Source organism: Giraffa tippelskirchi, chromosome 11, assembly GCF_054371585.1.
Source record: "Giraffa tippelskirchi isolate mGirTip1 chromosome 11, T2T-mGirTip1v1.2.pri, whole genome shotgun sequence".
In the NCBI taxonomy this organism is placed as follows: domain Eukaryota; kingdom Metazoa; phylum Chordata; class Mammalia; order Artiodactyla; family Giraffidae; genus Giraffa; species Giraffa tippelskirchi.
The window spans coordinates 122,469,077-122,530,657 of NC_137285.1; the positions used below are offsets into that span (position 1 = coordinate 122,469,077).

The following is a 61,581-nucleotide window of genomic DNA, read 5'->3' on the forward strand; positions in this document are numbered from 1 at the left end:
TTTTCATCTGCCCAGCCAGTCTGTCTTTTGGTTGGTGCATTTAATCCATTTACAATTAAGGTAATTATAGATATGCATAATCCCACTACCATTTTCTTAATTGTTTCGGGTTTATTTTGTGTAAGTCTTTTCCTTCTCTTGTGTTTCCTACCTAGAGAAGTTCCTTTAGTACTTGTTTTAAACTTGGCTTGGTGGTGCTGAATTCTCTTAACTTTTGCTTGTCTGGAAAGATTTTAATTTCTCCACCTAATCTGAATGAGAGTCTTGCCGGACAGAGTATTCTTGGTTGTAGTTCTTCCCTCTCTTCACTTTAAATATGTGCCATTTTCCTCTGGCTTGTAGAGTTTCTGTTGGAAATCATATTTACTTTTCATGCTATAATAAATGAAATGGTTTATAATTTTGCTTTAAAATATTTGCTACTAGTATTTAAAAATATAGTTTGTTTTTTAAACCTTTTTAAATCTGTTTCAGTGTTGTATGGATTGTTAGCATTTTCTATATACTCAATCATTTCATCTGTTAATAATCTATTAATAAATAGTGGTTTATTAATAGTGAGCACCAAAGAAGTGTTGCTTTTGAACTGTGGTGTTGGAGAAGGCTCTTAAGAGTCCCTTGGACTGCAGGGAGATCCCACCAGTCCATCCTAAAGGAAATCAGTCTTGAATATTCATTGGAAGGACTGATGCTGAAGCTGAAACTCCAATACTTTGGCCACCTGATACAAATATCTGACTCCTTGGAAAAGATCCTGATGCTGGGAAAGATTGAAGGCAGGACGAGACGGGGACAACAATGGATGAGATGTTTGGATGGCATCACTGACTCAATGGACATGAGTTTGAGCAAGCTCTGGGAATTAGTGATGGATAGGGAGGCCTGGTGTGCTGCAGTCCATGGGGTCACAGAGTCGGATATGACTGAGCGAATGAACTGAACTAACATTTATAAAATGTCCTTGATGTCAAAGGAACACACTTGTTATATAACACTGAGTAAAAAAGTAAGGCATACAGTATTCACACAAATCATATGTGAAAATACACTTCAATGACAAAATATTTTGTAGTTATTAACTATTTTGTTTAGTGGGTATAATTAGTGATCATTAAAGTGGTTCTTTGTTATTTTGTCTTTTAAAATCAGCAAACATTTTTAAATACTGAACATAATTATGCAAATGCTAAATTAAGTAGAAACCAAACATTAAAATAATGTTAGTTTCGTCTGATTTTTAAACACTTCTGAGACACACTAGGGAAACAGTGGGAAAAGAAAAATCAAAGGAAAAGAGTCATATCTCAACCACTTAAGGAAGCAAGTGCAAACTAAAAATAATGGATAGGAAAAATGAGGAAATGTTTTAATAAACGTTACTTTCTCAGACAACTGAATAATTTGAAATATACTGCATGTTAACAATAGTCAAATGGCTAGGTGAATTATGGTTCTTCCATGAACTGGTTTATTTTATAACCAGCTAAAATTATGTTAAAACTATATTATAAATTATAAATATATGTATGTAAAATGTATGTGAAATATAAATAAATTTCACATAGATTATGTTTGTAGTCTATATGAAATATAGTTTCGGATATGTAAGTTCAGTTCAGTCACTCAGTCGTGTCTGACTCTTTGTGATCCCATGGACTGCAGCATGCCAGGCTTCCCTGTCTATTATATCTTTTTGCTTTTTCATACTGTTCATGGGATTCTCAAGGCAATAATACTGAAGTGGTTTGCCATTCCCTTCTCCAGTGTTTTGTCAGAACTCTCCACCATGACCTGTCCATCTTGGGTGGCCATACACGGCATGGCTCATAGTTTCGAGTTAGACATATAAAAATATATGTAAAAATCAAAGAAAAAAAGGTGAACCACAGTGGCAAATGCAATATGTGAAACTTCTTTATGCATTTCACTATCTACGATCATTTTAAAGTGATCATTTTATAATTTTGTAATTTACTATGAAATATATTTTAAACATCTTGATCTAGCCCCTACTCTTTCAGATGATATAATGGACACTTAGGAAGCAATATTTAGAGAATGCTGAGCCTGCTCTTGATTGGGAAATGAACAGTAAATAAAAAATTACATATGAGAAATGCTTTTTGAAAAGAGTATGGTTTTTTAAAATGCTTTTTGACAAGACTACTGGCTAAATTATAGTACATCTTTGTGTAAAAACAATGGAAAGTTGATAAAAAATGCCTGTAGAAGTGTACAGTTTGTTTTTTTTTTTACAGTTGGTTTTTAAAGAATTTTTTTGAGAGTTATATTTATTTGGCAGGAATTTTTAGGACTTCAAGCCTGAGGAGGCAGTATGTCAAATAACCCTGAGAGAACTGCTCTGAGGAGGCAAGGTGTGAGGAAGCCAGGTTATATAGAAGTTTTGCAACCAAGGGCAGGTGGTCTGAATGACAAAAGATTATTGTTAACTAAAAAACACCAGGTATACCAAGTTAAGGAATTTAGCGCTTGTCTATGTATGGGAAGATGCAAGAGTCTGGGCTCACTGAAATCATTCCTTTGATATTCAGCTCAGTTATCTGCAGCCACTATCCTGTGTTTTCACATCCTGAGTTTTCTCAGGGCTCATCAGCTCACCATCCCTGGTGGCTGCAATTGCTAATGACTAGAGGTGTACAATTTTAGCATGGGCATATGTCTACATTACTTTGCTAAGTGAGAAAGGTACATTCTGGACAAGTAGGTGGAATATAGTCCAAATAAAAAAAATTTATTTACCTGCACATGAATATACCATAGAAAACATATAGCAATCTTTTGTAAAATATTAGCAGTTAATATCTCCATTCTATAAGAAATAAGTAATTTCATACAGTTTTTATTTCTAATATATTGTCTGATGTGGGATGAGGGAGAATTTTCAAGAATGAGAGCTGTGTGGCTGTGTGAAATATTTCTCATGTGTCATGTAGAATGAATATTGACCATTAAATTCGGCAGGGTAGAGGTCACTGTAACATGCGTGTAACATGAAGGGCAAATGATTGGTATGAGATTAAAAAAATAGAAAAGTATCAAAACCTGAATATATAGAGAGCTCTTTCAGGTGTTTTTCTGTGATGGAAACAGAGAAAGAAGAAGGAGAAGGAAAAGAGGAGGAGGAAAGGAGACAAGAAAGAGGAGGAGGAGCAAGAGGAGGAAAAGAAGGGATACAGAGGAAAAGCAGTGGGGAAATATACTGATGCCAGAGGTTTTTGCATGCTTCCTTCCCTCATTCCCTCCCTCTGAAACTTTCCTTTCCTTCCTCTCTTCCTCCTCTGTCCTTTCTCCCTCCCTCTTCTGAACCTCACTTCCTTCCTCCCTTCCTTCTGATAGAACAAGTAACAGAATGAATGTGGGTAGAGGTGAGCCTGTGAAAATTAAAACTTTGTGATAGAGCAGACAGAGGGAAGAATATATACAGCCATGCCCCAAAGTAGATAAGAGGAATAAGAACTGCATCATTATGTCAAGGCATGCAACAAACCAGGAAAGTATAATCTAGCGATTATCTATAATTTGTCTTTTTCCAAATACCTATCTAGAGTAAGAATGAATTAAGAAGGTGAGCTGGTTTATTTCTCAGACTCTGAGTGAGAAATGTTGAGAAAACAATAGTTTTGCTTCTATTTCCAAAGTCATATCTTTTTTTGACACAAAACCTGAGATACCTGGTCCCGAATCTGTTTAGTTTTGATCCCATAAATGATGGGATTCAGCATAGTAGGAGCCAGAATGCAGACATTGGCCAGTAAGATATGGACATGGGGTAAGATATGATGTGCAAATCGAGGAGTGAAAGCTGAGAAGATCCCAGGTCCATAAAAGAGTATGATGACACAGACATGAGAGCCACATGTATTGAGAGTTTTGTGGCGAGCATCTCGAGAAGGGATGCGAAAGACAGCATGGAGAATAAGCATATATGATACAAATATTAGCACAACATCTAAGGTCACTGTTGACAATAGGACAAAAAATCCATACCAGAAGTTTACTCGTATGTCATCACAGGAAAATTTGGCCACGGCAATGTGCTCACAAACAGTGGTTGGAAAAATGTTACTTTTACAAAAAGTTAGCCTTTTCAGAAGAAATATTATTGGGAAAATTGTACCATAACTTCTCAAAAAGATAGTCACACCGATTTTCCCTATCAGTGTATGTGTAAGAATAGTGGTGTATCTCAGTGGGTAGCATATGGCAATGTAGCGGTCAAATGCCATCACCAGCAAGATCCCTGACTCTGAGATGAAGGTGGAATGGATGAAGAAGAGTTGAGTGATGCAGCGATCCAGGGAGATCTCCCTCGCATTGAACCAGAAAATGGCCAAAGCCTGAGGGACTGTGCATGTGGAGAGGACAAGGTCTGCTCCGGACAGCATGCAGAGGAAGAGGTACATGGGTTCATGGAGGCTGCGTTTTGTGAGGATAATGAAGATGAGCAAGCTGTTCCCAAGCAGGGCGATGACATAGGAAATGAAGAAGGGGATGGAGATCCACACATGCTGGTCCTCGAGGCCAGGGATGCCCACAAAGTAGAAGACTGTGTGGCTAACACCAGTGTGGTTAAAGGCAGTCATACCTCGAGCAGATGACTGGGACCTTACCCCCTGTTAACAGACACAATCAAAATTTAAGACTGTACTCAGAGCTCATGGCATCTATCTGATTCTTTTCCACAGTGAGTGAGTCAGGAACAATATAGGATGGGAAGATGAACAAGATATTATCTGTAAAATGAGATAATAATCTCACAGAGAAAATGAATATTTATATAGTTAAAGAAAATTATATGGTAAAGAAAGATAATAGTGGTACCAAGAAAAAATACTATGGGAACCAGATGGAATGAATAATTCAGTCTATTTGGCTATGGGATGTCATTGAATGGAGGTCAATTAGGTGGAGAATGACATGAAGTCTTTTGGGAGTTTAAGGATAAGTTTCTGTCATAGAAATACTTAATGCATTTAAATATTTTTAAAAGCATTAAATATTTTAAACAGTTTGCCACCCTGTATGGTTGTGTAATCACGTCTATATGCAGTGGTAAGAAGATAGAAACAAAAGTATTTTGGCTGTGATTACAGTTAAGGAGCTTGGATGCTATCCTGGGAGGAGTTAATTATTATGAGTTTTTAAATTGGAGAACATTAGATATCACTCTGCTTACTTAACACCAGACAAAGGTCTTAATATTTTCAAGTGTCTGCTTTGGTTCCCCTAGACAGTTTAGTCTTGATGCTGTAATTTTCTTCTCTCCCCCAAAGTTTATACCATATCAGTAAATAACTTACTTATGTGCTTCAAATGCAGTCTTCATAGAATACAATGTGATGAATCAAGGAGGATTCTGAGAGTTGGCCATCAGGGAGCAGAGATTTTTATGCATTTGCCTGAAGACTCTGGGGGAGGCTCTTGCCCCAAGGAGCCCAGATTTAGAGCTGTATTTCTAACACCTTTTCCATTGTATCCACATGAGTAAAGTTATTATGGTTCTCTGTATCTGTCAAAACCAACCCCTCCTCCACAACTTTTCATCCTTGAATTGGGTGTGTACATATATTATTTTCAATAAATAAGATATTTATGTCATTATGAAATGGAGCAGAACCATATGGTCCTTGCCCCCCTCCCATGTCCTCTGCCTGCCTTTTGCCTGTGGAAAACCTTAATCAAAGAATAAATTTAATCAGAGAAGTGAGAAATGCTAAAACAAAGGAAAACTGTCTAAGGAGACTAATAATAATGTAGTCATCAAGCATAGTCAAGGACCTTCAGTTCTTTCTCAAGGGCTGTAGATAATCCGAGCCATATCCTGTGAGCTGTCTTATAGATACTAAAACCTGGAGGTGGAGAAATTACCTACATAATGACCAGACTGTACCCAGGACATGAGTTTCCACAATTCTGAGAATTGACCACAAAGAAATGGGAACAAATGGACCCTGGAACTGAAGATTAACTGTACCTAAAACATTTAAGATGATGCTGGTCAGACCACTGTGACTATGTTTCTGCATGTAGTCCCATGCCCCCATCCCCCACCCCTGCCTGTCTATAAATTCTCTCACCCCCTGCTTGTCAGTGGGGGGAGCTGGCCTTTGGGCAGATGTCTGCCACCCCTCTCCCCCAGTTGCAGGCATCTGAAATAAAGCAACTTTCCTTTCCATCAACCCAGCCTGTTTACTGGCTTTTGAGCAGCAAGCAGCCAGACTCCACACACCATACACTCCTTTTGGTAACAATTACTTTAACTATTCCTGTTTCTATTTTAATGAGAATTAGTAAATATTAATCCTATCTTAATCATCACAAAAAGACTATCAAATATTCAGATTATTTTAAGATCGCTTATTCCTAAGAGTTTTTCTTTGTAATTGTGACAAAATTAAAATGAAATCTGTACCTTATTTTCATATCATTTTCTATTCTAGAAACTGAAATAATGAATTTTAATTGCTAATATGAGATAATTTAATGGCCTTATGAAAATTTTCATGTCTTTTATGTACTTAATAGTTAGGCTATAATGAAGAAATAATCTTCACCCTCCTCTTTTTTGGCTGCCTTCAAATCTATAATGAAGGCTCAGTTACCACATTTTCCTATATCTTTTTTTCTGGTAATATATCTCAACCCTTCAGAATATTCCCTGTTTTATCTTTATTAAATTATCCCAAGCAAGTAGTTATGTTTATATTTGTAAAGAAGAGACTACTGTGTATGTGCATGTATAGGATTATAAATTCATAGATTTCAATGTAACACGGGGGATTGAGCTTATACAGGAAGACTCCATGCCTACTTAACTTAGGGAAATATTTGATAAAATATGAGTATTTTATTAAATGTTTTTTTAGGTATTATTAATACACATTAAAGCTAAATTAATAAATTATTTTTGTTGTTCAGTTGCTCAATGTTTTGTTGTTGTGTGATTCTATGATCCCATGGACTGCAGCATGCCAGGCTTCCCTGTCCTTCACTGTCTCCCGGAATTTGCTCAAACTCATGTCCATTGAGTTGATGATGCCATCCAACCATCTTGTCCTCTGTTGCCCCCTTCTCCTGCCCTCGATCTTTCCCAGCATCAGGGTCTTTTCCAGTGTGTTGGCTCTTCGCATCAGGTGGCCAAAGTATTGGAGCTTCAGCTTCAGCACCAGTCCTTCCAATGAATATTCAGAGTTGATTTCCTTCAGGATTGACTGGTTTTATCTCCTTGCTGTCCAAGGGACTCTCTAGAGTCTTCTTCAGCACCACAGTTTGAAAGCATCAGTCCTTCGGTGATCAGCCTTATTTATGGTCAAGATTATTAAAACACATAAAAGCTACATTAATAAATTACAAATTCCAGTAAAACTTTCATTTAGATTCAGCCACTATTAGTATTTGGCCACATTTCCCTACCTCCTTGCCTCCTCCCCGTACCCCTCCACCCACCCCCTCCCCCTTGGCCCCGTCTCTCTCTCTTTCTTAGTCTGATTTTTTTGTTGTACCATTTAGCAAAATATGCAGTGTCATGACCCTCAGTCTCCAAATATTTAGCTGTAACTTCTTAAGGATAATCTCTTACATATATAGCAGTGCAATGACCAAATCACAATATTTCACTTTGATACAACACTATAATCCAAAATTAGAACATAGTCAAAATTCACCATTGCCCACAAATTCTTCTTCAGAGTGATTATTATTTTCCTTATCAGATTTACATATTATATCAAATTGTCACATACTTACTTTCCTTCCCGTGGAAGGAAAGTCCAGTCAAGTGACATCCCAGGGACTGTCAATGTCCAGTCAAGTTTCAGAAACCTCTGCTTTGAGTAAGTCTTTGGTGGACATCACACCATCTGAAGGGCTTTGTATGTCACAGATCTCTGGGCTCCACTCCCAGATTTTCTCATTTTGTGGTGTGGAGTCCAAAGTTGCCTTTTCCACATATTCCAGGTTGATGTTAATGCTCTGGGTCTGGGATTCACACTTTGAAAAGGCCGAGTGTGTTTACTGAGATTGCAATGTAACAATCGCTATGTTGATGGAGACACAGAGATATAAAATCTTTGGCTTTCTAAAGGATGTTATTCCTGCACCATTTTGAAGGGATGGGACTGTCTCTCCTTACTGTTTGGTGTCCCATTTATAATTTTAATGTCTATATCCTTTGCTAGGTCAACAGTGCAAAGTAACAAAAGAAATGGAACAAAAAATTGCTATATTTCAGCATAGAGTGGTCAGACAGAGCTCTCCTTGAAGATATGGGAAAGCCAGTGGAGGCTACTCCAGTTCTTGGAGAATCATCATGAATTCAAGAAAATCAAATGCAGGATGTGCAGTGTTGTAACTCCTGCAAACACTATCAGGAGGGATGTTTTCTAGGAATCACTTTTTACACTGGTGAATCATTTTATTATTTACGGGTAAAACAATCTGTATCCTCTCATGATCGACAGTTGCAATTGTAGTGTATCAATTATAGGAAAGAAATAGAAAACAACACTTGTAATTTTATGTATAATTGAATTAAGTGTAAGCTTGGAAATTGCAAACATGTTTTTCACATGCATGTTCTCAGGTCACTGGAGGGGGCTGGTGACAAGCTTGGAAGTAGTCTAGGTATTTTGCCTAATATCAATAGCAGCCCCACCCACAACTGAACCCAAGGGCTAAGTGGAGATTTCAAAACACACCCATGGGGTAGCCACACCCTTTTGGAAAACTAGATTTTTAGGTGATAATCACCAGATTGTTCTGATGCCTGGACTGATCCTCTGGTTAGAGCCCACTATTCAAATCCAATTACTCAAGAGTTAACCCAATTATCAATCAAAAGTTCTCCTCCCACCTGGGGTAGGTGACAATCTGTTCTTTGACACTAGATTAGTCTGAAGAACTTGACCTAGGCTGACTTCTCCCTGGCTTATGAGTCCTTTAAGAGACTCTAAGCCCACCCATCAGCCTGGAGTTCCAAGTGACCAACATAATGTCATCCTCCACACTCAGGGTGGCTGTGGTCTGTATGAGCAACATGAACAGGAGCATGGAAGCCCACAGCATCCTCAAGAAGAAGGGATTCAACGTCAAGTCTTTTGGAGTGGGATCCTGTGTGACACTCCCAGGACTGGCACCCAACCTCCCTGTGGTATATGATTTCTCTGCCACATATGAGCAAATGCGCAAGGACCTTCTCTGCAAAAACAGAATGCACTACAGGAGCAATGGGGTGTTACAGATCTTGGGAAGAAATGAGAGTTCCAAACCTGGCCCTGAAAGATTTCAAGAGTGCAGAGATCCCTTCGATGTCATCTTCACCTGTGCTGAGAGAGTGTATAAAATCGTGGTGAAAGATCTGTGTGCTAGAGAACAGAAGACCTGGCAGCCTGTGCATGTGATCAACGTGGAAATAGAGGACACCCCGGAGGCAGCCATACTTGGAGCTCTGATCATCTGTGAGCTCTGCCAGGGTCTCCAGCAGGAGGACGATATGCAAAGCAAGTCTGCCTAAGCTGCTCCAGGCAGCAAAGAAGAAAACAGGCAAGAGCTTTCTGCACACTATCTGCTTCTACTGAAGATCTTGGCTGGATTCAGTTCCTTTGATGGTAAGAACTTGTGCCTGGCCTTTGGGCTAGCTGGTATTTTCTGTGAGAAGAGTCTTCAAAGCCCTTTTAACTAAAAACCATCTGCATGATTTTTTTCAGGTATATCCCACCCAGGGAAGGAAGTGGAAGAGAACATCATTGCATGGCACAGGAAACATGGACTACCAGCAGACAACTGAATGGTTTCAATTTGATAGATGATGGTGTGGGTACTTAATCTGGAAGCTCACATGGCTGTGCAAGGAATTTAACCTTGAGGACTCCCTTTTCCTGATGGACAAACCAAGGCTGATCACGGAGTGCCAGACAAGTGATGTGTTGGATATTCCAGCAATACGAAACAAACAAAAAGCATTTTCTACTCCATTTATTTGTAGTGATAAAAATTTCTTTTTGCTCTTTTGGAATGGTATGCAAATGTGAATTCTTTTTTTTTTTTCTTTAGTGAGATAGGATTATATTGAATGTTTGAACTTAGACATATGTTATTTTTAGGTTGTATGTTCTTTCACTATGCTGACTTTCAGAGAAACTCAGGATAGATAATTGGTGGCTTTTATTACTATAATCCTGGCATGATCTGTTCAATTAAATAGCTCATTAAGTGATATAAAATGAAATAGAACCTCTAATTTTAAAAAAATGTTTCTTCTCATTTGTGATAGGGGATGGATCTTACCAATTGAGCCCTTTGGTTTCTTATTGTTCAAGCTATATAAATTCCACAGTATATATTCCACCACATATAATATGTATATTTCACCAGATATAATGGTCATATGAGTTAAATTCACCGATTCCAGTCCATTTTAGTTCTCTGATTCCTAAAATGTCGACGTTCACTCTTGCCATCTCCTGTTTGACCACTTCTAATTTTCCTTGATTTGTGGACCTAACATTCTAGGTTCCTATGCAACACTGTTCTTTATAGCATCAGACTTTACTTCCATCACCAGTCACATCCACAACCAGGCGCTGTTTTTGCTTTGGCTCTGTCTCTTCATTCTTTTGGAGAAAGAAATGGCAACCCATTCCAGTATTCTGGCCTAGAGAATCCCGTGGACAGAGGAGCCTGGTGGGCTGCTGTCCATAGAGTCTGAGGCATTAAAGAGGGTTATTCATGGCTACCCTGAACTGATCCTTCAGCACACCTACCTGATATTTGTCATTTGTTTGTTTTGTTAAACATTTTGAGAAGTTACACTTTGGCTTGATATGCTGAGGTCTAGAATTGCATAAAGGAAAAAGACAATTCCCAGACCACAGAAAGTTTAAAATCAATAGGAAAAACATGGTCAGGTAATCAAATTTTCTCCTATTCTTGAGATACGTGTTTTGATGATTAGATCCCTTGTGAAATCAGAGGAAATAAATGACATATGGGGAGAAGACTTTCACAAGCACATTGCTGACATAGTGGGCAGATGGTGAACAGTATCCTGAATAGGGTTAGCTCTCTCAGGAACACAGCAGGGAGAAGCAAGTAAGTTCTCCATGATACTGAAGCTCTCTGGATCCAGCCTGGGGGAACCGGCATGAGGCATTTGAGAAGTTGCTTTAGATTTGATTCAGTAGGAGCGGGGCTAAGATGGCAGAGGAATAAGACGGGGAGACCACTCTCTTCCCCACAAATTTATCGAAAGAACATCTGAACGCTGAGCAAACTTCACAAAACAACTTCTGAACGCTGGCAGAGGACATCAGGCGTCCAGAAAAGCAGTGCATTATCTTTGAAAGGAGGTAGGAGAAAATATAAAAGATAAAAAGAGAGACAAAAGAGTTAGGGACGGAGACCTGTCCCGGGGAGGGAGTCGTGAAAGAGGAGAAGTTTCCAAACACCAGGAAACCCTCTCACCGGCGGGTTTGGGGGAAGATTTCGAATCTCGGAGGGCAACATAACCAGGAGAAAAAATAAATAAAACCCACAGATTACGTGCCTAAAGGCAACTCCCAGCAAAGAACCCCAGACACTTGCATCCGCCACCAGCAAGTAGGGGCTGAAGGGAGAGGAGCGGGCAGCACTGCTTAGGGTAAGGACCGGGCCGAATGCCCTGAGGGAAATCTGAGGGAGCTAACACGAGATAGCAACCTAAACTGTGGGACAGCCAGAGAGAGAGAACTATCCCGCGAAAAGCCCAAATCTAAGGCACTGCCAGCCCGCTCACAGAACAAAGGACTGAGCAATACCAGAGGAGAGCTAGCCGGCTGCGGACCGTCCCATCCCCCGCCGGACACAGCGGGCAGGCGGGACCAGCCAAAGCCGGAAAGGGGCAAACTTGGCCCCAGAGAGGGCACCCCCTACCAAACTGCAAACAGGCTTCCAGTTTCTAAGCAAAGACTGCCTGATATCCTGGAGGGTCGACAGCCACCGGGAGGGTCGCAGCCAGAGACCAGCTCCCCAGAACCGACACAAAGCACACCGGAGCCGGGCGCGCCCGTAAACCGAGGCGGGGACCAGGGAGGTGATAAGCCGCACCGCCCCAACAGGGGAGAATGCGCTCGCCAAACTCCTAGCTGCCTGAGCTGCTCCGACCGGGAACGGCACAAACCGCGGGCGCAACCGAGTCTGCGCCTTTGTGGAGTACCCGGGAACCTGAACCTGAGCGGCTTAGACCTGGGAAGTGCACGCATCTCAGGGCCCACGCCCCGGCTGAGTAACCTGAAGCTTGAGCAGGGTAGACTGGGAAAGCACACACGCCGTGAGCGGGGCGAACCCAGTGCGGCCAAGACACTGCGAGCTCACCACACACACGCCAGTGATATTCGTTTGCAGTGTTCCTCCCTCCCCACAGCAGGACTGAACAAGCGAACCTAAAGAGACCACCTCCGCCCCTTTGTGGCAGGGCGGAAATTAAATACTGAAGAGACCTGCAAACAGAAGCCAAATAAACAGAGGGAAGCACTTTGGAAGTGACAGGCCAACAGATTAAAATCCCTGTAGTTATCACCGACTGCATTGAAAGGGGCCTATAGATCTTGAAAAGTATAAGCAGGAACAAGGATCTATCTGAAACTGAACAGACCCCACACTGCTCACAACAGCTCCAGAGAAAGTCCTGGATATATTTTTACTATTATCATTTTTTTTTCTTTCTTTTTAATTTAAAAAAAAAATTTTTTTTTTTACTTTTTTCTTTAAGTCCTGTATTACACCTTTAATTTTCATTTTGATAACCCACTATTCAGTTCAGTTCAGTCGCTCAGTCGTGTCCAACTCTTTGTGACCCCATGAATTGCAGCACGCCAGGCCTCCCTGTCCATCACCAGCTCCCGGAGTCCACCCAAACCCATGTCCATCGAGTCAGTGATGCCATCCAACCATCTCATCCTCTGTCGTCCCCTTCTCCTCCCGCCCCCAATCCTACCCAGCATTAGGGTCTTTTCCAATGAGTCAACCCTTCGCATGAGGTGGCCAAAGTATTGGAGTTTCAGCCTCAACATCAGACCTTCCAATGAACACCCAGGACTGATCTCCTTTAGGATGGATTGACTGGATCTCCTTGCAGTCCAAGGGACTCTCAAGAGTCTTCTCCAACACCACACTTCAAAAGCATCAATTCTTCAGTGCTCAGCTTTCTTCACCGTCCAACTCTCACATCCATACATGACCACTGAAAAAACCATAGCCTTGACTAGACGGACTTTTGTTGGCAAAGTAATGTCTCTGCTTTTAAATATGCTATCTAGGTTGGCCATAACCTTCCTTCCAAGGAGTAAGCATCTTTTAATTTCATGTCTGCAGTCACCATCATCAGTGATTTTGGAGCCCCCAAAAATAAAGTCTGACACTGTTTCCACTGTTTCCCCATCTATTTCCCATGAAGTGATGGGACCAGATGCCATGATCTTAGTTTTCTGAATGTTGAGCTTTAAGCCAACTTTTTCATTCTCCTCTTTCACCATCATCAAGAGGCTCTTTAGTTCTTCTTCACTTTCTGCCATAAGGGTGGTGTCATCTGCATATCTGAGGTTATTGATATTTCTCCCAGCAATCTTGATTCCAGCTTGTGTTTCTTCCAGCCCAGTGTTTCTCATGATGTACTCTGCATATAAGTTAAATAAGCAGGGTGACAATATACAGCCTTGACGTACTCCTTTTCCTATTTGGAACCAGTCTGTTGTTCCATGTCCAGTCCTAACTGTTGCTTCCTGACCTGCATACAGGTTTCTCAAGAGACAGGTCAGATGGTCTGGTATTCCCATCTCTTTCAGAATTTTCCAGTTTATTGTGATCCACACAGTCAAAGGCTTTGGCATAGTCAATAAAGCAGAAATAGATGTTTTTCTGGAACTCTCTTGCTTTTTCGATGTTCCAGCGGATATTGGCAATTTGATCTCTGGTTCCTCTGCCTTTTCTAAACCCACTATTTCCTTGCCAAAAAAAAAAAAAAAACCACCCTTTTTTTAAAGCAAACTGCATACATATATCTTATACTTTTTGTGATTTTTTTCTTTTTTCTTTCTTTTATATTGTATTTTTCTAAGAATCTAACCTCTACTCTAGATTTTTAATCTTTGTTTTACATATTTGATATCAATTTTGTACATTTAAGAACCCAATCTTTAGTACCCATTTTTACTCAGGATTGTAATTACTGGCTTGATTACTCTCTCCCCCTACTGACGCTCTTTCTTCTCCCCCAAGGAACCTCTATCTCCCACCCTCCTCCTTCTCTTCTCAACCCAATTCTGTGAATCTCTGATGGTGCTCTGGGCACCGGAGAACACTTCAGGAACAGAATACTGCCCAGATCTCTCTCTCCCCTCTTGATTCCTCCCTTTCTACTCATGCTCACCTCTATTACCTTCCTCCCCCCCTCTATGTATCTCTGTGAACCTCTCTGAGGGTTCCAGACTGTGGAGAGCACAGAGGGAAGTGCTTACTGGCTAGACTGCTCTCTCCACGTTTGAGTCCCCCTCTTCTCCTGGTCACCTCAACCCCCCCCTTCACCTGTCCATGTAACTCAATGAACCTCTCTGGGTATCCCTCACTGTGGAGAATCTTTTCACCATTAACCTAAAAGTTTTATTATCGATGCTGTATGGATGGAGAAGTCTTGAGGCTACTGCAAGAATAAGACTGAAAGCCAGAGGAAACATTAATTAATAAGAGATCATCCAAAAGCCTCCACATATACACTGAAACCAAGCTCCACCCAAGAGCCAATAAGTTCCAGAGCAAGACATACCATGCAAATTCTCCAGCAACACAGGAACATAGCCCTGAGCATCAATATACAGGCTGCCCAGAGGCATACCAAATCCATAGACATCTCAAAACTCAATACTGGGCACTCCATTGCACTCTAGGGAGAAGAAATCCAGCTCCACCCACCAGAACACTGACACAAGCTCCCCCAACCAGGAAACCTTGACAAGCCACCCATCCAACCCCACCCATAGTGAGGAACCTCCACAATAAAGAGGAACTTCAATCTACCAGAATACAGAAAGGCCACGCCAAACACAGCAATCTAAACAAGATGAAAAGACAGAGAAATACTCAGCAAGTAAAGGAAAATGAGAAATGCCCACCAAACCAAACAAAAGAGGAGGAGATAGGGAATCTATCTGAAAAAGAATTTAGAATAATGATAATAAAAATGATCCAAAATCTTGAAAACAAAATGCAGTTACAGATAAATAGCCTGGAGACAACGATTGAGAAGATGCAAGAAATGTTTATCAAGGACCTAGAAGAAATAAAAAGGAGTCAATATATAATGAATAATGAAATAAAGGAGATAAAAGACATTCTGGAGGGAACCAACAGTAGAATAACGGAGGCAGAAGATAGGATAAGTGAGGTAGAAGATAGAATGGTGGAAATAAACGAAGCAGAGAGGAAAAAAGAAAAAAGAATCAAAAGAAATAAGGAAAACCTCAGGGACCTCTGGGACAATATGAAACGCCCCAACATTCGAATCATAGGAGTCCCAGAAGAAGAAGATAAAAGGAAAGGCCATGAAAAAATACTCAAAGAGATAATAGTTGAAAATTTCCCTAAAATGGGGAAGGAAATAGTCACAGAAGTCCAAGAAACCCAGAGAGTCCCAAATAGGATAAACCCAAGGCGAAACACCCCAAGACACATATTAATCAAATTAACAAAGATCAAACACAAAGAACAAATATTAAAAGCAGCAAGGGAAAAACAACAAATAACACACAAGGGGATCCCCATAAGGATAACAGCTGATCTTTCAATAGAAACTCTTCAGGCTAGAAGGGAATGGCAGGACATACTTAAAGTAATGAAAGAGAATAATCTACAACCCAGATTACTGCACCCAGCAAGGATCTCATTCAGATATGAAGGAGAATTCAAAAGCTTTACAGACAAGCAAGAGCTGAGGGAATTCACCACCACCAAACCAGCTCTCCAACAAATGCTAAAGGATCTTCTCTAAACAGGAAACACAGAAAGGATGTTTCAACACGAACTCAAAACAACAAAGTAAATGGCAACGGGACCATACTTATCAATAATTACCTTAAATGTAAATGGGTTGAATGCCCCAACCAAAAGACAAAGACTGGCTGAATGGATACAAAAACAAGACCCTTATATATGCTGTCTACAGGAGACCCACCTCAAAACTAGGGACACATACAGACTGAAAGTGAAGGGATAGAAAAACATATTTCATGCAAACGGAGACCAAAAGAAAGCAGGAGTCGCAATACTCATTTCAGATAAAATAGACTTTAAAATAAAGGCTGTGAAAAGAGACAAAGAAGGACACTACATAATGATCAAAGGATCAGTCCAAGAAGAAGACATAACAATTATAAATATATATGCACCCAACATAGGAGCACCACAATATATAAGGCAAATACTAACAAGTATGAAAGGGGAAATTAACAATAACACAATAATAGTGGGAGACTTTAATACTCCACTCACACATATGGATAGATCAACTAAACAGAAAATTAACAAGGAAACACAAACTTTAAATGATACAATAGACAAGTTAGATTTAATTGATATTTACAGGACTTTCCACCCCAAAACAATCAATTTCACCTTTTTCTCAAGTGCACATGGAACTTTCTCCAGGATAGATCACATCCTGGGACATAAATCTAGCCTTGGTAAATTCAAAAAAATTGAAATCATCCCAGTCATCTTCTCTGACCACAATGCAGTAAGATTAGACCTCAATTACAGGAAAAAAAACTATTAAAAATTCCAACATATGGAGGCTAAAAAACACGCTTCTGAATAACCAACAAATCACAGAAGAAATCAAAAAAGAAATCAAAATATGCATAGAAACGAATGAAAACGAAAACACAGCAACCCAAAACCTATGGGACACTGTAAAAGCAATGCTAAGGGGAAGGTTCATAGCAGTACAGGCATACCTCAAGAAACAAGAAAAAAATCAAATAAATAACCTAACTCTACACCTAAAGCAACTAGAGAAGGAAGAAATGAAGAACCCCAAGGTTAGTAGAAGGAAAGAAATCTTAAAAATTAGGGCAAAATAAATGCTAAAGAGACAAAAGAGACCATAGCAAAAATCAACAAAACTAAAAGCTGGTTTTTCGAGAAGATAAACAAAATTGACAAACCATTAGCCAGACTCATCAAGAAACAAAGGGAGAAGAAACAGATCAACAAAATTAGAAATGAAAATGGAGAGATCACAACAGACTCCACAGAAATACAAAGGATCATAAGAGACTACTACCAACAGCTATATGCCAATAAAATGGACAACTTGGAAGAAATGGACAAATTCTTAGAAAAGTATAACTTTCCAAAACTGAACCAGGATGAAAGAGAAGATCTTAACAGACCCATCACAAGCACAGAAATCGAAACTGTAATCAGAAATCTTCCAGCAAACAAAAGCCCAGGACCAGACGGCTTCACAGCTGAATTCTGCCAAAAATTTAGAGAGCTAACACCTATCCTACTCAAACTCTTCCAGAAAATTGCAGAAGATGGTAAACTTCCAAACTCATTCTATGAGGCCACCATCACCGTAATTCCAAAACCAGACAAAGATGCCACAAAAAAAGAAAACTACAGGCCAATATCACTGATGAACATAGATGCAAAAATCCTTCATAAAATTCTAGCAAACAGAATCCAACATCATATTAAAAAGATCATACATCATGACCAAGTGGGCTTTATCCCAGGAATGCAAGATTTCTTTAACATCCGCAAATCAATCAATGTAATACACCACATTAACAAATTGAAAGATAAAAACCATATGATTATCTCAATAGATGCAGAAAAAGCTTTTTACAAAATTCAACATCCATTTATGATAAAAAAAAAAAAAACCTCCAGAAAGCAGGAAGAGAAGGAACATACCTCAACATAATAAAAGCTATATATGACAAACCCACAGCAAACATTATCCTCAATGGTGAAAAATTGAAAGCATTTCCCCTAAAGTCAGGAACAAGGCAAGGATGCCCACTTTCACCACTACTATTCAACATAGTTTTGGAAGTTTTGGCCACAGCAATCAGAGCTGAAAAAGAAATAAAAGGAATCCAGATAGGAAAAGAAGAAGTAAAACTCTCACTGTTTGCAGATGACATGATCCTCTACATAGAAAACCCTAAAGATTCTACCAGAAAATTACTAGAGCTAATCAATGAATATAGTTAAAGTTGCAGGATATAAAATTAACACACAGAAATCCCTTGCATTCCTATACACTAATAATGAGAAAACAGAAAGAGAAATTAAGGAAACAATACCATTCACCATTGCAACAAAAAGAACAAAATATTTAGGAATATATCTACCTAAAGAAACAAAAGACTTATATATAGAAAACTATAAAACACTGATGAAAGAAATCAAAGAGGACACAAACAGATGGGGAAATATACCATGTACATGGATTGGAAGAATTAATATAGTGAAAATGAGTATACTACCTAAAGCAATCTATAGATTCAATGCAATCCCTGTCAAGCTACCAACGATATTTTTCATAGAACTAGAACAAATCATTTTGCAATTTGTATGGAAATATAAGAAACCTCGAATAGCCAAAGCAATCTTGAGAAAGAAGAATGGAACTGGAGGAATCAACCTGCCTGACTTCAGGCTCTACTACAAAGCCACAGTCATCAAGACAGTATGGTACTGGCACAGATAGAAATATAGATCAATGGAACAAAATAGAAAGCCCAGAGATAAATCCACGCACCTATGGACACCTTATATTCGACAAAGGAGGCAAGAATATACAATGGAGAAAAGACAATTTCTTTAACAAGTGGTGCTGGGAAAACTGGTCAACCACTTGTAAAAGAATGAAATTAGAACACTTTCTAACAGCATACACAAAAAAAAACTCAAAATGGATTAAAGATCTAAACGTAAGACCAGAAACTATAAAACTCCTAGAGGAAAACATAGGCAAAACAGTCTCCGAGATAAATCACAGCAGGATCCTCCATGACCCACCTCCCAGAATATTGGAAATAAAAGCAAAAATAAACAAATGGGACCTAATTAAACTTAAAAGCTTTTGCACAACAAAGGAAACTATAAGCAAGGTGAAAAGACAGCCTTCAGAATGAGAGAAAATAATAGCAAACGAAGCAACAGACAAACAATTAATCTCAAAAATATACAAGCAACTCCTGCAGCTGAATTCCAGAAAAATAAACGACCCAATCAAGAAATGGGCCAAAGAACTAAACAGACACTTCTCCAAAGAAGACATACAGATGGCTAACAAACACATGAAAAGATGCTCAACGTCACTCATTATTAGAGAAATGCAAATCAAAACCACAATGAGGTATCATTTCACACCAGTCAGAATGGCTGCTATCCAAAAGTCTACAAGTAATAAATGCTGGAGACGGTGTGGAGAAAAGGGAACCCTCTTACACTGTTGGTGGGAATGCAAACTAGTACAGCCACTGTGGAGAACAGTGTGGAGATTCCTTAAAAAACTGGGACTAGAACTGCCATATGACCCAGCAATCCCACTGCTGGGCATACACACTGAGGAAACCAGAATTGAAAGAGACGCGTGTACCCCAATGTTCATCGCAGCACTGTTTACAATAGCCAGGACATGGAAGCAACCTAGATGTCCATCAGCAGACGAATGGATAAGGAAGCTGTGGTACATATACACAATGGAATATTACTCAGCCATTAAAAAGAATACATTTGAATCAGTTCTATTGAAATGGATGAAACTGGAGCCCATTATACAGAGTGAAGTAAGCCAGAAAGAAAAACACCAATACAGTATACTAATGCATATATATGGAATTTGAAAGATGGTAACGATAACCCTATATGCGAGACAGAATAAGAGACACAGATGCATAGAACAATTTTATGGACTCTGAGGGAGAAGGTGAGGGTGGGACGTTCTGGGAGAATAGCATTGAAACATGTATATTATCATATGTGAAACAGAGTACCATTCCAGGTTCGATGCATGGGACAGGTGCTCGGGGCTGGGGCAATGGGATGACCCAGAGGGATGGGATGGGGAGGGAGGTGGGAGGAGGGTTCAGGGTGGGGAACACATGTAAACCCATGGCTGATTCGTGTCAATGTATGGCAAAAACCACTACAATATTGTAAAGTAATTAGCCTCCAACTAAAATAAATAAATTTATTAAAAAAAATAAAAATAAAAAAATAAAAATGCAATGGATATTAAAAAAAAAATAAAAAAGGAACCTGTTCTTCCTGAGGACGCAGTGGGCTTCCATGCTCCTGTTGACATCACTCATGCAGACCACAGCCACCCTGAGCGGGGAGGAGGGCATGGTGGCAGCCTCTTGGGACTCCAGCTGGACAGGAGGACTTCAGGGTCTGAGGGGGACTCTGAAGGCCAGGGAGATGACTGGCTGGGTCCAGTTTTGTAATGAACATTTGAGTCAGAGAAGAGAGAAGGCCTTTATATGGAGGCATGGGCCCATGGTGGGAGGAGACCTCTTGATTGGTGATTGGCTTAACTCTTGAGTGACTCGATTTAGATAGTGGACCCAGTGTGGTGACCAGAACAATCCAGTGATCCAATCACCCAATTCGACTGCCAGGAGGTGCCTCTCTGACTCCCTTGCCACCCCGGAGTCTTTTGCCAGGTACAGTTAACCTTGTATGTGCCTGTGTGTATGAGGCTGAGATCGGTATTAGACAAAACAACTAGATGACTCTTCGCCTTCTCACTTTCTCCTCCAGCGTCCTGAAAACATGCAAAGGGAAAAAGTCTTTGAAATTCCCAGGCCTTCTAATCCAGTGGTACAATCAATCACACTGGTTGCTCCAAAGATTTTCACATTAGAACTGATCCTCCAGGAGTGCACTTCTGTTAAATCCTAGGAAGACATTCATGGTTCTCCCAATCAATGGGCAAAAGGATTCACCAGTGGCAAAAGCAACCTCTGGAAAATATGCCTGCCTGCTTCCATCGGGTTTCACAAGTTGCAAGAACACCACATTTTCTCCACTGCCTTTTCTTCATTTCATCAGGAATCTCCAGGTGTCCAGGCCGACTCTGCCTCCCTTGACTCCAAAGGCAGCTGGGCCTGAGCACTCTATACTCAGAATAGAAGGCTTCTCATTACCTTTCTGCATTTGCCTCGTTGACAAAGCAACTGATACACATTTCAAACCTGGGATCAGGATACTAACTGCTAAGGAGATTAAATGCTGTCACTTCAAAATGTCAGGGGACATGGGGGCAAAGATCTCTTCATAGAGCCACAGACAGAATGTTCCAATCTATCTATCCATTGGAGTGATTCTAACATTGCAAAGAGTCCTACATCAGTAAACACCAGAAGTTTATTGAAAGTGCAACCCGCACCTCCCCAAGCATGAGCATGGGCTGAATGTCAGCTTCTTTAACCTGAGAAGTGGGCCTCCAACCACCAAATCCCTCCAAGGGGAGTGCAGACTTCTGGAATGCTCTTGTCCTTGGCATTTCTTTGTCTTGAACGATAAGAAACCAAGGGCTCAGTTGCTTAGATGCCTCCCCTACCACAAATGAGAAGACACCCTTTCTTTAAATTAAACAATTTTACTTTATTTCAAATAAATAGGCTATTTGATTGAACAGATCATGCCCAAATTTTAGCAGTCAATGCCTATTATTATCGAACCTGAGTTTCTATGAAAGTTGCAGTTACCAAAATATATACAATCTAAAAATAGATTTCTAAAGTTCAAACATTAAATATAATCCTATCTCACTAAAAAGAAAAATTCATTTATACTGATGCACAATACAAAAGTGACAAAAGGAAATTGTATTAACATGATGAAGTAAAAAAAAATGATGGAATGGAATATGGTGTGGGGTTTGTTCTTCTTCCCTGAATATCCTTCAACGCATCACTTGTCCATTGTAAACCTTGGTCTCTTGATGTGGATAATGGAGTCCTCGAGGTTAACTTCCTCGCAGAGCCGTGTGAGCACTGAAGTGTTCCTTCCAGGTCAGGAATCCATACCATCGTCCCCCACCATGGAAGGGTTTGAATGCCTCCAGAGCGTTCATGTTACTTTGGCAGGAAAAGATTTCCTTCTCCACTTCCTTCTGTGGGTGGAGTGTACCTGAAAAAAGTCATGTAGATGGCTTTTAGCAGAAAGGCCTTGGAAGCGGCTTCTGACAGAAAATACCACCTAGCCCAATGTCCAGGCACAAGTTCTTACCAAGAGGAGCTGAAACCAGACAAGCTCCTCAGTAGAAGCAGACCGTGTGCAGAAAGCTCTTGCCAGTTTTCCGCTCGGCTGCCAGGAGCACCTCGACCAGAGAGTCCTCCAGGTTGTCTGCCTGCTGGAGGCGTTCGCAGAGCTCACAGATGATAAAAGACCCCAGGGTGGCGTCCTCCAGGTCGTCGTCCATGTCCACGTTGATCACGTGCACGGGCTGGCAGGTCTCCTGCTCTCGGACCCACAGCTCCTCCACCACCTTGTCGTAGACGCTCTCCTCGCAGGTGAAGATGATATCAAAGCGATCTCTGCACTCTTGAAATCTTTCTGGGCGAGGCTTGATTCTCTCGTTTCTTCCCAAGATGTGTAAGATGCCGTTGCTGGTGTAGCGTTCTCGGTCTTTGCGTACAAGGTCCTTGTGCATCTCCTCATAGGTGGTGGAGAAATCGTAAACCACGGGGAGCTTGCGTGCTGTTCCTGGGAGTCTGACTCGAGATCCAGCTCCGAAGGACCTGACTTGGAATCCTTTCCTCCTGAGGATACGGTGGGCCTCCATGCTCCTGTTCATGTTGCTCATGCAGACCACAGCCACACTGAGTGGATACGAGGGCATGATGGTGGCGACTAGAGACTCCAGCCAGACGCGTGAACTTCAGAGGCTGAGGGGACGCTAAAGGCCAGGGGATGACTGGCTGGGTCCAGTTTTGTAATGAGCATTTGAATCAGAGAAGAGAGAAGGCCTTTATATAGAGGCATGGGCCCAAGGTGGGAGGAGACCTCTTGATTGGTGATTGGCTTAACTCTTGAGTGATTGGATTTAGATAGCGGACCCAGTGAGGTGACCAGAACAATCCGGTGATCCAATCACCCAATTCGACTGCCAGCAGGTGCCTCTCTGGCTCCCTTGCCACCCCGGAGTCTTTTGCCAGGTACAGTTAACCCTGTACGTGCCTGTGTATATGAGGCTAAGTTTGGTAATTCAATTACGTGAACATATGCTCTACACCCTGGTCTGGCATCCAGGTGGGAGTGTTTTGTAGTCTCTGCTTCGTCCTCTGGGTCACATTTGCAAGGAGCTACTAAGCATATTAGACTTGTCCAGACTACTTCCAAGTTCGTCATCATTCTCTCTAGTGACCTGAGAACATGCATGTGGAAAGTATGTTTGAAATTTTCAAACTTACAGTTAATTCATTATACATATAATTGCAATAGTTTTTTCATATTTTTCCCTCAGTTGATAATCTAGAATTGTAATTTTGTTAAATTACAGGGGAAACACATAATTTTGGCCATAAATAATAACAAGATTCACCAGTGTGCAAAGCAACTGTTTGGAAAACATCCCTCATGTTAGTGTTGCAGGATTTCAAGAATACACACATCTGCCCTTTGATTTTCTTGAGTTCATGATGCTTCTCCAGGGACTCAAGCCACCTCCATGGCTTTCCCATGTTCTCAAGTACAGCTCTGTCTGAACACTCTATACTGAAATATAGTAATTTTAAATTCCATTTCTTTTGTCAGTTTGCAGAGTTGACATACCAAGGATAATAGACATAAAATTTATGAACCATACACCAAACAATAAGGAGAGACAGTCTTGTTCCTTCAAAATGGTTCAGGAGAAGCATCCATTTAGAAACTCACAGATTTTATGTCTCTGTGCATCTGTCAATTATAGTGATTGTCACATTGAAGGAGTCCTACCTCAGTGAACACACTTGATCTTCTCCAAGTATGAATCCCAAAACCAGGACATTAACATTGACCCAGAATGTGGTGTAAGGTAACTTTGGACCCCAGGCTACCAAATCGGAAAATCTGGGATTGGAGCCCAGAGATCTGGGATGTACAAAGCCCTTCAGATGATCACAATGTACACCAAGGTTTGAGAGCAACTGAAAGCAGGGGTTTCTGAGCCTCGATTGGAACTTGAAAGCCGGGAGAATTTGTTCAAAGCAGGGCATCAAGAATACAAGGGAAGCAGGACATTCAAAAGAGAAAAATCTTCTCAAAGAAACACCAGACATAAATGAAGAGGTAGTCAGAAGCTACATACAGCATGAAATTTTATTAAAGTAGTGACCCAAACCTGAAGGGGTCTAACAAACCTTGTATAGCAGGATCTTGGGCTCAAAGTGAAACAGAACAGGACCTTATGATCTTTCCCCACTATGTCCTCTGCCTGCCTTTGTCTGTGAAAAAATTTAGCTTCCCTCATAAAGATACCCCATGTGCAGCTCTGCCCCAGAGGGCTCATTTCCAGGAGCGGGCCAGGGGGAGGAGATTAGCTGTGGCAGGAACTGGCCAAGAGAAACAGGGACTCAGCCTGTCAACTGCTCCACCCTCAGAGGGCAGAGGAAGAAATGGCCTACGGCCTCCAGGAGGCACCAGCTCCCAGCAGGACTAGGCTCCCAGGACCGCAGCCCGGGGCTTGTGCCAGGGACAGCAAGCAGGGAACGCAGGCAACTGGGGTGTGCTTTGCCAGACAGATGGCCCTGCCCGGGGGAGGAGATGCCAGAGCCTGTGGGAACCCCAATGGGCTGGACTTGGCACTCACAACCCCTTTACTACAGCTGAGGCCCTGCCAGGTTTTGCCACGCTGTCCCCACAGTGGAGAGACCAGACACCCAGAACACAGTTCCTCACCCTGCTGTCCCCACCCTTATCCATCAGTGATTGTTAAAAGACTCAACAGTGCATGAAAAGATATTAGACATCACTATTGACCATACAAATGCAAATCAAACCACAATGAGGTATCACACCAGTCAGAATGGCCATCACCGAAAAATCTACAAACAATAAATGCTAGAGAGGGTGTGGAGAAAAGGGAACCCTCCTACATTGTTGGTGGGAATGTAAATTTGTACAGCCACTATGGAGAACAGTGTGGAGTTTCCTTAAAAAACTAAAAATAGAAATACCATATGATCCTGCAGGGCTTCCCTGATGGCTCAGACAGTAAAGAATCTGCCTGCAATGAAGGAATCATGGAAGACTCTGGGTCAGGAAGATCCCCTGGAGGAGGGCATGGCAACCCACTTCAGTATTCTTGCCTGGAGAACTCCATGGAGAGGAGCCTGGGTGGCTACAGTCCATGTGGTTGAAGAGTCAGACACACCTGAAGCGACTTAGCACATACACATGCCTGGTCCTGCAATCCCACTCCTGGGCATATATCCAGAGACAACCATAATTCAAAAAGATACATGCATTCCAATGCATGTATTGGATGCAGCACTACTTACAATAGCCAATATGTGGAAGCAACCTATATGTCCCTCAACAAAGGAATAGATAAAGATGTGATTATATATACATATAATACATATATACAATGTGATATTACTCAGCCATAAAAAAGAATGAAATAGGGACTTCCCTGGTGTTCCAGTGGTTGGGAAACTACATTTCCACTGCAGGGAGTGTGGGTTCCATCTCTGGTTGGGAAAGATCCTGCATGCTTTGCACTGTGGTCAAAAAATCAGAAAAAAAAAAAAATGAAATAATGACATTTGCAGCAACATGGATGGACCTGAAGATTATCATATACTGAGTGAAGTAAGTCAAACAGAGAAAAATAAATTTCATACGATATCACTCATACGTGAAATCTAAAAAAAAAGGGAGAGTACAAATGAACTTATCTACAAAACAGAAATAGAGTCACATGTAGAAAACAAACATGGTTACCAGAGGGTAATTGGAGGAGCGATAACTTGGGAGACTAGGACTGACACATACACACTCCTACATATAAAACAGATGGCTAATAAGGACCTACTACATAGCCCAGGGAACTCTACTCAATACTCTTTAATGACCTACGAAAGTTACTTAGTCGCGTCCGACTCTTTGCGACCCCATGGACCATACAGTCCATGGAATTTTTGAGGCCAGAATACTGGAATGGGTAGCCATTCTCTTCTCCGAGGGACCTTCCCAACCCAGGGATCCAACCCAGGTCTCCCACCTTGCTGACCTACATGAGAAAATAATCCAAAAAAGAGTGGAATATGTATATATATGACAGATTCATTTTGTTATACAACACAACATTGTAAACTAACTATACTCCAATAAAATTAAAAAAAAAAAAAAAGAAGAAGAATGAGTAGGAATTCTCCAAGGATAGAAGATATAGCACCTTTTACAAAAGCCAAAAAAAAAAAAAAAACCTTAACAATGGATACAGTTCACAGTGGAGGCAGGAGCTCCCACAAGCTGCCAAATGAGAGACACTGGCACCACCCCACAGCCACAGCCTCGGGGGCCCACAAGTGCATCTGGGAACTCCAGCACCATCGCTGGGGAAGAGGTCTTCCCATCAAGGTCCAGGTGCACACCCCGGTCAGTGGACACACAGAGACAGGGATCAGCCCAAGGACAGCAGTGCTGACCGTGTGTGAGCCAGTGAGCCCCAGGTTGACCAAAGATGGGGCCCAAGGCGGCTGGGGGTTCTCTGGGACCTCAGGGCCCCAGCCATTTCCAAACAGTATCTAATAGTAGTAACTGGTACTGCTGTACATGGTACAGAGACTGAATATCCAGCCTGCCCTTCTCCAGCTCGAGCTCTTGCTGACACCCTACTGCCCAGCCCCCCATGTGGGGAGCCCCCCTAGGCATAGGACTGGAGCATGAGCCCTCCACCCACCCTGCAACCTGCTTCCCCAGATCCTGAATACTAACGACACCCCAGCCTTGCCCATGACAAAGCAGGTCTCTGTCCTTGTATTTCTACCTGGCTTTATACCTTCATGGTCACAAATTGATGTGAGCCTTGTGATAAAGAGTTTGGTGCCAGATAAGAATTAGTGAGGGTGGGGGAGGGGAGGAACAGAGCTTGCCAACCCCCCAGCTCTCACTTATGTAAAGCCTTGAAAGAACCTGAAGGTTCTCCGTCAGCCAAGAATCACTAACTGTTCTATCCCATACCCGGGTCTTACTCAGCCCTTCTTATCCAAGCCCTCTTCATGCAGGTCCTGCTGTGAAGTACGCTATACACCTGAATGTGGAAGGAGACTCTTGAGGTGAAAGATCCCTGAAGCATTCTGCCCAAGATGCTGGTAAGGATGAAGAACTGACTTGTCCAAGGCCCTGGTGAGTGAGAGACCAAGCATATCTGACTCCTGGCTGTGTGTTTTTCCTTGTAGCACAGGTGGAGGTACAGCCCTGCAGACCCAGGAGAGGGCCCTCTTCCCTCTGAGCAGAAAAGAAGCATCTTTCCTCAGTTCCTGCCAAGATGTGGGTCCTGACCAAGCATTAGGCCCACCGAAGCCCTTGGGAACCAGTACAGGCTAAAGAGAGGATCAAGGTCATCCCTGGTGGCTCAGTGGTAAAGAATCCACCTGTCAATGCAGGAGACACAGGTTTGATTCCTGGTCTGGGAAGATCCTACATGCTACAGAGCAACCAAGCTCAAGCACCACAACTACTGAGCCTGCACTCTAGAGCCTGGGAGCCGCAATTACTGAAGCCAGCACGCCCTAGAGCCCATGCTCCAACAAGAGAAGCCACCGAAATGAGAAGTACGTGCACTGCAACGAAGAGTAGCTCCTGCTCACTGCAACTAGAGAAAACCCCACACAGCAACAAAGACCCAGCACAGCCAAAAATAAATAGTAATTAACTAACTAAATAAATAAAAATTTGAAAAAAGAGAGAGTTTAATCATTACCCATAAAACTGATATTAAAAGAAAATAAAGACAGGGTCATTCTGGGCAGAACTAAAAGTACACCAGGCTCCATGCAAGGGTTTTATTTGTTTTGTTTTGTGGGGGTGGGAAGGAGTTGTCAGAACAGTACCACCGGGGTGGGTCTCCCTAGACTCCAGACAGAACCTGCCTCCAGTGCCACCTTTGTACCTTCAGGAACAGAGTGGCCATAACTGCCACCCAAAGTAGTCAAGTGACTTTCATCACAACTGAGTCAAAAGTTACGATGCGGGTTGTAACCCTAGAGGGTAGGCAAGGTGCAGAGGAGAACAGAGGGCCTAGAGAACTACCTCCCCCGCCCCCTGCAAATTCTGCCTGGGAGCCACAACAGCACTGCCATCCATTCTAACACACCGCATCCACTCCCTAATTCCCAAACAGCTAGACGGCCCCCAAAGCCAGGCCTTTCCTGAGAACTCCATCCTTTAGAGTTACCACCCTCATCACAATCTCAGAAGAGATCCTCAAGCAGCCAACTTCAATCTTAGATGATGACATGGGTCCTTAAAAAGGAGGTAAATTTCCTTTTCTATCCAAGAACTCACACCTTAAGGTTGGCCTGCATATTTGAAAGGAAAATAAAAATCATTTTATAAAATATAAGATGTTAAAGAGTTAGAGCAGTAACTTCTTTTTTTAATATTTATTTACTTATTTATTTGGCTACACTAGGTCTTAGTTGCAGCATGTGGGATCTTCTTTCAGTTGTGCATGAAAACTCTTAGTTGCAGTATGTGGGATCTAGTTCCCTGACTAGGGATCAAACCAGGGTCCCTGCACTGGGAGCACAGACTCTTCACCACTGGACCACCAGGGAAGTCCCCAAAGAGGTAACTTCTTGACCAAATTTCATTATTAGCCAAGACTGGACTTCTTGACCTCTTCTACATAGCAGCCAAAGCTTCCCTATCCCACCCCAGTCAAACATCAACCTGACCATGACCCTGACCAAGAGCAGGGCTCTGAGGGTGGGGCTGGGGTGGGAAGGAAGAGTGGAGTAGTGCATGGTGTGTAGGCTACTACTGTTAGGAAGCCACCTGCAAATAGACACCAGGAGGTGCCAATGCAGACAGCAGGCAGCACAGTCCAGAGGCAGCACAGCATGAAGGGGGTATTAGGAAAGATGAGCTATTTGCTGCTGCTGCTGCTAAGTCGCTTCAGTCGTGTCCGACTCTGTGCAACCCCATAGACGGCAGCCCACCAGGCTCCGCCATCCCTGGGATTCTCCAGGCAAGAACACTGGAGTGGGTTGCCATTTCCTTCTCCAATGCACGAAAGTGAAAAGTGAAAGTGAAGTCGCTCAGTCGTGTCCGACTCTTAGCGACCCCATGGACTGCAGCCCACCAGGCTCCTCCATCCATGGGATTTTCCAGGCAAGAGTACTGGAGCTATTTGCAGGGGGATAGTATTATAGCTTTCTGGACCAACAGGACAGGATGCAGCAAAAAGGGGAGACAGGCAGCACTAGGCCCCCACTCTGAATGCCTGAGGCCAAACAGAGGATCACAGGCAGAGCCCTGGTCTAGTAAGTGATGGGCATATGCTCCTGCGAGGCCACGCAGGCCCCGTGGCCACAGACTGTGCTCCCCAAGACAGTCAGGCTACTTGGGGAGCTGCGCTCATCCTGAGACCCGGGATATTTTCACCAATAAAGGCTAACAAGTGAAAGTACAGTAGGCTTTAAGATGAGGCTTAGACTTTTGTTATTTTCCCTTTGGTAAGAGGTGGAGATTAACTGGGTTTAAGGTTAGAACATAAAAAAAATTGTCGTTGAGAAAAAATAAACTACTGCCAGGCAATAAGGTGGAAAAATTCAAGTGAGGCATCCACAAATCTTAAAGCCAAGACCTTCTTTAGTGCCACCAGCCTCAGACAGTGGCCTCAAGCCCTCAGAGTTGCTCTTAGCTAGTGGGACCGTGCTATAAAGCAGAGGAGGCTCAGCTGGGCACTCTGTGATGACCTGGCTGGGTGGGATTCTGAGGGAGGGGGGTGTCCAAGAGGGAGGGATATATGTATACATATAGTTAATTTACTTCATTGTACAGCAGAAACTAACACAACATTGTAAAGAAATATTAAAATTATTATTATTTAAAATTTCTTTTTAAAACATTAAAAAGAAATAATAATAACTTTAAGATTTTTATATTGCAACTAAAATAGCCGAGAGAGCAAGCATCAGGATTGGTGCTTCATCTGGCAGGCAACCCTGTGCCCCAGGTCCTACCCTACTGGCTTCTGCCCTCCCCTCTAAATTGGAAAGTTAGCTCCAAGCCCCTCGGGTGCGCCTGCGAGTGCCCGGCTGGGTCTGGGCGGCAGCGCGGCGCTCCGCTCCTGCCGGCCGCCCCTTCCGAGTCATTCCGTGGACTCAGGCGCCCCCGCGCGGCCTCAGGCGGGCGGCGCACACGCGTCGAGCGCCCCGGGTCTCCGCGGCGGGTCCCCGAGGCCTAGAGTTCACGGACACGCCGCCGGCCCGGCTGCTCAAGACCCCGCCAGCCTCCCCGGGGCCTCATCAGCGCGCGGCGAGCCCAGTCTTTGCCAGGTGACCGGGCTCCCCGGGGCAGGGGTGGCGGCGGCCGGACCGGCAGAGCTAACGAGCCCCGCAGGAGCGCGGCGGCAGAAAGGCTCGGCGGTGGAAACCTAGCTGCGCCGAGTTGCTGGGCGCCGAAGCCGTCTCCTAGCAACGCAGACGCCGGCGGCAGCGCTTCCCCTGCCTTTCCCCACGCGCGTCCACCGCGGCCCCGCGGCTGTACACTGAGAGCCCTCCCACACCGCCTCGCGGTGCTGCTGCCACCGAGGACCGGGCTGGGAACCCCAGGACACCCTCCCCCGCCCCACAAAAACCATGACCCTAAAAAGGAAAGTCTATGGCGCCCTCAGCCGGGGCTGTGTAGGCGCTCTAGCCAGACTCACGAAATTAAAGGGTCTCAGGGGGTGCTAACCTCTGAGCTCTGCTTATTTGGATGGGGGTAATAGGATTGCCATATGGGTAAGGCACATATTGCCTACTTACCACTAACCAGGAATTATGCTGTGTGCGTTGTTACACCACTACCTCATTTAGTCTTCATAGTAACGCTGATGGGACCTGTCAGATGTGTACCATTATTTCCATTTCACAGATAGGAACACTGAGGCCTGGGATTACATGACTTGACCCTAAGACACACAGCCAGGGAGCAACTCAAACCCAGGCTCTTTACTCCAGTGTTTTCACGGTCTTCCAGGCCTCAGAATCCACATAGAGGCTCCTCAGAACAGGGAATCCCATGGCTCAATAATCTGGAGAAACACTGGATATTGTATCTCCCTCTGCTTTAGTGGGAGGCTTTCGATGCATTTTAGTGAGTTAGGATCTCTCAGAGAAGAAAAACTGTTTGCTTTGGTTTAATTCAGTGTTTTCCAAACTAAGTTGAAAGGGAAGTCTTTAAAAAAAAAAAAAAAAACAACACTTGTTAGCATCCTGTGGAAATGTGTCCTATGAAATACACTGTGGACACATGTGCCTCCTTAGTCTCCAATAGAGGCTCCAGTAGGTAGATGTAGAAGATCCTAAAAACTGACACTGAGAAGCGCTGTGGAGCTGTGAGGGTACGGTGTGTTCTTACTGTTACTATTATCATGTGCTTCATCGTTTTCAGAGAGCCTGACTGGAGCCTTCTGGCCACACTGTAATGCTGGATACTAATAATAACTAGCATTTACTGAGCACTTCCTATGTGGAAGCAGTGCTCTAAGTACTTTATATGTATTAACTTATACCTTACAACTACCCAAATGTCATCCCCACCAGGGGAAAAAAAGGCATAAGATCACGATAACTAAGTAAGTCATAGATGTAAATACTTAGAAGAAAGCACTTAGAATTACTACAAGCGTTTGCTATTATGTTTATCCCTATTTTACAGAGGCGGAAACTGAGTCACAGAAAGAGTAAGTCACTTTCTCTAGGTCACAGTGATAGTGAGTGGGTTAGAACCCAGGCGGGCTGGGGGCAGGGCCTATGCTGGTAACCACTATACAGTCCGCCTCTCGGCCAGAAGTGGACGGGAAGCCCTGGATCTGGGCCCTCGTCAGCAAAGCCAGCACTGCCTATGACAGCACTTCTTCTCTATCTAGGGCCACCTCCCCCATCCTGCCCGTCACAGCACCACCACAAGCTCCCTCATGGGGGAGAAAAGGGAACAAGACTTGGAGTTAGACAACACTGGATTGGACCCCAGCATGACATTTACTGACTGGAATCTTACACAAGTGACTTAACTGTCAGTTTTCTCTTCAGTAAAAAGAGAGCACCATCCATCATGGCTAATTATTAGAGAAATGCAATCAAAATTACAGTGAGGTACCACCTCACACCAGTTAGAATGGCCATCATTTCAAAGTCTACATGGGGCTTCCCTGGTGGTCCAGTGGTTAAGAATCCGCCTTCCAGTGCAGGGGATGCAAGTTCAAACCCTGGTCAGGGAATGAAGATTCCACGTGTTGTGGGGTGACTAAGCCTACGTGCTCTAGAGCCGGCGAGCCACAACTACTGAGCACTCTGGAGCCTGCGCTCTGTGACAAGAGACACCCCCGCATCGCAGCAGAGTCCACACACCACAACGAAGACCCCACCAAAATTCAAAATAAAATAAAATACAAGTTTAAAAAATAAAAAAGTAGAAACCTACAAATAACAAAAGCTGGAGAGGGTGTGGAGAAAAGGGAACCCTCCTACACTGTTGGTGGGGTTGGTACAGCCACTATGGAGAACAGTATGGAGGGTCCTCAAAAAAAACTAACAATAGAGGTACCATTGCTGCCACCTGGGCCCTGCTCAGTTCCTCCTTAAAGAGCCAGAGCGGTTTCTGGAATATGGCTTACTGCAGTTCACGGTGATCAATCAACAGATGGGCCGTGCGGGGTCTGGGTACTGACCCACTGGGTGACCCTGGGCAAGACCCAGTCCTCCATTGCTGGAATGCTCCAGCAATCTCACTCCTGGGCATAGAGCCAGACAAAACTGTAATTCAAAAAGACGCTTGCCCCCAATGTTCATAGCAGCACTATTCACAATAGCCAAGACATGGAAGCAACCTAAATGCGCATCAACGGAAGAACGGATGAAGAAGATGCGGTACAATTTATTACTCAGCCATAAAAAAAGAATGAAATAATGCCGTTTGCAGCAACATGGATGGAAGCCTCCCCTGACTGTTGTGCCTGCCTCCACCCCCAGACAGGGTCAGGACCCCTCTGCTGTATCTACCCGCCTCAGCCTGCCACACCTCCTGGTCTTGAAATTATGGTTTTATTTCACAGAACTGAGCCCCTAAGTTCAGTCTCTTTCACAGTCATATGCCCAGGGCCTAGCCCACCAAGCTCAGCGCACAGTAGGAGCCCAGTTAATGTTTGCTGACTTAATTATTGAATTATAACAAGAAATATAGCTAATATTAACTAAGAATCACTGAGCACTAGGCCCCATTCCAAATATTTTTGCACAGATTCTAGCTCATTTAAATTTAATACAACAGCCATTTGAAGTAAGCATTGTTGTTTTGCTATTTGAGGAAATGGATACAGAGATGTGTCTGGTGAATGTGCACACAGGTTTGAACCCGGTTTGTCTGCCTTTGGAGCCTGTAAGCTAAGCCACAATAAACAAGTGAACAGATGAATGCCTGCCTACCTAACCTCACGGTTGCCAAGAAGGACACTAGAAGCCCTACATGTGCACAGAGGTTTATTGTTACAAAGCCCCAAAAAAGGAAGGAATCCCTGGTTCGGGGCCTGCTCCTCCCAGGCCTTGGTTTCCCCATCTGTGGAGTAAGGGTCGTACTTAATAATACCAAGGCTCTTACATGCGTGATGGTGCTTCTCAGGAGGCCTAGAAGGCAGAGAGGAGAGTAGGAAAGGGTGGTTGGGCCAAGAGAAACCTAGAAACAGCACAAGAGTTTGGTGTGCCCAGCCAGGAGCAGAGGGCAAGCTGGGGGTCAGCAGAGCAGGGAGGAGCCCCACTGCTGCCTCTGTGAACACTCAGGTCAGAGCTGGCTTAATTCAGCTAGGACTGGGGGTCAGAGTCAGGGTCTCAGTCAAATTAAGGGCGATAGTGACCATTCACAAGTAACCAGCAGTTTACAGTTTGCGTTATCGCAGCTGTGTCTCACACCAATCCTGTGATTACGACCCCTGAGAGCTAAGGGCTAGGGAGGACTGGGTCTTGCCCAGGGTCACCTGGGTCAGTACCCAGACCCCACACGGCCCATCTGTTGATTGACCACTGTGAACTGCAGTAAGCCATATTCCAGAAATCGCTCTGGCTCTTTAAGGAGGAACTGAGCAGGGCCCAGGTGGCAGGCCCTGGGAGAAGAGTTAAGTGAGACAAGTAGCCATTTCCACTCATTAAAAGTTTGGCCAGACAAGCAAAGTGTGCACCCGGAGGCCAGCCGAGCCCCTTGGGGCTCGGGCCACCGCCAGGCCCAGCGGCAGCCTCGGGCTGCTGTAATTGGGCCCCAGGTGGCCTGCTGAGCCCTGGTCTCCAGGGCAGCCTCACAGGGCACCGAGGTCCAGCTCATTGTGGTCTAATTGTGGCAAATCACTGAGTCAGCCTCAGGGACGTGGAGCCATGAGCTCAGAGCAAGAAAAGTTTGAGGTGCCGCAACTTTCTCCCACGCGGCCACAACTTACTCCGCAGTGGCCCAAAATTTCCCAGCCCTGGGGGCCCCAAGGTCCCTGTTGGTGCCCGGGTTTCTCCAGGATGCCCAGGGCCAGGCACGCCATTGATCCACGGGCATCAAGCCGAGGCTGGTGTAACCCTCCTCTCTAGTCTGGTTGTCAGAGGCGCCTACTGGCTTCCCGGAGCCTCAGCCTGGGGAGGGTTGCCCTAGCTCCGTCCTCCACTCCCCCACCCCATCCCAGGACACTTGGTGGGGCAGCAGCCCCATCCACACCTGAGGACGGGATCTGGGCACCCCCAGAGCTGAGCACCACACCCATGATGGGGGAACATGTCTAGTGGTTAACAGGACCGTGGGCCCTCCCACCCCCCGAGGCAGTTCACAGAGGCCCTACTCCCTGTTTGCCCATCATTTCTCACACTGCCTCAGGAGGGAGGCAGGAAGGGTGATGTAAAGATGATGACAGCCACAGTTACTATTTCCGAGATAAATGTCTTCTAGGCATCAGTCTCTGTGCCCTTCAGATAAGCCCTTGAGGTGGGAATTATTAATATCATCCCTATTTCATAGATAAGTAAACTGAGACTCAGAGATAGTAAGCTCACACACCTCATACAAGTTCTCCCCGTATGAGCATTTCAGCTTTGAAGTGAGACTAACTTGGGCTCCAATCTCTGCCACTTAACTAGCTGTGCAAACATACACCTTATTGAACTTCTCTGAGACTTTGTTTCTTCATCTGTAAGTCGGGGATGTCATATCTGTTTCATGATATTGTGAGGTTAAACACAAGGTCTATAAACTGCCCATCACAGTCTTGGTCCAGGGTAAACATTTGTTAAATGACTGATTACTTGGTGGAATGAAAAATACACAGGGTTTGGGACTTTCTTGGAGGCCCAGTGGCTGAGACTCCACTCTCCAAATGCAGGGGGCCCTGATTCAATCCCTGGTCAGGGAACTAGATCCCGCATGCTGCAAGTAAAAAAGGAAAGAAGAAGAAAGAAAGAAGGGGTGGGTAAACACAGAATTTGGAGCCAGCAATACAAAAAAAAGTTTTTGCCCCCTTGATCTGTGCCAGGCTTTGTCCCACTGGAGTTGCAGTGTTAGAGGCTCTCCCTGCCCTCCCCAAGCTGGATGAGACCAGGAAACAAATGCGCTGGGAGGGAAGGAGGTCAGAGGTCGGTCTGAGATGTCACTTGGCCTCTCCAAGCCCAGCTTTATCGTTTGTTAAATGATACACCTTCTCTGAAGGGTTATCTTGAGAGCTAGGTGCCAGACCAAGTTCAGGTCCCAGCTTTGCCACTTACTGGCTTCATGGCCTTTACCTGTTTCCTTCTCTGTAGAGGGCTAACCACATAGGGGTTATGAGGATTAGAGAGAAAGTCTTAGCCAATATTTATAGAGTCCATATTCTGTTATTAACTGTGTTAAATGTTACAGACAATACCTCATTTGATCCTCAGAACATCCCTGTGAGACTTTGCTTGTATACAGCTGCATACTGAACCTAGCCTGCAGAGTGCTCAATAAATATATGTTGAATGAATGAGTGGATGGAGATAGAATTGGTGTTATTATTATGCCCATTTTTCAGGAGAGCACACTGAGGCTCAAAGAGAGAGCAACAACTTGTCAGGACCACAGAGAGCCAGATTTCCTGTCCCGGGGCCTTGACCTCAGTGTGTTCTGACAATTCAGGCTCACACTCTGGGGCAGGGGGGTGTGTGCACCAGGAATGTCCAAGGATGTGGCATCTCTAGCCTGACCAGGCACAGAATGTTCTTTCCCCAGACGCAGACCCTGCAGCACAGGCCTGAATGAGGGCAGCCTCTGCCTGATGTGGCACTTGGATGCCACCTTGTGGCTGCAATTGGGAGGTGCAGGAGGCCTCAGGGTGCAGAGGTATGTCAGCCCTGCAGGCAGAGAGGTGTTAGTCCACAGATCCCGGGTGAGGCACCCAGCCCAGATACGGGAGTAGGGAAGGCCCGGCTGCTCCAAAAGCTTCTCTCGGAGACCAAAGGACCCTCAGCACAAAATAACTTGCTTATGGGCAGGCCAGGTGGCTCAGATGGTAATGAATCCGCCAGCAATGCAGGAGACCTGGGTTCAATCCCTGGGTTCAATCCCTGGGTCGGGAAGATCACCTGGAGAAGGGAATGGTTACCCATGCCAGTATTCTTGCCTGGAGAATCCCATGGACAGAGGAGCCTGGACTACTATAGGCCATAGAGTTGCAAAAGAGTCGGACACAACTGAGCAGCCAACACTTAAACTTTTTCACTTTCAGGCAGAAATAGGGGCAGGGGATGCTCACGTGTCCAACAGGGTCCTGTGGCCTCTGACTTTCTAGACTGCTGACCCCAGGTGGCCCCTAACCTGCCGTCACACACACCACACACACAGGGGCCATATCAGGCCACTTGCCAGATTTCCCACTGCCACAGCCCGAAGTCTTCAGGTCTGCAGCCTGGTGTCTTAGGACTGGGGTGTTCAGCCCAAAGGACCCTCAGAGTGGAGAGTTCCTACTCTTTTCTTAAGTATATGAGGCCCGTAGTGGGTAGGTCCTGGCCAGGTGGGCATGCAGGCCTCCAGGCTGTCAGACTAGTGGATTCTCAGTAAGGACCCCCTTCTCCTACAAATCAAACAGCAGAGCACGTACTGAGATTCTGGCATGGTGTTATTGTTGCTAAGCCAGTCCCTAAGTTGTGTACAACTCTTTGCCACCCCATGGACTGTAGCCCGTCAGGCTCCTCAGTCCATGGAATTCTCCAGGCAAGAATACTGGAGTGGGTTGCCATGTCCTTCTCCAGGGGATCTTCCCGACCCAGGGATCAAACCCACGTCTCCTGCATTGGCAGGTGGATTGTTTACCACTGAGCCATCAGGGAAGCCCCAGAGATTCAGGCATGAATTTATTCAATCTGAGACCAGCCCTCATGGACTGACAGCCTATTGTGTAGCCCCTCCCTATTTCCTTTTCCTGAAAGAGGTGGGGGCTACCAGCAGCCTGGACCCAGGAAAGGTTTCTCATGGGGCTGGGGAGCAGAACCAGGCTTGACTTCAAGCCTCAACTCTGCCACTTACTAATACTGAGCCTTCATCAATGGCAACCTCTCTGAGACTCAGATTCTTCATCTATAAAATGATTACCGCCTGACAAGGAATTATTTTAAATGAGATACGACATGTAGTACCCCAGGTGTGGGGCCTGGCCAGGGCAGGTACGAGTTAAACGAACTCCTTTCCTCCAGCCCCCACCAGCCAGGGGAGGGGCTGCAGAGAGAGCCTAGACGGGGCTGAAGCCCTCCAGCCACAACTGATAACAGAAGCCAAAGTCAGAGCCCAGGCATAGACAAATCAGGTCTCACACTTTAGAATCTGACAGCTGGTGCCCTGTCCTCCTCAGGCCCAGGCATTCTTCCTTTGGGCTCAAAGATGGACCCATAGGTAGGTCTGCTGACAAGGCTATGCCTGGTACAGGGAACCACCCTGGCTAGGACTGCCCCTACCCCTTTCTCTGCCCCCCACCTTGTGCTTCAAGACTGCTATTCAAGCCCCTCTCTTAAGCCAAGGCAGGGTGGGCCCCAGAGTGCAGAGACCACCCTACTTCCTGCAGAGGAGAAGACTTAAAAGCTGCCCCATTGGGAAAGGAAGGCCTCTGTCCTGGGCCAAGGTCCACTGTGGAAGGTTTCCCCAGCCCCTTCCAAAGAGGAAGAGCCAAGGGTGGACAGGCCAGGGGTCTTCCTTAGGGGACAGAGAGCCGTCTTTAAGACTGGACACAGCAAGACTGGGGGACCATCAGGCCAAAAGAACAAGAGGAGGGAAACTGTGTTAGTCCTGGTCCTCATCCACCACATGTGAAGAGAACCTACCCCAACATCACCAGTACAAAGGGACCCTCCTGCTCCCCAGCAACAAGAGTGGGCTCAGGAGCCAGGTAGAGCCAAGGGACCGGCTCCAGGCCCTGTTCTGTTACCAGGCAGCTGCAAGACTGCTGGCTGTAAGCCTCAGCTCCTCTGGCTGTAAAGTGGTGCCCCCTGCTTCCCAGGTGTGATGGGGAAATCAAATCAATTGAGGAACATGAAAGAGGGTAGGTCTTATGTTAGGTGTCAGGTTACATCACAAAAATAATAATAATAGATATTAGACAGGAGGAAACTTTTGGAGCCAATGATGTTTACGACATAGACTGAGATGATGGTGTCACAGGTATATATTATACAACAAACTCTTGAACAACACAGGGCTTAGAGACACACAGCATCTACACAGTTGAAAATCCATGTAAAACTTAAGAGTCGGTCCTCTGTACCTGTGGTTCTGTACCCATGAATTCAACCAACTGTGAAGCACTGTTGTATTTACTATTGAAGAAAATCCACATATAAGCAGACCTGTGCAGTTCAAACCTGTGTTATCCATGGGTCAATTGTACTTATCTGCAGATTCATCTGGTTGAGCACATTAAACATGTACAGCTTTTGGTATGTCAATCATACCTCAATAAAGTGTTTTTAAAAAAGCTTTCCCAATTCTGAGAAATAAGAACAAAGCAGGAGGCATAATCTCCCCAGATTTTAGGAAATACTACAAAGCTACACTAATCAAAACATCATGGTAGTATTGGCACAACATCAGATATATAGATCAATGAAAGAGAATAGAGAGTATAGAAATAAATCCACATATCTATGGTCAGTTAATATACAAAGGACATGAGAGTGTATCAATAAAATGGAGAAAAGACAATCTCTTCAGCAAGTGTTGTTGGGAAGGCTGGACAGCCACATCTAAATCAACGAAGTTAGAACACATCCTCTCACCATACGCAAAAATAAACTCAAAATGGCTTAAAGCCTTAAAGATGAGACATGATACCATAAAACTCCTAGAAGAGAACATAGGCAAAACATTCTATGACATAGATTATACCAATGTTTTCTTAGGTCAGTCTCCCAGGCAAGAGAAATAAAAGCAAAAATAAAAAAATGGGACCTAATCAAACTTACAAACTTCTGTACAGAAAAAGAAACCATAAACAGATGAAAAGACAATCTTGGGCTGGGAGAAAATATTTATAAACGATGCCACCAACAAGGGCTTAATTCCAAAATATACAAACAGCTCATACAACTTGATAACAAAAATACAACCCAATCGAAAAATGAGCAGAAAACCTAAACAAACATCTCTCCAAAGGCATACAGACATTTCTCCAACAGGTACACAAAAAGATGCTCAGTATTGCTAATTATTAGAGAAACGCAAATCAAAACTACAATCAAGTACCAGCTCACACGGGTCAGAATAGCCATCACTTAAAAGTCCACAAATAACAAATGCCGGAGAGGGTGTGGAGAAAGGAGAACCCTCCTACATTGTTACTGAGAATGTAAATTGGTGCAGCCATTACACAAAAAGCTACAGAGTTTCCTCAAAAAACTAAGAATACAGAGAGCTACCAGGATCCAGCAATCCCACTCCTGGGCATATCTCTGGAGAAAAACATTGCTCAAAAGGATACATGTTCCCAATATTCACTGCAGCACTGTTTACAATAGCCAAGACATGGAAGCAACCTAAATGCCCACTGACAGAGGAACAGATAAAGATGTGGTACATATATACAATGGAATATTATCCAGCCATTAATTTAAAAGAATAATGCAATTTGCAGCAACATGGATCAACTTGGAGATTATCATATTATCACACTAAGTGAAGTAAGTCAGACACAGGTTTGATCCCTGATCCAGGAAGATCCTGAATGCCGCAGAACAACTAAGCCCCTGAGCCACGACTTAGCCCACGTGCCTCAACTTCTGAGCCCAGCTGCCCTAGAGCCCATGCCCTGCAACAAGAGACGCCGCCGCAGTGAGAAGCCTGTGCACCGCACTAGAGAGTAGCCCCCACTTGCCACAACTAGAGAAAAGCCTGCACAGCAATGAAGACCCAGTACAGCCAAAAATAAATAAATAAATAAATAAATTTTTAAATAAAATGGATAGCCAATAAGGACCTGCTTATAGCACAGGGGAAAACTGCTCAATATTCTGTAATAACTTAAATGGGAAAAGAATTCAAAAAAGTTGTCATTGTTCAGCCACTAAGTCATGTCCGACTCTCGGCAACCCCATGGACTGCAGCATGCCAGGCTTCCCTGTCCTTCACTATCTCCTGGAGTTTGCTCAAACTCATGTCCTTTGAGTCAGTGAAAAAGAGTAGATACAGGTATATGTATAACTGAATCACTTTGGTGCACACCTGAAACTAACACAACATTGTTAATCAACTATATTCCAATATAAAACAGAAATTTTAATAAAATAAAATAACATTTTTCAATTAGAAAATAAATGAATATATATATATATGTATGCATATACCTGAATCACTTTGTTGTAATCAGAAATTAGCACAATACTGTGAATCAACTATACTTCAATAAAATAATTTTTTTAAAAAAACTTTCTAAACTGTAATCACTTGAAGCTTGTTAGGAACATCAGAAGTTTGATCTAGGAGGGGAAAGGCCATGAGAGGTCACCCAGTCCAGCACCTACCTTTCATGGAAGGGGAAGCAAGCTCAAGGGCACAGGCTGGCACCTGTGTCAGATCTCAAGCTTCTGGACTTGCTTCACCACACTGCCTCCATCTCCCATTGGTGCCCACAGGCCAAGGCCCTGGGTGCCCATGTGCTGGTGTCACATTTGGGGTGTGGGAGAAATACTCAGGTTAGAAGTTTCAAGGAGCCCTGCCCAGAGTGGGCGATGCAGCCTAGACAGACTCCTCCCCAAGTATCTCATGTGCAGGATGCTCCCACCATTCAAAGGGAGCCCACTGGAGCCACCAGCATGCTTTCACAGGTCAGGGTGATGGGGCTCCAAGTCTCACGGGAGAGGTATGGGGAACCCTGACCCCCTCCACTAGGAGAGAAATCTGGAGAGTTTAGGGCCAGAGTGCCATGGGGGCCCCAAGAAGGTGGGAGGGAGTAGAGACCGTGGACAAGTGCTGCAGAGTCCTGGGTGGGAGATGGGAGGCTACTAGGGGTGCCAGGTCAGACTGGCCTTCACAATGGGATACAGTGTAAGTCCCAGGCTCGTGACTCCTCACACTGCAGAAACTCAAAGCAACTAGGGCAAGAGCAGTCAGGGAGGGCTTCCTGCAGCAGGTGGCACCTGAGGGCCTAGAGCAAGCCCAGACTAGATAGCAGCCCAAATGACGCTTAGGAAAGGAAGGACAGGCCCGGCAGAGGGGTGGGCACCAAGGTGCAAGCAGTTTGTCCTTGCTGGAGGGCGCTGGCCCCTCCGGGAGGGGTGGGGGTGAGTTCTTTGAAAGCCAACGAAGAAGCCTGGACTTTACCAGGCTGATGGTCCCGAGTCTCCGCAGGGAACCTTGGCCAGGGTGACGAGGCCAGGTCTGCTTTCTCAAATGATCCTTCTGGCAGCAGTGCTGGAGTGGGACTGGAGGGGGTGGTGGAGCTAGGTCAAGCATGAAACTTAGAGGAGACCTGCGAATAGGCTTCAGGAGTCAGAGCGGAGAGGAGACTGCAGGTGGAATTGGCCAGACTTGGGACGGAACAGATGAAGGGGAGTGAGGGAGCGGGACAAGCAGGGCGATGTCCTGTAACTGACCGGGGCTGTGAGGTGAACTTCCTGAGAAAGCGGATGGAGAGCAGGAACCGGCAGGGCACAGGAGGGTGGGGAGTAGTGGGGTCAGGGGAGGTCACGTTGTGCTGCCCCTGGTGTGGCATCCTGGTGACCAGGTGCAGGGCCCCAGAGGTGCTCCTGTTCCCTTGGAACCCCCCCTCCTCCAAGGCTGCAGATGCAACATCGCACCCTGTCACTCACTGTTGTCCCCACAGGTGGGTGTCCCAGGCTGAAGGGGACCCCAAGCCCGCCCTAAAAAGTCCAGACCTAAGAGGGGGTGTAATGGGAGCTCCCCAGGTGGAAAGGATGCTTGTGGTACCTCCTCAGCCTGTACTGCTCACCCTACTCCCCACCCCCTCCCGCCAGCTGGTCTCTCTTTTCTAAGCCAAGGCTGGAAGCTCATCTCCTCCAGGAAGCCTTTGTGGCTTAGCCCTGCTCCACACACAGAGCTGAGTTCTCACCTTTCTGAGTAGCTGCTTCAGACCAGAAAGTCTCCCTGAGGGCATCTGGCTTCCCCCATCCTGGGTGTCACACACACCCCTCCCTTGCTGCACCCCTCTGCACCCAGAGCCTGCCCAGGCCAAGGCCACCCTCAATGTTCCTCTCTCGTTCTTTTGAACCCCACATATGGAGGCTGTCATAGGTTGAATGGTGGCCTCCAAAAAGGCGTAAGCCCTAACCCTTGGAACCTATGAACGTGACATTATTTGGGAAAAGAGTCTTTGCAGATGTGATTAGCTTAAGGATCTTCATATGAGATCATCCCAGATTACCCAGGTGGGCCCCGATCCAACCGCAAATGTCCTGATGAAGACAGACGAGAAGACCATGTGAAGACGAAGGCAGAGCTGGGAGAACAAGCCGAGGAAACACCAGAAGCACGGCCCTGCACATACCTGGCTTAAGACCTCTGCCCTCCAGAACCGGAGGGGGACAGGTTTCCACTGTTTTAAGGCAGTTTCCAGTTAGCGGCAGTTTGTATGGCAGCCCTTGGACACTAATACAAAGGCTCAAGAATAGCGAGCAAACAGCTCAGACAGGGCCGCTCAGATAGCACGCAGTGTGTGCTGACCCGACTCTGCGTCCTGCAGGAGCTGCCAGTCCTGGGGAGACAGAATTCCCTGGGCTCCTGCCTCAGGCCTGGGCCCTGCCCCTCAGGAGAGTCATGGACAAATGGGGGAGCCCCAATGAGGCGACAGGAGAGCCCAAGTTGGGGGGCACGGGAGGTCCACTCCTGTGAGGAACCCCTCCTCTTGGCAAACCTCCCACCTGGGCCTGGAGGTGAGCTGGATTTAGAGGGCCCCCACTGCTCTGAGAGCCCCCCAGCCCTGACTGCCCCCCACCCTCTGGCCACCTCTGACTGCCCTGCTGCCAGCTCCACCCTATAGTGGTGAAACAAGCCCAGGTCAGGGGAGATGCTCCTGGGCTCCAGACCACACCTCCTGATCAGCTCCGGCCCTCGCCCCCATGTCTGAGGTTTGGGATCAACCATGCCCACCGTCATCACCGTTCCCTCCTCCTCTCTGCCTCTGTGGCGGCTTCCAGACCTTCCAGGTCTGGTTCAAATGTCCCCTCCTGCATGAAGCCTTCCCTGACTGGACCAGAGCCGAGACCAGAGATGAGGTGAGGTGGAAAGAGCCATATCTGGGTCAGATGACCCAGCCCAGCATCGCCACAGGTCTGCTGAGTGACCTTGGCTAGGTGCCCTCAAGTCTCTAACTCTACATGGCCCACTTCTAAATGCGGTATAATCTCCTTACTTTAGCAGGCCCTCTTACAACCTCTTCTCCTGCTACCAGCTCCTCCCTTTCTCCCATAAGCATCATCTAAGTACCACCTATCCTTTAAAAAACCTACTATGAGCACATAATAGGTGCTCAGAACAAGTTGCGCTTCTTTAGACTCTTGACTCCCCATCACTGACACGTAGAGCCTGCTTGCCGGACTGACCAGCATCCTGCATCCACTCCCTGACCTGCTTTGGCAGAGCCACCCTGGGGCAGGCTGCAGCCTGAATTTGGGGTGTGAGGACAGAATTTTCCCTGTTTGTGGTGAGTTATACCTCTTAGCTCCAGAGCAGGGACCATGGGCAGCCCAGATTAATAGGAAGGGCCTGACCTGGATGTCAGGAGACCAGGCTCCAAGCTGGCCCCGTGGAGGCCCTCGGACACCAGGGAGTAGTCAGAGGGTACTGCCCATTGGCTGAGCCAGAGCCTGGGCTCCTGGGGAGAGGAGTAGGGGTACATATAGTTGCACTGTGGGAGCCCCACTGCTTCTCTCCGCTTCTGCCCAACTGTGCTGGGTGAGTATCACCTCTGGGGGCAGCCCAGGGGGGCTGTGGGGTCTTCACTAGAGGCTCTGACCAGGGAGAGGGTGACAGGAGTGGGGACAAGCAGGGCTGGCACAAGGAAGGAGGCCAGCTGGGACTCACACCCCTGGCTGTCATCGCCTGTCTCTGGACAATCACACAACTAGCCCCAGTCCACACCAACGTCCCCCCTCTCCAGCTCCAGGTCTTCTCAGAAGGAAATCCTTTTCTTTTTCTGATTCCCCCAGAAAATCAGTTGTTTTCTTTTTAATTTATTAATCTACTTTGGGCTGCGTGGGGTCTTAGTTAAAGCAGGCGGGATCTTTATTGCAGCATGCAGGTTTCCCTCTAGATATGGCGTGTGGGCTCCAGAGCTCGTGGGCTCTGTAGTCCTGGCCTGGGGGATCAGGAGTTGCAGCACACGTGGGCTTAGTTGCCCCCCGGCATATTGGATCTTAGTTGCCTGCCCCCACCAGAGATCAAACCTGCGTCTTCTGCATTGGAAGGCAGATTCTTAACCACTGGACCGTCAGGGAAGTCCCCAAAGGGAACCCTTTTCTGAACCTAATCTTTTCAAACTGAGTCTCATCAATAGTGGAAAATCAGCCGGTGTTTAATTCATCCTCTCATTTCTACTCTGCCATCTTCTTTTTTCTTATCATTTTCTTCCACAGGACTCTCACCAAGCCCAGCTGTCTCCCTTGAGGTGTGGTGCCTATGAGAGGCAGCTGGGCTTTGGAATTCTAATCCCACCCCCACCCATTCTGGGCTTGTTTTCATTAGGCTATTTGCACCCCACTGCCCCCTTACCAACCAAATTCCAGCTCTCAGGTTAGATGACCTCTCTTCTGGAGAGCTTTCCCTGCCCCAGAGGCTGAGTTAGACATCTTTCTGGGCTCCACAGCTCTCTGCTTCTCCCCTTATTGGACTCCAAGCTTCTTGGGCACTGAAATCACATCTAATACACCCACGAAGCACCCGTGCCTAACAGAGCGCCTGGTACGTGATAAACATCACAAAATATATGGAATGGAAAAAGGAAGGATGGCTTCATACATCTGACTGTCAATTGTAAAAACTGCCTACTAGACACTGTGGCTACTAAATGAGGTGGAAACTGTACATGAGAGTACAAAACAGAAAACAGACCATGGTAGGGCCTCAAAAACATGTTCGTTTTTCCTCTGCTCCTTCCTATCAAAGCAACCTCAAGAAGAAAACTATCCCTCAGTTAACAGAGGACACAGCTGGGACCAGGGGGGTTACACTACACAAAGAGAAGTTTCAGGCCTGACGATTGGGTGAACCACCCACTCATGGGACCAATGGCCTGAGATACAGTAGGAAGCATCTTGATGTGCAGCCGTGCAGGCTAAGGGCACTCATATCAGGGAAGGAGGTGAACAATGCACAAGATGAGCCCTATAGGCTTCCGCTGTGTATGGCTGTGAATTCACAATTCTCGATGTTTTTTTAGGTCACAGAGGCCCAGAAAGGGGATGGGAGGAGGGGCCCATCTGCCCAGGACTGGATAGTTAGAGATCACTGCCCCCAGGTACTGGGAGGTTGGCAGTTCCCATCTTCCTTTTAAGTCCCTTGGATGCAAACAGAAAATCTTCCCTTTCTGATGGCCTTCATTTCTGAGACTCTAATCCTCACCTTCTGCGTTTTGACGTTAATGAGGCAGTTGCCCAGCAGTGAGTGCAATCAGCAGTGAGAATAGGAGCCTCTGTTATGAGATTCAGTCTATGTGGAGCCATATCTCCAGAAGAGGGTGTGTTCATGCATCCTAGTGTGTGTCACTGAGTATTTCAATGAGTCTTTATATTTGTTGTCACACACACCCTAAAGGATGACAGTTCTTACTCCATAGTGTGATTTGAGATGAGCTACAAGAGCTTTGGAGATGGTGAAGGACGGGGGAGCCTGGCGTGCTGCAGTCCATGGGTTCGCAAAGAGTTGGACATGACTGAGTGAACAATAACAACATGAGCTACATGAGTGTGATTCAAAATATCACCGATTTACAGGTTCATTCTTTGGGTTAGGGTATATAATCACCCTACTGAAATGCAAATCACCCTGTAGGAGTCTATGCTAATAAATTTTAAATTCTTTGTGAAATGGGCAAATCACCAGAAGAATGTAATTTTCCAAGTTTACTTAAGAAGAGATTAAAAACCTGAGTAGATTGATTGCCATAAAAGAAATCAGAACATGTTACTAAATAACTATCATCCAAAAAATTCTGTGCCCAAATTGCTTTATTCGTGAGATTTTTTTTCCCCCCAAACTCAAGGAATGAATAATTGCTGTGTTATAAAAACTATTTTAGAAATAGAATTTAAAAAGGAAACTGAATCAATTCATCATGAAGCTGGTGTAACTGTGATACCAAAACCTCATAAAGAGATAAAGATAGTTACCAAAAAAACCCTATAGATCTATTCTAAATAAAATACTAGCAAATCAATTTCAGTAGTATTTAAAAATATAATCACTGTGTATTTTATCTACTTGTCAATGGGTCAGATTTTAAAAGCATTGGCCCATTATTATTGATGCAAAAAAAGCATTTGAAAACATTAAATACAGACTCAATTTTTTTCATTATTAAAAACTAGCAGCAAGAAGATACTTCATTAACATGAAAATAATACCTATCTCAAACCAACAAGCAACATCATATTTAACATAGAAACAGAAGCTTTAATAAAACTGAGGGAAAATAAATACACCTTTTCTTATCATTACTTTGTAACATTATTCTAGAAGTTCTGGTTTCTGAAATAAGATGTAAAACTAGAAATGAAAGTCCAATTATTATTTTTTTTAAAGAAAAAAATAATTCTCCCTTGTGTGTGTGTGTCCAGTCGCTCAATCGTGTTTGACTCTTTCTGACCCCATGGACTGTTGCCCACAAGGCTCCTCTGTCCCAGGCAATAATACTGGAGTGGGTTGCCATTTCTTCTCCAGCAGATCTTCCTGACCCTGAGATGGAACCCGCGTCTCTTGCATCTCCTGAATTGGCAGGCCAATTCCTTACCACTAGCACCACCTGGGAAGCCTAATTCTCCCTTAAATACCCAATAAAATCAACTGAAATGTTTTTAACTAATAAAGGAATTTTTTTTTAATAAAGGAATTTTTTAAGTAGCAGTATATAAGATAAATGGACAAAATCAGTAAACTTCTATATAAGATTGTTGCCAACTCAAAAAATACAATAGAAAATTATTATATTCGCAATGATAACAAATTGCAAAATACCTAGGATTTTAACAATAAACTTAACAAGAAATATGTGAGACCCATTCATTATTCAACCAATACTTACTGTCTCCTATATGTCAGGTTTTATATTAGGTTCCTGGAATATAAATGTGAGTGAAGTGAACAGAATTCCTGCCATCACAGACCTATACAAATAACAGAAAATTGCTGAGAAACATAAAGACTTGAAGCCTTAGAACACCATACTTGATACTAGATGGAAAGACTGAATATTGTCAAGATTATCAGTCCTCTGCAGATTAATTCATAGGTTTAATGAAATTCCAATTTTTAAAATGCACAATGAGATTATTCTTAGAAATTGGCAAAATGATTATAAAGGTTGGGAGGATGAAACGAGAATAACAAAAAAAATTTAACAAAAGTACTTGTAGAGATAAGTTTTATTAGAAATTAAATGATGAAGTTATAGTAATCAATAAAATACAGTACTCTCTTACAACTTAGTAATAAAATACAACTCAATTAAAAATGGGCAAAGAATTTGAATAGACACTTCTTAAAAAAATACAAATGGCCAATATACACATGAAAAGATGCTCAACACCGTCAACACTCAGAAAAACACAAATCAGGATTTTCCTTGGTCCAGTGATTAAGACTCTGTAAATGGCAACCCATTCCAGTGTTCTTGCGTGGAGAATCCCAGGGACAGAGGAGCCTGGTGGGCTGCCGTCTATGGGGTCGCATAGAGTCGGACACGACTGAAGTGACTTAGCAGCAGCAGCAGCTTTAAAAGCAAGAGGGGCTGGTTGGATCCCTGATCAGGCAATTAAGGTCTCACATGCTGCACCACAAAGCCAAAACAAAAAGTAAAAGAAAAACACAAATCAAAACCACTAGGATAGCTAGAATAATAAAGACAGATAATAAGTATTAGCGAGGATATGGAGAAAATGGAAAGCTCATCCATTGTTCGGAGAAGGCACTGGCGACCCACTCCAGTACTCTTGCCTGGAAAATCCCATGGACGGAGGAGCCTGGTAGGCTGCAGTCCATGGGGTCACTAAGAGTCGGACACGACTGAGTGACTTCACTTTCACTTTTCACTTTCATGCATTAGAGAAGGAAATGGCAACCCATTCCAGTGTTCTTGCCTGGAGAATCCCAGGGATGAGGATAGCCTGGTGGGCTGCCGTCTATGGGGTCGCACAGAGTCGGACACAACTTAAGTGACTTAGCAGCAGCAGCAGCCGCATGTGGTTCAAACAGTAAAGAATCTGCCTGCAGTGTAGGAGACCTGGGTTTGATCCCCAGGTCAGGAAGATCCCCTGGAGAAGGGCATGGCAACCCACTCCAGTATTCTTGCCTGGAGAATCTCAGGGATGGGGGAGCCTGGTGGGCTGCTGTCTTTGGGGTCACACAGAGTCGGACACGACTGACACGACTTAGCAGCTGCAGCAGCATCCATTGTTGGTGTGAATTTAAAATCGTGCAGCTGCCTTGGAAAACAATCTGGTAGTTCCTCAGCTGTGGTGGTTCCACAATTCCACTCCTAGGTATTTCCAAGAGAAATGAAAACATATGTTTACACAAAAGCTTGTACATGAGTGTTCAGAGAGCTTTATTCATAATACCCCAAATGTGGAAATGGCCCAAATGTCTATCAGCTGATGAGTGGATCAATAAAATGTGATATAGCCATACTGTGGAATATTATTCAGCCATTAAAAAAGAATGGCATACTGATACATGCTATAGCATGGATGAACCTTAAAAACATTATGCTAAATGAGAAAAAACAGCCATAAAAGAGTACATATTGTATGATTCCATTAATATCAATTGTTCAAAGTAGGCACATTCACTGATTCAGAAAGCAGATTAGTGATTGGTTACATAGGGCTGAGGGGGTTGGGGGAAAATAGGGGTACCAGGTTTCTATTTGGGGTGATGACAACACTGATTGTGGTAATAGTTGTACAACTCTGTGAATTTACTAAAAACCATTGAAGTGTACATGTCAATGTGTGTGTGTGTGTGAATTATATCTCAATAGAGCTTTATTATTTAAATAGCACGGTACAATTTTAAAAATTAATAAATAAATTTTAAAAATAAAAAATAGCATGGCATTGGCCCAAGAACAAACAGAATATCACTACCTGTAAAACAACCACTTCACATGTAAGGACTTAATCCAGGACAAAGATTACAACACAAAGCACTGTAGGAAATGAAATAAGAACGATTATTTAGCTACCTCGGAGAAAAATATCAAGTTAGATCATGACTTAATGTCACACAGCAAAGTGAATTGCATGTATATCAAAACTTAATTAAAAAAATTAAGCCATGCTTTAAAGAAGAACAAAATATAGTATACTATCTTTTTGATCTTTGAATGAAGATCATTCTAATAAACCAAGAAAAGAACTCACAAAGAGGTGTCGAGAGATTTAATTTTATAAATTTAAAACTCTTTGCCTTAATATCATAAATAAGATAAAAATACTAACAAGAGACTTCCCTGGTGGTCCAGAGGCTAAGACTCTACACTCCCAATGCAGTGGTCCCAGGTTCAATCCCTGGTCAGGGAACTAAATCCCACAGCCACAACTAAAGACACCATGTGCAGCAACTAAGACCCAGCATAACCTGAATAAACAAATAAATATTTTTAAAACAATACTAACAAGATTTGGAAAATCTGTTTCAATGGATAAAAGGGGAAACAATGGTTTTAATATTTAAACTGCTAAGAGAAACAATCCCTAGTAGTACATGGGCAAAAGATAGGAGTAGAAAATTCACATGTGGGAACTAAATCCCACATGCCACAACTAAAAGACAGCATGAAAGTTAAAATGAGATAGTACTTTTCAACCATCAAAGTATTAAAATAATTTTTTTTACTCAAGGCAATTTAGTACTAGCACCAGTGACAAGACTGACAACTTTCTTGGAAATCTACTTGCCCCTTCATAAATGTTCATATTATTATGATACAATAATTCTACATCTAATAACTACCCTGAAGAATTTATTTGAAATGCAAAGATTTATCCACAGATGCATATCTCATTAAATAATGAGCTTTAGTCTGTCGTTTTTTTCTCTAGGGATATTGGAGATTCATGAAGAGCAAAGCCTAGGAAAGCTGGGGCAAGCCCTCATGGATGCAGAAACCAGGCTTCCTGCTCCTCTTTTCTCCCCAGAGCCATCCCACTCCTCAGGGAAGATGTCATCATGGACCAACGGCAGCTCCAACCTGTCCTATACCAGCTTCGTCCTGCTGGGCTTCCCAGGGCTGAAGGAGTCCCGAGCCCTCCTGGTGCTGCCCTTCCTCAGCATCTACCTGGTGATCATCTCTGCCAACACCCTGGTCATCCACATGGTGGTGGCCCAGAGGGGCCTGCACCAGCCCATGTACCTACTCATAGCCCTGCTCCTGGCTGTCAACATCTGTGCCGCCACCACCGTGGTGCCTGCCATGCTGCTCAGCTTCTCCTCCCGATTCAGCCGCATCTCCCTGGCTCGCTGTCTGGTCCAGATGTTCTGCATCTACTTCCTCATTGTCTTTGACTGCAACATCCTCCTGGTCATGGCCCTGGACCGCTATGTCGCCATCTGCTATCCTCTCCGCTACCCAGAGATAGTGACACGTCAGTTGCTGGCTGGCCTGGTGGGGGCAGCAGCCACCAGGAGCACTGGCATCGTTGCTCCAGTGGTGGGGCTGGCCTCCAGGGTTCGTTTCTGCCGCTCAGACGTGATCCACCACTTTGCCTGTGAGCACATGGCCCTGATGAAGCTCTCCTGTGGGGATATCTCCCTAAACAAGACTGTGGGGCTCACTGTCCGCATCTTCAACAGAGTCCTGGACATGCTGTTGCTAGGAGCCTCCTACTCCCGCATCATCCATGCTGCCTTTCGAATTTCATCAGGCAGAGCACGTTCCAAGGCCCTAAACACCTGTGGCTCCCACCTGCTGGTCATCTTTACCGTCTACTCGTCCACCATGTCCTCATCCATCGTCTACCGCGTGGCCCGCACTGCCTCCCAGGATGTGCACAACCTGCTCAGTGCCTTCTACCTGCTCCTTCCATGTCTGGTCAATCCCATCATCTACGGGGCCAGGACCAAGGAAATCAGGCAGCACCTGGCAACTGTCTTCCAACGGGCATAACACCAGGTCTCCAGTGAGAAGCTCCAGCCCCCACCCTCACATAGGGAGCTTCCTGCCTGACTCTCCATGACTTGTAGGCCCTAATCACTCTCACTATCACGTAGATAAAATGTGCAAGTGATCCAGCCCTGCTGTAGGTTGGCTTTGGCTGTCTACAGTCTTTGAGAATCTTCTAGGAATATTCTGAAAACTGGCTATTCATCCAGAGTTCCACAGTAACCAACTTCAAAATAAGTTTCTGTCACTGGCTTCTCAATTTTCTTCCCTTCTTTCTGCATGTAATTTTCATTTGTACACTCATTCATTCACCAGACATCTAGTATACATACGTCATGTTAGCCACACACTTGAAAAGAAAGAAAAAAATTGATTTCTTCCCTGAAAGAGGTCCCAATCTAGCAAGCTGTAAAGGCATGTAATGGTCAGTAATAGCTTTATGAACAAAATTCTGTGGAAACATATAGGAAGGGCCATCACTGACACGGAACACTTCACAGAGAAGGTGAATCTGGCTTGTGTTTGAAGGTTAAGGTAAGGTGTTTGCTGGAGAGGAAGGAGATGGAAAGAAAAAAGGCACTCTAGGCCAGAGGAACAGCATGGTGAGCCATAGAGTCATGCAGAGAGACCAGAAACTCCATAGCAGCCCCCACAGAGGGAGCATCAGGGTCTGGTGGGAAGTGAGGGTGGGTCAGCGGGTGGATAAGTAGAGGCCAGATGATAAAAGGCCTTATCTGTCATGATAAGGAGTTTGAGTTTTTACTCCAGGCAGCCACTGAAGAGCCTGAAGCAAGGAAGTGGCAAAACCACACTTGTGATTCACAATGGTCACTCTGCAGTCACAGTAGAGTGTGGATTAGAGGGAGACAAGCCTGGAGGCTGTGACACCAGAGACAAAGGTAGCCTGGACCTGAGTAGAGACACAGGGATAAAGAGAAGTAGAGAGATGTAAGACACGTCTAGACACAGTCTCAATCAAAAGATGCCATAAGTAAGTGAAAAAGCAAGCCACAGATTTGGGGAAGATATTTACAATACCTTTATCCAACAAAGAACTAGTATCCAGAAAATATAAAGAATATCTACAAATCAGTAAGAAAAAGACAGATAACCTAGCTTATCAGAAGGTAACATAGATAGAAGATTTGACAGTCACTACAGAAAATAAGTATATGAAAAGGTATTTGTCCACACTATTTCAGAATTCAAATGTTAGTTATTTATAATTTAAGGCAGAATGAAATGTCTCACTCTAACACATGTATTTAAAACAGAAACTAAATGTATGAATTTGTTTGCAACGGTGGAATCCACTTGCAATGCAGGAGACCGGAGTTCAATTCCTGGATCCAGAAGATCCCCTGGAGAAGGAAATGGCAACCCACTCCAGTATTCTTGCCTGGAAAATCCCACAGACAGAGGAGCCTGGTGGACTGCAGCCCGTGGGGTGGCAAGAGTCAAACATGACTTAGAGACTAAAACCACCACAAATGTATTTTATAGTTTTTTTTTTAATGCAAAAAATAACATTTCAGTTAAATAAACTTGATTTCTTAGCTAAATTAGAGTTTCCACAGAGATATTGCAAAAGGACAATGATAATTTGGCTGACTTGGCATGGTAGTTGTATACCATGTGTGTCATCATTTTCAAAGGCACTGAAGTCACACCAGGCTGCATTAGATTGGGAACAAGATCATTTTTGTAGATTGAGAACTATTTCACATCCACAGCTAGACTTGGAATCTTCCACAGAAGAAGGATAAAAATAAGTCAGGTGTCCTATGTCCTAGAAAATTAAGTACTTCTACAGCCTCCATCAATAAAAAACTAATCATTTGCTATTATATATTCCAACTATTTCCAGTGCATTTAGCCCCTTCTCCTAATGGGAAAGAACAGTACAAAGTAGGACTAGCCAGTTAGCTTCAGCACAGCAGAGCTGGTATGAATACAGGCCTCTGAAGTCAGAGTGAGTATGGGGTTTTTATTTGTTATAGAGGAAGAAATCAACAAAGCAATATACCATGAGAAAAATAATGGACTGAAAATTTTAAATATAAGCTACTTACTTATCTGTCATTCGAAAGCAGGCAAGAGGTCAAGTGTTCAGGATACAAACATAGCACAATTTGGAGAGGTTGAGAGTTACCATGAAGAGTGACATGATTTTCATGGGTCCCAGGTGCTTTTGTGTGAATATTGATAACTTCCTAAGTATGATTATAAGACCTAGTGATGCGATCTACTACCTAGTTCTCTCTAGTCTCACCCATAGTGAGACTCCCACAGAAACTGTCAATTATAAAGGTAATTCTTTAAGCATCCAGAATACATTCATTATCTTTCTTTACATCTCTGGGAATCCTCATGTTCTGTTTCCTCTTTCTAATTTTCACATTAGGAAAGTCTTCCCTCATCTAAATCTTTTCTAAATTTCAGATTTTCTCCAACCTGAATCACTACTGTTTATTTTTTTCTTTTATTTTATCTTAATTTTGTTTTTGTCTTCACTGGGTCTTTGTTGCTACATGTGGGCCTTCTCTAGTTGCAGCCAGCAGAGGGCTGCTCTCTAGTTGCTGTGTGCAGGCTTCTAGTTAGCAGTGATGTTTTTTGTTGCAGATCATGTGCTCTAGAGTATGGACTCAGTAGTTAAAGTGCATGGGCTTAGTTGCCCCATGGCTTGTGGAATCTTCCCAGAGTAGGGATCGAACCAGTGTCCCCTGCTTTGGCAGGTAGATTCCTAACCACTGGACCACCAGGGAAGTCCCACTATTGTTTATTTTTATGACATCCTTCAACATTTAGCCCAAATGCCACATCAGTAAAGCCCTCACTGATCGGCTTAGACTTTTAAAAAATTAATTGCTTTATCTTAGAGTTCATAGAATCTTATACTTTTTTTTCTTATCCCTGTTGTAATCTAACAAGAACCTCCTCCCCTTGAAGTAAGGGACAATTCTATGAGACTTGTGTAGATGTTTATTTATGTTGCTCTTCAATTCAAATTACAGCTACTTATTGAGAGAGTTCTAGGTGCAAAATTATTTTAGATGCTAAAAGGCATAGTAGTGAACCAAACCAACAAAACTCACTGCCCTTACGGATTTCACACTTACGTTGTTGCAAATGCCTACATACCAAAGCAAACCAGTACTAACACAAATTGGGGAATTCTAAAAAGAAAGTGCTGTCTAAGGAACCAAAAGACTGGAGTGCAGCTTGACTTGAAGAAATTTCTGGAAGGAACCAATAACCAGGAAAATGACTAAGATTCTCTGTTTTCCTTTGCTCATCTGTCCTCTAAGATTGTGATTTATTTTTTTTCTACAATCTCTCTCTCTCTCTCTGGAGACTGGATTTTTGGGTGCCCTATACATAACCATCTACATAATACAAAAATTGACTCTCTTTTCTTCATTCTGGGAGAAAGTTTTCTGATTGCACTAGCTTGGTCAATATTTGATTTATGGTTTATCAACTGTGACTGGGGCTAGTGGCATGACTAAACTGCACAAAATGGTACAAAATGGCTGTCAAGACTATCATCTCATGAATAAGATTTTTAAAAAGTGGTGATACTTCAGAGCTCAGGTCTCTTGTTTGACCTCAGAATTGACCTCAGAATGTCCTTACGGGTGTAGGTTTTTGAGTATAGGTTTTTTGTCTATACTGGCTCCCAGGGAAAAGAAAAAAGAAAAGACAAAAGGTATTTATCTCCAGCCTCTCATATTCAGATGTTCAGACTGTGCACTGTACAATCTCATAATATCTATTGTGTAGACATAATAGATTTGTGTATGTATTAAAACAATTTCTCCACAGATGGCAGTGGAAACTCATGCACTACTACTGAGATTGGTACAACTACTTTGGAAGACAATTTTCCATATTCCAGTAAAATCAAAAATATTTATGCATGCCCTTTGACCCAGGAAATTTCCTCAGGAACATGAGCATCAAAATACATATACAGAACTATTTATACTGGCCTTATCCCTAATTAGGAAAAAACAGAAACAACATAAATGTTCCTCAGCAATGGATTATGTAAATATGTTATGGTACATTTACACACTGGATACTAGCAATAAACTATAGTCACATACAACATTAATGAATTTTGCAAATAAATATTAATTTTTTCTAATTTTTCTAAATCTCTTTAGAACATAACGAACTGTATAAAGCCCAAAATATATACAAATATGTGGTGAAGTTTATAATTTATGCATAAATAAAGCAAATGACAACAATAACACAAACAATGGAAGAGGGGCAATGGAAGACTCTTGCTGCAGGGATCTCGTACTCTTCGTTGAAGCGGCATAATACTAGTTAAAAGTAGGTTATGGGAAGTTAAAGATGTGTACTACAAATCCTAAGGCAACCACTAAAAGGCACAGCTTGTAAGCCAACAACGAAGATAAAATGAAATCATGAAAGATAGTTACTCCAAAGAAGGTAGAAAAAGAGAAAAAGAATTTTCCAGCGCTACTGCTTTCAAATTCCAGAGGACAAACTGGTGATGCCTCCCTGAAGGAGCCACCCCTGCCTCTGCTCACAGTACAACCCACGCCAAAGTCATCTCCCACCCAAGCCCCTCAGCCACCCATTCTGGGAAATGGCCTCACCAATCTCAGTGTGTGAGTACATGCTCAGGCACTCATGCACACACATATGTGTACATGCACACACACCACTTTTCACTGTCACCCAAATGCCCCTTCCTGCCTTTGGCTGACCCCCAGATTGCAGGAGCTCCTTCCCCTCAACGGAGCCCCAGGTCATCCCAGTCAGTCATCCCCAGTCTGTTAATCCCCTGGGATGGAAGCTTCCCTGAACCCTGACCTAGTCTCTCTGAGTCTCTAATGGTTTATCTGTAAAGTGGGGGAACCCCTCTGCAGATGTGACCTCTGTGTGAGAAAAAACTAAAGCCATAGAAATAAAAATGTTAGTACACCATCATCTCCACGCAGCCTCTCTCCCTGGGGTCTTCCTTCAATTTTCCTGGGTGTCTCATTGCTTTCTCCTTTGAGTCCCTGGAAATGCTTACCCACTGGGAATCTCGCCCTCCACTGGGAATCCCCTGGAGCCAGAGGTCTACTTACCCATCCCTCCCCTCAGCCTCATAGAGCAGTGCCTTGGAGTTGGGCACAGACCTCAGGCCTTACTTTTTCAGAGGTGATACCAAAGCCATAGCAGGCCACCACCCAACAGGAGTGTTCTACAGCTGCCAGTGAGGTTGGGCGTGAGAAGACAGGGGACTTATGGGGGATTTGAGGCAGGTAAGCCTGAGATTGGCATTGAGCTTCACCATTGGCAAATGTCCATCACATCCCAGCTATGATTTAACATCTATGATACTTTAAGAAAATTAGTTATTGTCTTTTAGCCTCAGTATTTTCATCTGTAAACTGGGTTAATAAATAGTATTCATCTCTTAGGGTTGCTTGAATATTATTCCAAATGGAAAAACCTTTGAAACCATGCCCGGTGTGCAGTAAGTACTCAATAAATTCTAACTCATAGTATTGTTGCTGAGGCTAAGACTGCTTAGAGCCTGTCCAATGCTATCTCATGTGTGGATGCGAGGGAGGAACTGTGGTACAGACAGAAGAGTCCAAGAAGACCTAGATTTGAGGCCTGGCTCTTCTTGCTAGGTGGGACTAAGCAAATCACTTGGAATCTCTGCTGGTGTTTGTTTTTCATTCATTCACTCATTTATTCATTCAACCTCAAAGGGCTACTCTAAGTTAGTTGTACATGAGAATGTTTATTAAAATTCTTTGGTGCGTTAGGTATTCTTGCAACACAACACTCCCTGAGCAGGTACTCTGCAGTGGGCTCTATGCCGGGCACTGGGACAGACAGGAGAGAGGAGTAAGACACGGTTGCCCAACTGGCAACACCTTCAGTCTAGTGGGGAGCCTGATCAGCAATTCGGTGATTCTTGCATGATAAAGGCATGTCCAGGGTCTTGGCTTCATTGGTGAGGAGAAAGATTGAAAGTTTGAGGGCTGAATGAAGTTATGGAAGAGTTTATTTTCACCAGACAGACTTGAACTCCATACTCAAGGGGTAAGAAGGGGAGAAGTGGAAGATACCCTGAGGACAAAAGAGAGGAGAAGGACTTCCCTGGAAGGTCAGGGGTTAAGACTCCATGCTTACAGTGCAGAGGGCTTGGGTTCAATCCTTGATAGGGGAACTAAGATCCCACAAGCTGCATGGTGTAGGAAAAAATAAAAAGAGGGAGTGGGGAGAGAAAAGAGAGACATCTCTTTTACTGGGACTCTTCCTGCGAACAGAGGAAGAAAGAAAGATGAGCACAGTAGCCCATGTGTGGGGAGGGGGGAGTTCAAGGAGCTCTTGTCTACAGTGGTGACTCTCACAGCACAGGAGCCATGCTTCTTTCTGCAAAAAGCACATGATGTTTGGCCTCTTCATCTCAGCCCTCTTACCTGTTCCCTTCCCTGCTACTCAGAACAATAAGCCTTGCAGGGTGATTTAGCTGTGTTGGTCTTTTGCCTCTGTGTGGTGGTTTAGTCCCTAAGTCGTGTCTGACTCTTGCGGCCCCATGGACTGTAGCCCACCAGGTTCCTCCGGCCATGGGATTTTCCAGGCAAGAATACTGGAGTGGGTTGCCATTTCCTTCTCCAGGGGATCTTCCAGACCCAGGAATCGAACCCCAGTCTCCTGCATCGCCAGCAGACTCCTGTACTGCAAACAGATTTTATACCAACTGAGCTATGAGGGAAGACCACGGTCGTGTCCAACCTGAATACTGGAGTGGGTAGCCTTTCCCTTCTCCAGGGGATCTTCCCAACCCAGGGATCGAACCCAGGTCTCCTGCATTGCAGGCAGATTCTTTACCAGCTGAACCACAGGGGAAGCCCAAGAATACTGGAGTGGGTAGCTTATCCCTTCTTAAGTGGATCTTCCCAACCCAGAAATCAATCCAGGGTCTCTTACATTGCAGGCAGATTCTGACTGAGCTATTCTTTACCGTGAAGCCTCCAAAGCAGCAGAACCTTTCCCCCTCTGGTTTCCAGAATCCCGTTTGCTCCTGGCTCTCACTCCATCCCTATATTCTTTTTGTCTCCTTCACTGACACCTGTTATTCTGTCTGCCCCTCAGGATTCTATCTCATGCCCTTAATAGAATTACCATCCCCATCTCTAGCTTCAGTCCTTCCTCTAAGCACTTCACTCTCATTTCCAGTTGTTGACAACTGGACATCTCTTCATTTGTGAGTTTTCATGACATCCAAATGTGTTTATTAACTGTACCTCCCAACACCCCAACCCTGTTGCTCCTTCCTCAGATTTTAGCAGCTTCAATGTTGTCATCATAGCTGAAAAAACAAAAAGAAACCTTCTAATTATTGTTGATTCCTCTGTCTCTCTCCACTTCCAGTTGGTTCTTAAGTCTGATTGATCTGTCTCTGGAAACATCTCTTTATCTCTTTTAAGACCTTCATTAGACAGTAAACTGATCTCATCTTTCAATCTTTTTCATCCCTTCTGCCCCTCCTTGAGGAGGTGGTTATTCTATCTTTCCTTTACTGGATGCTTTGGGGCCCAGTGTCAAAGAAGCTCTTTTATTAGTTTACTTAAGTAGTCTTAAGATACAAAACAGAAGAGCAAATTATAGTTCACATGATGGAGATAGACCACCCCTGTAAAAGGTGAGAGGTTTGTGGGCAGCCCACGCCAGCCTTTTCTCCCCCTTAAGGATGACCACCCTGCGGCATTTGGGAAGAAGGAGCACAGGTCCCTGAACGTCTTCTTGGCTACTGCTCCTCCAGGTTGCATTTTCCTCCTCACCCCTTTATTCTATCACAGGTCACTTCTCACCTCCTTTGCTCTCAGATTCTCAATTCCACCCCACTGGACCATCTTCAACAGAACTCCCTGTAGGATTTTTACCACCTCCCCACAAGTGTTGTCTGGCCCAACCACAACAGAAGTCCATTTCCCAAAATCTGAGTTATTCTGTCTAAAACAATGCTCTAAGAGTTCCAGAAACACATTCCAGGGTGGGCCCTGGAATTCCAAATCCGCTTCCTATAGAGGGCTCCCTGTGAACTTAGGGATGTTCCTCTGTACTCTTCTGAGTATTCAGAGGGTGGCTATAGTAACACCAGTATGAATACTGATTTTCAGAGACACTATATTCAAACCTCCAAGAAGGAAGAGTATTTCTTCCTGGCTGCTCTATAAGGTATGTTGTTATTGTTGTTTAGTCACTAAGTCATGTCTGACTTGTGACGCCATGGACTGTACCCGCCAGGCTCCTCTGTCCATGGGATTTCCCAGGGAAGAATACTGGAGTGGGTTGTCATTTCCTACTCCAGGGGATCTTCCTGACACAGGGATCAAATCTGAGTCTCTTGTGTCTTCTGCATTGGTAGGTGGATTCTTTACCACTGAGCCACCAGGGAAGCTCTACAATTTATGAGGCTTCTCTAATCTTCAAGTTTACTAGTGATAATAGTAAAATGATGAACTGCCTGGTTTGCCTGAAAACTTTCCCAGGATCCCACATGTTCAGCTCTAACACCAGGAACGCCTCAGGCACAGCAGGACAAGTTGGTCATCCTGATGTTGTTAAGAACATGCACTCCGGAGTCTGTCTGACTTCAAATCCAGGTCTGCAATTTAACGGCTGTAGAACTAGACTTAATCTCTCTGTGCCTCACTTTCTTTTTCAGTAAAATTAAGAAGATTGAAAAAATTAATACATGAAAGCATTTAGAACACTACCTGGCATAACGTAAATGTCCAATAGGTGTCAGCTATTTTTATGTGTATCAATGTTAATTCCTCTTATCATCACACCTACCACCACCAAATGGTGCTCCTAAGATTCCCCAAGAATCTGGGTAAGATGTGGGCCCAGTACTGAATCACACATCTTTTATTATCCTAATTATACAAAAACCAGGCCAAAGCTTTGAAATTGCTGCTCTTCAGAGCCCAGCTGACTAGCTTCTTACCACCTTCTCCCTTTTCCTCACTCACCTACTCAAGAAGCAGTGTTCCAACACCTCCTCTGTGCCTATGGTGGCTCTGTGCTTGGAGCTCCAGAGAACACAACAGAAGTGTGCTGTTACTCCTGCTCTCCCAGAACTCACATTCTGAAAGGAAAGCCAGCATTATCCACTGGGGGCAAGCCCAGGCAAGAGGCCCCTCAGCCAGTCGAGAGGGTCTTAGGAAAAGATAAGTCTCTGTGGCCTGTGCTTTGTGTCCAAGAAGACAGAAGTTCTGCTCAGCAGCTTCCTCTATCCTTGGCACAGAGTGTACCCCAAGCACAAAAGTGAGACCATTATTTCTCACTGGGTTCTTCACTCCCAATAAACCCCTACATGGTCATTCCCAGGTTTCTTAGACCAAATGTGGGGGCTTCCCAGGTGGCGCTAGTGGTAAAGAACCCAGTTGCCAATGCAGGAGATGTTAAGAGATGTGGATTCGATCCCTGGGTTGGGAAGATCCCCTGGAGAAGGGCATGGCAACCCA

At 44.2% G+C, this 61,581-nt stretch overlaps 3 protein-coding genes, 1 non-coding gene and 2 pseudogenes across 8 annotated transcripts in view; 4 read left to right on the forward strand and 2 right to left on the reverse strand.

Moving 5' to 3' along the window:
- Positions 1-3,659: 3,659 nt before the first annotated feature.
- LOC145527972 (olfactory receptor 52B4-like) lies at positions 3,660-4,604 on the reverse strand. The gene has a single exon (XM_081546527.1). It carries the CDS (start codon positions 4,602-4,604, stop codon positions 3,660-3,662), a length of 945 nt encoding a protein of 314 aa, XP_081402653.1.
- A 4,406-nt stretch (positions 4,605-9,010) lies between these two features.
- Positions 9,011-9,532, forward strand: LOC145525187 (RNA polymerase II subunit A C-terminal domain phosphatase SSU72 like protein 5 pseudogene; annotated as a pseudogene).
- A 12,798-nt stretch (positions 9,533-22,330) lies between these two features.
- On the reverse strand, positions 22,331-22,915 carry LOC145525736 (RNA polymerase II subunit A C-terminal domain phosphatase SSU72 like protein 3 pseudogene; annotated as a pseudogene).
- Positions 22,916-44,259: 21,344 nt separating this feature from the next.
- On the forward strand, positions 44,260-52,322 carry LOC145525738 (olfactory receptor 52K1-like). The gene is made up of 2 exons (XM_081539263.1): positions 44,260-44,389; positions 51,003-52,322. The coding sequence occupies exon 2, from the start codon at positions 51,056-51,058 to the stop codon at positions 52,064-52,066; it is 1,011 nt and encodes a 336-aa protein (XP_081395389.1). The 5' UTR covers positions 44,260-44,389; positions 51,003-51,055; the 3' UTR covers positions 52,067-52,322.
- Positions 50,408-50,480, forward strand: TRNAG-CCC (transfer RNA glycine (anticodon CCC)). The gene has a single exon. It is a non-coding gene; the product is annotated as a tRNA-Gly (tRNA).
- Positions 52,323-52,952: 630 nt separating the features above from the next.
- Positions 52,953-61,581, forward strand: part of LOC145525737 (olfactory receptor 52E8-like) — an 11,435-nt gene continuing 2,806 nt past the window's right edge. Inside the window, exons 1-3 of one of the 5 annotated variants that reach the window (XR_014068381.1) lie at positions 52,953-53,243; positions 53,931-54,035; positions 56,233-57,037. The gene's annotated coding sequence lies outside the window, so the exon portion shown is untranslated. Of the gene's footprint in view, positions 53,244-53,930; positions 54,036-55,888; positions 56,177-56,232; positions 57,038-57,245; positions 57,511-61,581 lie in introns of those variants that run through there. The other 4 variants (XR_014068380.1, XR_014068382.1, XR_014068379.1 and 1 more) reach the window with 4 other exon arrangements.

Coding starts and splice junctions, on each gene's coding strand:
- LOC145527972 (XM_081546527.1), bottom strand. CDS start 4,604: ATGACTGCCTTTAACCACACTGGTGTTAGCCACACAGTCTTCTACTTT.
- LOC145525738 (XM_081539263.1), top strand. CDS start 51,056: ATGGATGCAGAAACCAGGCTTCCTGCTCCTCTTTTCTCCCCAGAGCCA.